Source organism: Oryctolagus cuniculus, chromosome 1, assembly GCF_964237555.1.
Source record: "Oryctolagus cuniculus chromosome 1, mOryCun1.1, whole genome shotgun sequence".
Lineage (NCBI taxonomy): Eukaryota > Metazoa > Chordata > Mammalia > Lagomorpha > Leporidae > Oryctolagus > Oryctolagus cuniculus.
This window is the reverse complement of record NC_091432.1, coordinates 102328533-102400621: the sequence shown is the minus strand read 5'-3', so window position 1 is coordinate 102400621 and position 72089 is coordinate 102328533. Positions and strand designations below refer to the sequence as shown.

The 72089-nt window shown below is 41.5% G+C and overlaps 2 pseudogenes; one reads left to right on the top strand and one right to left on the bottom strand.

The window, feature by feature from the left end:
• Nucleotides 1-37338: 37338 nt before the first annotated feature.
• On the bottom strand, nt 37339-39159 carry LOC138850579 (cyclic AMP-dependent transcription factor ATF-1 pseudogene; annotated as a pseudogene).
• A 15648-nt stretch (nt 39160-54807) lies between these two features.
• LOC100352635 (protein N-terminal glutamine amidohydrolase pseudogene) lies at nt 54808-55327 on the top strand (annotated as a pseudogene).
• Nucleotides 55328-72089: the final 16762 nt, after the last annotated feature.

The following is a 72089-nucleotide window of genomic DNA, read 5'->3' as shown; positions in this document are numbered from 1 at the left end:
TTAAATAAAAGGTTTCTGGGAAAAATAAACCTATCATCCTTACATGTTCATTAAAATTTGTATATAAAGGGAGTGAATTTCATGTATTTCATTTATACTGTTTTGAGAGCATGGCAAGACTTCCCATCCTCCACCACTCCATTTTTCTCCTATTTTTTTTTTTAATTTGCACATTAGGTTAAAAATTTTGAATCAACCAGGTATAGCCCAAAAAAACATTTCCCTGAAATTTATGAGTCCTAGAATCTATCCTGATCTAACTCTGCCATGTCACCAGAGATGAATTATTTATCTGGTGTGGATTGTATTTTCCTTATCTAAATGGTATGGTTATGAACTCAGATGATTATGAGTGTAAAACAAATCCTGTAATGGAGGCCAACGCTGTGTCTGAGCGGGCTAATGCCCTGGCCTGAAGCACTGGCATCCCATATGGGTGCCGGTTCAAGACTCGGCTGCTCCACTTCCGATCCAGCTCTCTGCTATGGCCTGGGAAAGCAGTAGAAGATGGCCCAAGTCCTTGGGCCCCTGCCTCCATGTGGGAGACCCGGAGGAGGCTCCTGGCTTCGGATCCGCACAGCTTCGGCTGTTGTGGCCATCTGGGGAATGAGCCAGTGATAGAAGATCTCTCTCCCTCTCTCCTCTCTCTCTCTCTGCCTCTCCTCTCTCTGTGTAACTCTGACTTTCAAATAAATAAATAAATCTTTTAAAAAAAAATCCTGTAATGATCAATGGGGTTGTAGTTATAAAACTAAAACTTGTGGGGGGGGGGGAAGGTTGTCATTAAAGAGGCAAACAAACCTAGCTGCCTTTCAAGTTTGTTTCTGGGTGACATGCATCTGTCCATTTGGGATGATATTAAGCATTATTTTTTAAACTTGTTGGGGATAGGTTAGTAAAATAAATGCACTGATGATGTGATAGTTAATTTTATGTGTTGACTTTTATAGTCACTATGCCCAGATTAAACATAATTTCTAGGGAAAAAAAGTGAAGGAGAAATAAAGTATTTTCCAGATAAGCAAAAATGGAAAATTCACCATCACCATCACCTTACAAGTAATTTGGAAGGAGCATCATGCATTAGAAGTAAATATGAAAGCACATGACACTGCCAAATTCACTAACAGGGCAGGTAGAATCAATATTCGATCAAGAAAATGGCAGGTTAGTTATTATTTATTAATACCAACCTTGAATGTAAATGGATCAAATTCACCAACCAAAAGACACAGATTGGATGCATGGATTAAAAAAAAAAAAAAACATGATCACCAATTATAAGCTGTCTACAAGAAATTTACTTCACAAAGAAACACAGACTAAAAGTGAAGGGTTAGAAAAAGACATACCAGGTAAATGGAAACCATAAGTAAGCAAGCATAGCTATCCTGATATCAGATTAAAAAGACCCTAAACAAAAAAAATGTAAAGAGGTAAAAAAGGACAAGCTTTGATAAAAGGTTCAGTTCTGCAATAAGATATAATAATCATAAATACATATATACCCAATACAAGACCACACAGATATATTCAGAACATACTATTAGACCTGAAGGGACAGACAGACTCCAATATAAAAATAGTGGGTGACTTTGAATTGCACTATCATCAATGGATATACCATCCAGACCAAAAAAAAAATCAATGGTATATCAAAATTATTTTTATTATAATTATTATCCAGCATATGAACCCAACACATTTACAGGACATTTCACTCAACAGCTACAGATTATACATTCTCCTCATCAGCACGTAGAACATTTTCTGGAGTAGATCACACATTAGACCACAAATCAGGTTTCAGCAAATTTTAAAAGATTGAAATAATACTATGTATCTTCTTAAACCATAAAGGAATAAAATCAGAAATCAAAGAAAAAACACTCAAATACTTCAAAATTTAAAAACATTCTACTGAATTATCAATAGGTCATCAAAAAAATAAAAAGGAAATAAAAATCTTTATTGAAATAAACGAAAATGAAAACACATCATGTTAAAACCTGTGGGATACAGCAAAAACAATATTTAGAATGTAGTTTATAGCATTAACTGATTACATTAAAAATTTCTCAAATTAAGGATCTATTGATGCATCTCAAAGACTCAGGAAAACAAGAACAAACCAAAACCAACATCAACAGGAGGCTAGAATAAGGATCAGAGCAGAAATAAATTAAACTGAAGCTAAAAAAAATACAAAATATTAGCAAAACAGAAAGTTGATTTTTTGAGAAGAGAACCAACACAGACAAATTTCTACCAAGACTGGCCGGCGCTGCGGCTCAATAGGCTAATCCTCCGCCTTGCGGCGCCGGCACACTGGGTTCTAGTCCTGGTCTGGGTGCCGAATTCTGTCCTGGTTGCCCCTCTTCCAGACCAGCTCTCTGCTGTGGCCCAGGAGTGCAGTGGAGGATGGCCCAAGTGCTTGGGCCCTGCACCCCATGGGAGACCAGAAAAAGCACCTGGCTCCTGCCATCGGATCAGCGCGGTACGCCGGCAGCAGCACGCCGACCACGGTGGCCACTGAAGGGTGAACCAACGGCAAAGGAAGACCATTCTTTCTGTCTCTCTCTCTCACTGTCCACTCTGCCTGTCAAAAAAAAAAAAATTCTACCAAGACTAACAAAGAAAAACAGAGAAAATAAAATTGAAAATGAAAAAGTAGACATTACAACTGACACCACTGAAACAGAAAGGATCATAAGAAACCACTATAAAGAACTATATGCTGACCGGCACTGCGGCTCACTAGGCTAATCCTCCGCCTGCGGCGCCAGCACCCTGGGTTCTAGTCCAGGTTGGGGCGCCAGTTCTGTCTCGGTTGCTCCTCTTCCAGTCTAGCTCTCTGCTTTAGCCCAGGAAGGCAATGGAGGATGGCCCAAGTGCTTGGGCCCTGCACCCGCATGGGAGACCAGAAGGAAGCACCTAGCTCCTGGCTTCAGATCAGCACAGCACGCCAGCTGTAGTGGCCATTTGTGGGGCGAACCAACGGAAGGAAGACCTTTCTCTCTGTCTCTCTCTCTCACTAACTCTGCCTGTCAAAAAAAAAAAAAAAAGAACTATATGCTAATAAACTGGAAAGCCTCAAAAAAATAAATTCCTAGATTCATATAGCCTACCAAGATTAAATCAAGAAGATATTGACAACCTAAATAGACCCATAACAAGCAATGAGATTGAAGCAGTAATCAAAAGTCTCCGATTGGCCAGTGCTGTGGCATAGTGGGTAAAGCCACTGCCTGTGACACTGGCATCCCTTTTAAGCACTGGTTGAAAAGAATATTTTTGACAAATGGTGGTGACAAAACTGGATGTATACATGTTGAAGAATGAATTCAGATCCATAACTGTCACCATATACAAAAATCAATTCAAGATGGACCAAAGACCTAAATTTATGACCTGAGAATATAAATTTCTGGAAGAAAATATAGGGGAAACATTCCAAGACATTGGTGTGAGGGACAACTTCTTGGACAAGACCCCCAAAGCAAAGGCAACAAAAGCAAAACTGAACAAATGGGACTATAGCAAACTAAGAAACTTTGTACAGCAAAGAAAATGATTGAAAGAATTAAGAGGTTCCAACAGAATGTGAAAATATTTCAAACCACCTATCTGACAATTAATATCCCAAATCTATCAGCAACTTTAAAAACTTAACAAAAACCAGTTTCCAAAATGGTGGTGTAGGGAGAGAGCTTACTGATCTAGGCCAGGAGAAGATAGTTTAAAGAAAGTGGAAAGAGCGAAGTCTCAGGGAAGAGTTAGGGAGAAAACGGCAGAGTAAACTCTACCGAAATTAGAGGCAAACAGTGGACCTACGTAAAGGACATGGACTCCCATGGCTCTGGACTACTCCAGCTGAGAGCCTATGCACCAGCACTGGCAAGAGAGGTGAGACCAGACCCCAGAATCCCAAGCCACTGGAGAAAAAGCTTCAGGAAGAGCCTAAAGGAAACGCAGCTTAGAGCCCCAGGGAGAAAGTGTACCAGCCAAACTAGAGGAAAATGAGACAGACACATTCTCTCTCCCCGATCACTTTACGATGGTGTCCTGTAACAAACCAATAGAGCAGGCATCATTTTGGACATATGTAACAGCTACGCCATCTTGTGTCTGTGCACAGCAGCCAGGCAAGTAGAGACTCCTGAATCTGGTGGGGATAACTAACATGGAGTTAGGAGCTTGTGATTGTGTGAGGCTTCTATACAGGGACTATGAAAAAAACTGAGGGTGTGTGGGAGGACACATGGTGCAGCTGGGACTTTGAGCAGTCTCAGTGGGAGACTCCACAAGCTCAGGGCTTCCTGGATACCTGGTTAGAGACATTGCTGGGGAAACTGATCTTGTCCTGAGAACTGCACAAATCCTTGGGACAGAGTGGATGAATATCATACCTACTGAGGCTAGCACTCAGGCACTCATCTCCATTTATGAAGGGAGTTCAGCTGAGCAGAATAAATTTCCCTTCTGGTTGAGAGAGAGAGAGAGAGATACCACGCCAAACCTGGGTGCTTCACCTTAGGCATGCCCTTATCCCTGGAGAACTTAACAGCTGAACAGGGATCTCTGGTCACACCCACTACAAGCCTCTAGATATTCACTGAAAACAGACATTCCACTTATCTACAGTCATAGTACAATGATAAAAGCCACCACAGCAAAAACAAACAAACAAAAAAACAAACAAAAGGATCTAAACAAATGCCGAACATGAACAAAAAACCCACCAATTCAAGAAACAAGAATAAGTAAGACAACACGACACCCTCAAAAGAACATGACACTTCAATACTAGATTGTGAAGATGATGAGTCAGAAGAAAATGCACGAAATGGAATTCAAAAAATTGATCATAAGATTACATAGAAATAATCAGAAGGAAATTCATGAACTACTGAAATCTGTACAGGACATGAATGAAAATTTCTCCCATGAAATTGAGATCTTAAAGAGCAATCAAAATGAAATGAAGAAATCACTACAATATGAAATTAAAATCTTAAAGAGAAAACAAACGAAGAATTCAATAGAATAAAAAATGCAGTGGAGAGCCTTAACAACAGAATCAGTGAAGCAGAACAAAGAACATCAGACTTAAAAAACAAAGCACAGGAAAGTATAGAGTCAAACTAAAGTCAAGAAGAGGAAATTAGAAAACTAAAAAACAATATTGGGAATATACAGGATACTATGAAAAGACTGAATATACAGCTTCTAGGAGCTCATGAAGGCATGGAAAAAGTTAAAGGATTAGAAGGCATTTTTTTTTAGTGAAATAATAACAGAAAACTTTCCTAGCTTGGAAAAAGAAAGGGACATCCAAGTACAGTATGCACACATAACTCCTAAATAAGAAATGACCAGAAAAGATCCTTGCCACAGCACATTGTAATCAAACTCACCAAAGGAAAACATAAAGAGAAGACTTCAAAATGTACATGAGAGAAATGCCAGGTTATTTTCAGAGGATGTCTAATTAGACTCACAGAAGACTTCTCATCAGAAACCCTACAGGCTGAGAGAGAATGGCAAAATATAGTCCAAGTCTTAAGAGAAAAAAACTGTCATCCCAGAATATTACACTCTGCAAAACTCTAATTTATAAAGGAAGGTGAAATGAAGATGTTCCATAACAAACAGAAATTGAAAGAATTTGTTACCACCTATCCAACCCTACAAAAGATGATTAAAGATGTATTATACACAGAAACATGGTCATCAATAAGAAAGAAGGTAAAGGAAGAAAATCTCTCAGGAAAAATTCAAAGAAAATTCAAAGTAAAAAATAGGAATATTTTTGGGAAAATGGCAGGGCAAAGTCATTACTGATCAATAGTCGATTTGATGTAAATGGCCTCAGTTCCCCAGTTAAAAGACACAGACTGGTGAATGGATTTAAAAATAAAAACTATTTACTGCCTACAAGAAACACATCTCAACAACAAAGATGGACACAAAGGAAAGGATGGAAAAAATATATTCCATGCCAACAGAAACCAAAAAAGAGCTGATGTAGCCATCTTAATGCCAAACAAAATAGACTTTAACATCTTTAACATAAAAACTGTTAAAAGAAACAAAGAAAGGCACTATAAAATGATTAAAGGGCCAATTCAACAGCAAGATGCAAATAATATAAACATATATGCACCTAATTACAGGGCAATTGGTATTTAAAAGAAATGTTAACAAATTTAAAGGGAGACTTAGACTCCAATACAATAGAATTGGGGGATGTCAATACTCCACTTTCAGCAAAGAACACATCAACCAGACAGAAAATCAATAAGAAAACAGCAGATTTAATTGACACTAAAGACCAAATGGACCTAACAGATATCCACAGAATTTTTCATCCTACAGTCACAGAATACACATTCTTCTAAGCAGTATATGGAACTTTCTCTAAGATTGACCACATACTAGGCCATAAAGCAAGTCTCAGCAAATGCAAAAAAATCTAAATCATACCATGCATCTTCTCAGACTACAATGGAATGAAGCTGCAAATCAGCAACTCAGGAATCCCTAGAGCATATGCAAACATGTGGAGACTGAACAATATGCTCCTGAATGAACACTGGGTCATAGAAGAAATAAAGAGAAATCAAAAACTTCACTGGAAACAAATGAGGATGACAACACAGCATATCAAAACTTATAAGATACAACAAAAGCACTGTTAAGAGGAAAGTTTATAGCAATAGGTGCCTACATCAATAAATAAGAAAGGCACCAAATAAATGAGCTATGAATGCATCTCAAGGATCTAGAAAACAACAGAAAACCAAGCCCAAAACTAATAGGAGAAAAGAAATAATTAAAATTAGAGAAGAAATCAACAAACCCAAATTCAATTTTATATATTTTCTATATATTTTCTATATTATATATATAAAAGATCAGCAAAACGAAGAGCTGGTTTTTTTGAAAAAATAAACAAAATTGACACACCATAGGTCCAACTAACCAAAAAAAGGAAAGACCCAAATCAATAAAATTAGATATGAAAAGGGAATGTAACAACAGACACTACAGAAATAAAAAGAATCATCAGAAACCACTAGAAAGAGCAGTATGCCAACAAACTGGGAAACTTAGAAGGAATGGATAGATTCCTGGACACATACAACCTATCTAAATTGAGCCATGAAGACACAGAAAACATAAACAGACCCATAACCAAGACAGAAATTGAATCAATAAGAAAGGCCCTCCCAACAAAGAAAAGCCCAGGATTGGATAGATTCGCTGCTGAATTCTGCCAGATATTTAAAGAAGAACTAACTCCACATCTTTTCAAGTTATTCAAAACAATTGAAAGGGCAGGAATCCTTCCAAATTCTTTCTATGAAGCCAGCATCAGCTTAATTCCTAAACCTGGAAAAGATGCTACAGAGAATTATAGACCAACTTTCCTGATGAACACAGATGAAAAATCTTCAACAAAATACTAGCCAATAGAATCCAACAATACATAAGAAAGATCATCCACCCAGACCAAGTGGGATTGATCCCTAGTACGCAGTGATGGTTCAACATTCAAAAACCAATCAATGAGATACACCACATTAACAAACTGCTGAAAAAAACCATATGATTATCTCAATAGATGTAGAGAAAGCATTTGATAAACTACAACACCCTTTCATAATGAAAACTCTAAGCAAATTGGGTATAGAAGGAACGTTACTCAACACAATAAAGGCAATTTATGACAAACCCATGCTGGCACCCTATTGAATGGGGAGAAGTTGGAAGCATTCCCACTGAGATATGGTACTAGACAGGGATGCCCACTCTCACCACTGCTATTCAATATAGTCCTGGAAATTTTAGCCAGAGCCATTAGGCAAGAAAAAGAAATCAAAGGGATATAAATTGGGAAGGAAGAAATCAAACTATCCCTATTTGAAGATGACATGATTCTTTATTTAGGGGATTCAAAGAATTCCAATAAGAGACAACTGGAATTCATTAGAAGAGTAGCAGGATACAAAATCAATGCACAAAAATCAACAGCCTTTGTTTACACAGACAGTGCCATGGCTGAGAAAGAATTTCTAAGATCAATCTCATTCACAATAGCTACCAAAAAAAAAAAAAAAAAAAAAAAACCTTGGAATAAATTTGATCAGGGATGTCAAAGATCTCTACAATGAGAATTACAAAATATTAAAGAAAGAAATAGAAGAAGATACAGAAAATGGAAAAATCTTCCGTGTTCATGGATTGGAAGAATCAATATCAAAATGTACATTATGCCAAAAGCAATTTACAGATTCAATGATATACAAATCAAAATACCAAAGACATTCTTCTCAGATCTAGAAAAAATGATGCTGAAATTCATATGGAGGCACAGGAGACCTCAAACAGCTAAAGCAATCTTATACAACAAAAACAAAGCTGGAGGCCAGCGCCGCAGCTCACTAGGCTAATCCTCCGCCTTGCGGCGCCAGCACACCGGGTTCTAGTCCTGGTCGGGGCGCCGGATTCTGTCCCGGTTGCCCCTCTTCCAGGCCAGCTCTCTGCTGTGGCCAGGGAGTGCAGTGGAGGATGGCCCAAGTACTTGGGCCCTGCACCCCATGGGAGACCTGAAGAAGTACCTGGCTCCTGCCATCGGATCAGCGCAGTGCGCTGGCCACAGCACGCCGGCCGCAGTGGCCATTGGAGGGTGAACCAACAGCAAAAAGAAAGACCTTTCTCTCTGTCTCTCTCTCTTACTGTCCACTCTGCCTGTCAAAAAAAAAAAAAAAGCTGGAGGCATCACAATATCATATTTCAAGACATACTACAGGGCAGTTATAATCAAAACACCATGGTGCTGGTACAGAAACAGATAGGTCAATGGAACAGAATAGAAACACGAGAAATCAATCCAAGCTTTTACAACCAACTTATAATTGACCAAGGAGCTAAAACCAATCCCTGGAGCAAGGACACTCTATTCAACCAATGGTGCTGGAAAAACTGGATTTCAACATGCAGAACTATGAAGCAAGACCCCTACCTTCCACCTTACACAAAAACACACTCAAAATGGATTAAAGATATAAATCTACATCCAGGGGGGCTGGCGCCATGGCTCACTTGGTTCATCCTCCACCTGCGCCGCTGGCGTCCCATATGGGTGATGGGTTCTAGTCCCGGTTGCCCCTCTTATAGTCCAGCTCTCTGCTGTGGCCTGGGAGGGCAGTGGAGGATGGCCCAAGTGCTTGGGCTCCTGCACCTGCGTGGGAGACCAGAAGGAAGCACCTGGCTCCTGGCTTTGGATCAGCGCAGTGCCTCAGCTGTAGCGGCCATTTGGGGAGTGAACCAATGGAAGGAAGACCTTTCTCTCTGTCTCTCTCTTTCTCACTGTCTATAACTCTGTCAAATAAAAAATAAATAAAATAAAATAAATAAATCTACATCCAGACACATCAAATTATTGGAGAACACTGGAGAAATCTTACAAGATATTGGCATAGGCAAAGATTTCTTGAAAAAGACCCCAGAGGCAGAGGCAGCCAAAAACAAAATTAACAACTGGGATTACATCAAATTGAGAAGTTTCTGTACTGCAAAAGAAACAGTCAGGAAAGTGAAGAGGCAACTGACAGCATGGGAGAAATTATTTTCAAATTATGCCACTGATAAAGGATTAATAACCAGAACCTACAAAGAGATCAAGAAACTCCACAACAACAAAACAAACAACCCACTTAGGAGTTGAGCCATGTACTTAAACAGACATTTTTTAAGAGAGGAAAATAAAATGGCTAACAGACACAAAAAAAAATTTTCAGGATCACTACCCATCAGGGAAATGCAAATCAAAACCACAATGAAGTTTCACCTCACCCCAATTAGAATGGCTTTCAAACAGAAATCAACAAACAACAAATGCTGGTGAGGATGTGGTGGAAAAGTCACACTAATCCATTGTTGGTGGGAATGCCATCCACTCCTCGGAATTAAACCAAGGGAAATGAAATCAGCAAATAAAAGAGCTATCTGCACCTCCATGTTTATTGCAGCTCAATTCACAATAGCTAAGCCATGGAATAAATATAAATGCCCATCAATGGAAGACTGGATAAAGAAATTATGGGATATGAACTCTATAGAATACTAAACAGCAGTAAAAAAAAATGAAATCCAGTAATTTGCAACAAAATTGAGGAATCTGGAAAACATCATATTGAGTGAAATAAGCCAGTCCCAAAGGGACAAATATATTTCTCCCTGATCTGTGACAACTAACTGAGCACCTAAAAAGAAACCTGTAGAAGTGAAATTGACAATATGAGAATCAATGACCAGCCTTTGTACTGACTCTCGAAGAACAGCTTACCATTTTATTCTGTTTACTATTTTCTTTTTCTGTTTAATACCATTGGTTGAACTCTTTACTTCACACAGAATTATCCTTAGGTATTTAAATCCAATTGCAAATTGATCCCCATTGGGAATAAGAGAGGGAAGAGAAGTACAGTTTGGACACACATTCCCTCAGACTTACCCCTAAGGGTAAAGCTAACAACTTGCCATGGGAATCCAAATCCCATTAAGTGGCAGGTATCAATGCCATCTTACTAGTGAAAGTGATCAGTTTAAGTGCATAAGTGATCATAAAAATAGGCACAAGTGTCAAAGGGATCACATAAATAAGACCTGGTGTCTGGTAATGACAATAGATATAATTAAAAAGGGAGAGAATGATCAAACTTGGGAAACAGGCCACACAGCAAACTCAGAATGACAAATGCCCTAAACAACACTCTGGCCTCAGAATCAACCCTTAAGGCATTCGAATCTGGCTAAAATGCCCATGAGAGCATTTCAGACATGGAAAGCCAAGATACTGTGGCAAAAAATGGCCTACAAGTAAGATCTCTGTGAGTGAGATCCCAGTGGAAAGAAGGGGACATCAAAGAAGGAGGTACCTTTCTTTGAACGGTGGCAAGAACTTCCACTTTGATTATGGCCCTATCTAAATAAAGTCAGTTTGTGGATTCAAAGGGCTTCCATAGCCTTGGCAGATCATTTCAAGAGCCTTGGGTGATCACTGACATCATAAATCAGAGTGTCAATTGTTAAACCAACAACAGGAGTCACTGTGCACTTATACCCCATGTAGGATCTCTGCCCTTAATGAGTTGTACTATAAGAATTAATGGTAAGACTAGTCTTCAAACAGTGCTTTATACTTTATGTGTCCATGTGAGTGCAAACTGTTAAAATGTTTACTTAGTATAGAGTTGATCTTCTGCATATAAAGATAATTAAAAGTGAATTTTAATGAATAATGGGATAGGTGAGGGAGTGTGAGGTGGGATGGGGGGAGGGTGGGCACATATTGGGGGAAGAACCACATAATCCAAAAACTGTACCTATGAAATTCATACTTATTAAATAAAAGCTTTCTTAAAAAGAGAGAGAGAGAGAGAACCAATCTGGTCGCCCCTGGAATTAAATACACTAGAAAAAAAAAAGAATGCTTTTAAAGATTGTATAAAGCTATGGAAAAAAAATCAGTTGTGCTTGAAGAAATGTCAATAAAAACATAAAAAACTGAATGACAAAGAGAATAAAGAATGAAAAATGTGAAATAGAAGTTCCAAAAACTATGGAGTACCCACAAAAGATATAAGTATTAAAGCAAAGGAAAGCATGAAAAAATTTGAGGCAATATTTATTGAAAACTTCCATTAATAATAGTAGACATCAAACCAAAATACCAAAAAGTTCAAAAAACACAAAGCAGGATAAACAGCAAAAAAAAAAAAAAAAAAAAGCTACACTTAAGCATCACATATTTAAGCTACAGAAACACATCCCTAAGATGATGGCTGAACAGAGACACATAGTGTTTGTCTCCTCTTCCATTGAGAACCAGAAAAACAAGTAATTGAATTTCAAGATGAGTGTCCAATGAAAAACACTACAATCAGCAAGGGAGACAAAGCAGTCCCATCAGACATTGATCTAGGTTGACAGTATAAAGAGAAGCAACCATGATGCCAGCCTCATGGCCTCAGGGATCCATTGTAGGGGAAAGAGTACCTGAGAGAACCTCAGCAGACTGCGTCTTCAGGGATGCTGGACAGCAGCAATCTTAGTTATGGGATGGATCCACAGCATCACATGCTTGATGGTATACACGGCAGGTGTAAACAGGCTAGAGGTATATACGAGCTAGAATATACACAGCAGCTTTACTTCTGAGAAGGAATTCATATAGTTCCCCCGACCTGCAGCACCAAGAGCACAGGATGAAACACAGTGATGCCAACTTAAGAAAGGAGCCACTGCCATAACCCGTACTGTCCTAAGGGACAGAGACCCTGAGTATCTCCACCCTGGAACCCACAGACATTTCATCACACTAGCAAAAATGAACACAACCTCACAAACCTGACTTGACCAAGTGGCAGTGGTAACTACCAATAGCCCAAAAGATGTCCTGTACTACAGGGCACATCTGGTTACCAGGACCTCAGAAACTGAGACACTCACCTCTCCAGACTTGGGATCACCACCCACACCCACTCCATTCCACCATGGCAACAAATGTTCCCCAGCCTTGAGCCCTGGCCTTGCTATGGCTACCTTCCCAAACAAACTCAAGATTTGGTAGATGTGGGTACCATACTGGACTCAGGCTCAGCCCCAACAGGACTCCATCCTGAACCTCTCAAGGGTTTGGTTGGCACAGGCAGAAGTACACACCTATCCTGAACTTGGGCCTGAACTTTTCACAACAAACCACCACCACCAAGATCTCCATCCCCCTGTATAAACTGAAAGAAGCCTTCCCAACATACATGCCTTCAATTACAGTAGAAGTTATAGACAGACTATACTTCAGCATCCAGTTGGAACTGAAGCCAAAACAGCCTACCAAACCAAGACCCATAGAAATATCTTCAGGAAAAAGCTTTTAATCTATGAAAGCCACTCTTGAAAATCTATAGTCACAGGGCTGGCATTGTGGCATAGTAGGTAAAGTTTCTAACTAAGGTTCCAGCATCCCATATGGGCACTGGATCAAGTTCCAGCTGCTCCACTTTTGATCCAGCCCCCTGTTAAGCAGGGGGAAAGCAGAAGATGGCTCGAGTGTTTTGGCCTCTGCCACCCATATAAGTGACCCCCTCAGTGAAGATTCTGGCTTCAGCCCAAACCAGCCCTGGCTGTTATGGCCATTTGGGCTATAGAAATAACAGATAATCCAGACACATAAGTATTAACATAGAAAGGCAAAGCAATAGCCTGGCCTAAAAGGGATACAATAATGCTTTAATATTAGGCTCCAAAGACCTGGAGACTGGTGAAATGCATGTCAAAAAGTTCAAGACAATGAGTATAAGGACACTTAAAGAGATTTAACAGAATACATACAGGAAATTAGAAAAACAATGAATGATATGAAATCCAGCAAAGAGATAAAAATATTGGGGAAAAGAACAAAACAGTAATTTTAGAAAAGAACTCAATAAATCAAATTTTAAAAATATAGTGGAAAGACTAACAACAGACCAGATGAAGCAGAAGAAAAAAAATTGAACCTGAAGACAAATATTGAGAAATATTTCAGCCATACAACAACAACAAAAAAGAGATAAGAGAATGAAGACAACCTCCAAGACCTGCAGGAGACACACAACATACCAAAGGTGCTGAGATATAACAAAACCAGTACTAAGATATAAGATTACAGCAATGTTCACCAACATAAACAAAGATACTAGGTAAACAATTCAGTCATGTACCTCAAGGACCTGGAAAAACAGGAACAGCCAAACACAAAATCAGTAGAAAGAAATAAAAAATAGAACACATATAAATGAAGTAGAAACTAAAAAAGTATAAAAGATCAGTGAAATGAGGTTATTTTCTTGAAAATATAGAAAAAATTTGAAAACCCTTTAGTTAGACTGGTAGAAAAGAACACTTAAAATCAGATGAGGGCCGGCTCTGTGGTATAGCAGGTAAACCTGCTGCCTGCAGTGCCAGCATCCCATGTCGGTGCTGGTTCAAGCCCCAGCTGCTCCACTTCTAATCCAGCTCTCTGCTATCACCAGGGAAAGCAGTGGAAGATGGCCCAAGTCCTTGGGCCCCTACACCTGTGTGAGAAACCCAGAAAAAGCCCCTGGTTCCTGGCTTCAGACTGGCACAGCTCCAGCTGTTGTGGACATCTGTGGAGTGAACCAGTGGATGGAAGACCTCTCCCTCTCTAACTCTGCTTTTCATGGTCTTTTGTGTGCATAGTTAATTGAAAATGAATCTTAATGTAGAATGAGACTGGCAAGAGGTGAAGGAGGAGGAGGAGGGGTGGGAGTATGGGTTAGAGAGCTGATACGGTGGGAAGAATAACTATATTCCTAAAATTGTACTTATGAAATTTGTATTCCTTAAATTTATAAAAAACATTTAAAAATCTTATGCTCATGTGAATAGATAGGCAAGGCATTTGATAAAATTCAATATCCAAGATGGCAGAGTAGACAGGGAGCTTACTGCTATAGTCTAGGGAAGATAGTTTTTAAAAAAATGGAGAGAGTGCAATCTTAGGGAAGAGTTAGGGAGAAAATAGTAGAGAAAACTCCAGGAAAATTAGAGGGACACTGTGGAACCTACATGGAGGGTTTGGATGCATACAACTCAGGACCCCAGAGCTCAGAGCCTTAGCACCAGCTTTGGGGTGAGGTGAGACCAGACTGAAGCAGCCAAACCACTGCTGATAAAGCTGCAGGAAGAGTCTGGCGTGAATCTGGCACGGAACCCTGTGGGGAGCAGCATACCTGCCAAACTAGAGGGGTAAAATATCGGGCATGTTTCTCTGTCCCCGACCACCCAGAACCAATGTCCTGTAACTAGCCAAGAGAGAAGAGACACCATTTTGGACATGCATACCAGCTATACCAGCTCGTGTCCACATGTCCAGCAACCAGCCAAGAGGAGATTCCCAAGTCTGCCTGGGAGAACTGACAGAGAACTGGAAGTGCATGACTGTGGGAGGCTTGTGTGCCAGAACTGTGAAAACAATGTGGCTACATGGGAGGCCACAGGATGTGGCTGCAACTATAGGCAGTCACTGTGGGTGGATCCACATGCTTGGGGATCCCTGATTCCCTAGTGACAGTCATTGCTGCAGGAACTGTATTCACACCTTTGTGTGGTTCTTATGGCAGTGCAGATGAAAAATGTACCCATCAGGGCTAGTGGCCAGGCAGTGCTCTCCTTTAAGGAGAGGAGGTGAGTGTGAGAATATGCCAACAGAACAGAACAAATCTCCCCTCTGTTGTGTGTGTGTGTATGTGTGTGTGAGAGAGAGAGAGAGAGAGAGAGAGGTTGATTTATTTACCACACCCAATTTGGGTGTCACCTTGGATACTCCCCTCATCCTGGAGCACTGAACAGAGCTCCCTGACCACACCCAGCACAAGCCTCTGGGTATTCACTGAAAGCAGACCCTCCACTAAGCAACAGTGGAATAGTCCAAAGATAAAGCCATTGCAGGAAAAAAAAAGAACAAGCATCACCACAAATGCCTAATAATAAACACAGCAATTCAAGAAACAAAAATAAGGAAGACAACATGATGCCCTCAAAAAACACAACACTTCAATAAAAGACTGTGAAGATGAAGAGATTGCAGAAATGCATGAAACAAGTTTGAAAAATTGATCATAGGATTACTTAGAAGTAATCAGAAGGAAATTCATGAATTAAGAAATCTATACATGACATGAATGGAAATTTTTCACATGAAATTGAGATTTTAAAGAGAAAACAAAATGAAATATTGGAAGTGAATTCAACAGAATAAAAAATGCAGTGGAAAGCTTTAAGAACAGACTCGGTGAGGCAGAAGAAAGAATACCCAAGTTAGAAGACAAATCTCAGAAATTATTATAGTCAGACCAAAAATAAGAAGAAGAAATTAGAAAACTAAAAAATAATGTCAGAGATTTATGGGATATTTTCAAATGGCCCACCATATGTGCCTGATGAGTTCCTGAAGGCATGGAAAAAGAGAGTGGATTAGAAGGGCTTTTTAGTGAAATAATTACAGAAAACTTCTATAATTTGGGGAAAAAAAGGGACATCCAAGTACAGGAAGCACATAGAACTCCTAGTAGACATGATCAGAAAAGATATTCACCAGGATACATTGTAGTCAAACTCCCCATAGTAAAACAAAGAAAAGAATCTAAAATGTGCACAAGACAAATGCCAGATTACTTTCATAAGTTCTCCAATAAGACTCACAGCTGACGTCTCATCAGAAACCCTAAGGGCTAGGAGAGAATGGCGAGATATATTCCAAGTTTTAAGAGGAAAAAAAAACTGTCAACCCAAAAAATTGTTCCCTGCAAAGCTTTCATTTACCAATGAAGGTGAAATAAAGACCTTCCATAACAAACAGAAATTGAAAGAATTTGTCATCATTCATCCAGCCTTAAAAAGATGCTTAAAGATGTGCTATACACAGAAACACAGAAACATGGACAACACTGTGAAAGAAGGTAAAGACAGAAAAACCTCCAAATAAAGTTACAAAGGAAATCCAAATAAACAATAGGAATATTTATGGAAAAATGGCAGGGCCAAGTTGTCACTTATGAAGAGTCACCTTGAATGTAAATGGCCTCAACTCTCCAGTTAAAAGACAGACTGGCATATGGATTAAAAGAACAAAAAACAATCTATTTGCTGCCTACAAGAAACACATCTCACCAACAAAGATACATGCAGACTGAAAAGGATAAAAAAGATATTCCATGATATCAGAAACCAAAAAAGAGCTGGTGTGGCCATCCCAATATCAGACAAAATAGCCATTAATACAACCACTGTTTAAAGAGACAAAGAAGGACACTATGTAATGACTAAAGGATCAATTCAACAAGAAGATGTGACTATTATAAACATATTACAGGGCACCTAGCTATTTAAAAGAAATATTAATGAATCTAAAGAAAATCATAGACTCCATACAATAGTAATGTCCCACAGCAATTGATAGATCAACCAGACAGAAAATCAGCAAGGAAACACCAGAGGTAATCAACACTATCTATAGACCAAATGGACCTAATGGATATCTTCAGAACTTATCATCCTACAGATGCAAAATACACATTCTTCTCACCAGAGCATGGAATTTTCTCCAGGATAGACCACATGGTAGGCCATAAAGAAAGTGTCATCAAATTAAAAAATCAAAATCATATAATGCATCTTCTTTGACCACACGAAATGAAGCTGGAAATCAACAGCTCAAGAGCCTCTAGAACACATGTAAATACATGGCGACTGAACAACATGCTCCTTAATGAACAGCGATTCATAGAAGAAATGAGACATCAAAAAACTTCTGGAAAGAATGAAGATTACAATACAAAATAACAAAACATATGGGATATAGCCAAAGCAGAGGTAAGAGGAAAGTTGAAAGCAGTTGGTGCCTACATCAAGAAATTGAAAATGCACAAAAAAATGAGTTATCAATGTATCTCAAGGACCTAGAGAAACAGCAACCCAAAATTAGTAAGAGAAAAGAATTAAAATTAGAAAACAAGATTGAAACAAGAAATACAAAATATTAGCAAAACAAAGAGCAAGTTTTTTGAAAAAATAAACAAAATTGACATATCTTTGACCCAACTAACCAAAAAGGGGGGGGGGGCCCAAATCAATAAAATCACAGATTAAAAAGGAAATGTAACAACAAACACCACAGAAATAAAAAGAATCATCAGAAATTACTACAAAGAGCTGCATGCCAACAGACTGGGAAACCTAGAAGAAATGGATAGATTCCTGGACACACACAATCTACCTAAATTGAACCATCAAGACATAAAAAACCTAAACAGACCAATAACCAAGAGAAAAATTGAATCAGTCATACAAATCCTGCCAGCAAAGAAAAGCCCAGGATTGATGCTTCATTGCCGAATTTTACAAGATATTTAAAGAAGAACTAATTCCAATTCTTCTCAAGCTATTTAGAACAATTGAAAGGGAGGGAATCTTCCCAAATTCCTTCTATGTATAAAGTGAATTCCAAATATATATTAGTAAAAAATACAAATGGGAACAGAAGAGGGAGGGGAAAGAGGGCTGGGAGTGTGTGGGGGAGGGTGGGTACTATGGGAAAAATCATTATATTCCTAAAGTTGTATTTATGAAATGCATGAAGTATTTATTCCTTAAATAAAAAGTTTCTGGGGAGGAAAAAATTCAACATCCATTTAATATTAAAAAAAAAACAAATTATTGTGATTAATTTAAGTTGAAATTAATCAGAATTAATTAATTTTAAATTTAATATGTGAGCAGGTTAGGTATAGAAGGAACATATCTCAACCTAACAAAAGCTGTATGTGACATCATCTTTAATGGGGAAAAGCTAGAAAGTATTACTCTAAGATCAAAAAATGTCCACGCTCATTTCTCTTATTCAAAAACCACTAGATGATCCAACATGGGAAGTGAGATACTCAGCAGACTCATAGAATGGCAGATGTCCTAAATAGCACTCTGGCCTCAGAATCAGCCCTAAAGGCACTCAGATCTGGCTGAAAAGCCCATGAGAGTATTTCAGGCATGGAAAGCCAAGACACTCTGGTAAAAAGATCTCTGTGAGTGAGATCCCAGTGGAAAGAACAGGTCTTCAAAGAAGGAGGTACCTTTCTCTGAAGGGAGGAGAGAACCTCTACTTTGACTATGACCTTGTCTAAACAAGATAAGAGTCGGAGAACTCAAGGGGCTTCCATAGCCTTGGAAACTCATGACTGGTGCATAGGGAGATTACTGATGCCATAAACAGGAGTGTCAATTTGTAAAGTCAACAACAGGAGTCATGGTGCACTTACTCCTCATGTAGGATCTCTGTCCTTAATGTGCTGTACATTGAGGCTTAATGCTATAATGAGTACTCAAACAGTATATTTCACTTTGTGTTTCTATGGGGGTGCAAACGGTTGAAATCTTTACTTAATGTATACTAAACTGATCTTCTGTAAAAAAAAAAAAAAAGAAATTATCAATTCCCAACTTGACTCTCACTGGGATTAAACATGACAATAGGTCTGATCTGATTTCATCATCATTTAAAAAAAATCATCTATTATTTTTCACTTTATGTTTCTGTGTGGGAGCAAACTGTTGAAATCCTTACTTAATGTATACTAAGCTGATCTTCTGTATATTAAGATAATCGAAAATGAATCTTGATGTGAATGGAAGGGGAGAGGGAGTGGGAAAGGGGAGGGTTGTGGGTGGGAGGGACGGTATGGGGGGAAGCCATTGTAATCCATAAGTCGTACTTTGGAAATTTATATTCATTAAATAAAAGATAAAAAAAACAGAATTAAAGACAGTGATTTCAGTGCTAATAAAAAAAAAAAACCACTAGAAATTTTAGCCAGAGCCATTAGGCAAGAGAACAAAATAAAAGACATACAAATAAGAAAAGACAAAGTTGAGTTATCTCTGTTTGAAGGTGACTTGATTCTATTGAGAGAGAAACCTGAAAACACCAGGAGACTATAAGAACTGATAAATTCAGCAAAGTTTCACAATAAAAAATCAGCACACAAAAATCAATAGCACTTTTTTACACCAACAGAAACTTCCGGAGACTGAAGGAGTAAGAGAAGTTGCTTTTACATTAGCTACAAGAAAATAAAATACCTTGGAATAAATTTAACCAATTAAGTGAAAGATCATTAAAATGAGAAATACAAAACACTAATCAAAGAAATTGAAGAGGACACATAAAAAGCAAAGACCTTCCATGTTTGTGGATTTTAAGAATTCATATTAATATAATGTCCATACTACCAAAAGAGATTTACAGATTCAATGCAGTTTCCTACAAAATACCAACAACACTTTTCATGGAAGTAGAAAAATCTTAATATTCATAAGGAAACACAAAAGTACCCAAACAGCCAAAGAAATCTTGAACAAAAAATAATGAAACTGGGATCATCTCAATACAAGGTTTCAAGAGATAATGTAGAGCTAACACAATCAAAACAGCATTGGGGCAGGGGGCAGGCGTTGTGGCACACCTGGCTAAGCATCTGCATGTAGAGCCAGCATCCCATGTTCGAGCTCCACTTGGAGTCCTAGCTGCTCTTCTTGAAATCCAGAACCCTGTTGATGCACCTGGGAAGGCAACAGAAGATGGCAAAGGTAAATGAGTCCTTGCCACCTATGTAGGAAAATCAGATGCAGTTCCTGTCTCCTGTCTTCAGATTGGCCCAGCCCAACTATTGCAGCCATGTGGAGAGTGAACATTGGATCTAAGATTCTGTGTGTGTGTGTGCGTAACTCTGCATTTCAAATAAATACATATATTTTAAAAAGATGGCATTAGCCCTTAAAAATAGGTACATACAAACACACAGACCATTGGAATAGAACTGAAATCCCACCAGTGAATCTACAAGTGTACAGCCAGCTGACCTTTGACAGAGGCACCAAAGTATACACTGAGAAAGGGCAAGCTATTCAATAAATGGGATTGGGAAACCTGGATATCCAACTGCAGGAGATTGAAGCTTGTCCCTGCCTGTCATCTATATAAAACTCAACTCAAAAATGGATCCAAAATCTAAATGTAAGACATGAAACTACTAGAAGAAGGCACAGGGGAAACATTTCAAGACATTGGCATAGGTCATTTTTTTGATAAGTACTTAAGCAACCAAACCTAAAGTAAACAAATGGGACTGTCAATCTAAGCTTCTGCATAGCAAACAGCGCAACACAGTGAAGAGACAACTGATGAGAGAAAATATTTGCACACTGATCATCTGACAAAGAATGCACATCCAGGACACATAAGAAACTCAAAAAAACAACAACAAAAACAAAGCAAGCCAGTTAAGAAACAGGGAAAAGATCCAAATAGATATTTCTCAAAAGAAGAAATACACATAGAGATTAAATGCATGGGAAATTCTCAATATCACTAGCCAGATAGGGAAGTTTTTTAAAATTTATTTTATTTATTTGAAATGCAGGGAGAGAGAGAGAAAGAGATATCTTCCATCTGCTGGTTCACCTCACAAATGGCTACAACAGCCAGGGCTAGGCTGGCCAAAGCCAGGAGCCTAGAACTGCATCTAGGTGCCAGGGGCCCAAGCACCTTGGCTGTCTTCCAGTGCTTTCCCAGGTACAGTGGAGCTGGATCAGAAGTGAAGCAGCTAGGACTTGAACCACTACTTACATGAGATGCTGACATCACAGGCAGTGGTCTAATCTGCTGCGCCACAATGCTGGCCCCTCCATCAGGGACACAAAAAGCAAACCCACCATAAGGTATCATCTCACTTTAGCTAGAATGGCTATTATCAAAAAGAAAAAGAAATACGGTTTTCAAAGATGTGGAGAGAAAGGAATGATTACACAGGGTTGGTGAGAATGCAAATTGTTTTTGCCATTATGGAGAACAATATAAAAGTTGCTCAGAAAACTAAAAATAGATCTATCATATGACCCAGCTCTAGCACTTCTGCGTGTATATCCAAAGGAAATGAAATCAGTCTGTGAAAGATATCCTACCCTCTCACAGTCACTGCAGCATACTTCACACTAGCCAAGATAGAGACTCAAAGTAGATGTCCATTGGTGGGTAGATTTTTAAAAGATTTTTAAAAGGTGCAGTTTTAAAATACATCTGTGTCTTTAAAACACATATATATTATTTTTTATACACATATGCATTATCTTTTATACACATAGACACACAAAATGAATATTATCCAATCATAGAAATTAAATTCTGAGATTTTCATGGAAGTTGAGATCTATGTTAAATGACATAATCAGACATACAAAGGCAGCTATCACATGTTCTCAAATGTGGGTGTTTATAAAGTCAATTGAAATGACAATAGTGATTACTAGAGACTGAGGAAAGGGTTTGGGGGGACAACAGACATTGGGTAATGAGTACTAAAATGCAATCGGGGGGAGGTCATGGGTTCCTGTGTTCCACAGTACAGGGGGTGATTTCCAGAATGTATGATACACTGCTTTACAAAGATCTGGATGAGAGGAAGTGATACGCTCCAAACAGAAGGACATGGAAAGCATAAATCCCTGGTCTGACTGATTTACACCATGAATATGTGATGAAATATTGTGCCATACCCTATAACAAAGTACAAGTATTCATATTAATTCACAATTTAAAAATAAATCGCTTTAAAGCTAAAAAGTGCAGAAAATCAAATACAATAAGAAAATCATTAAGAAAAAAAATCTTTAAGAAACAAGGGGGAACCCATTAATCAGAGAATCAAGGTAAGAATTTACATGACATTGATCTGAAATCACACAAGCAAAAACTAGAGTATTTAGAGTGGTGAAAGAAAAGTGGCCTTAACATTAGACATCCAGAAAAATTATCATGCAAAAATGAAAAAAAAACCTTTTTTTTAAAAAAAAAGACTTATTCACTGGGATTAAACATGACAATAGGTCTGATCTGATTTCATCATCATTTAAAAAAATCATCTATTATTTTTCACTTTATGTTTCTGTGTGGGAGCAAACTGTTGAAATCCTTACTTAATGTATACTAAGCTGATCTTCTGTATATTAAGATAATCGAAAATGAATCTTGATGTGAATGGAAGGGGAGAGGGAGTGGGAAAGGGGAGGGTAGTGGGTGGGAGGGACGGTATGTGGGGGAAGCCATTGTAATCCATAAATCGTACTTTGGAAATTTATATTCATTAAATAAAAGTTAAAAAAAAGAAAAAAAAGACTTATTTATTTTATTTGAAAGTCAGAGTTACACAGAGAGAGGAGAGGCAGAGAGAGACAGAGAGGGCTTCCATCTGTTGGTTCACCCCCCCAATTGGCCACAACGGCTGGAGCTGTGCCGATCCGAAGCCAGGAGCCAGGAGCCTCCTCCAGGTCTCCCATGTGGGTACAGGGGCCATATTCTACTGCATCCCCAGGCCACAGCAGAAAGCTGGATCAGAAAAGGAGCAGCCAGGACTAGAATCAGCGCCCATATGGGATGCTAGCACTTCAGGCCAGGGCATTAACCGCTGTGCCACAGTGCCAGCCCCAAAAACCCTTTCTAACATAAGGAGAACTTAAGGTATTTCTCACCTGTAGGACAGCATTGTAAGAAATGTTAAATAGTAGTTATTTTAAAAGAGGAAAATTATACTTAGCACTAGAAAAGAAATGAGGGTAAAATATTTTAATTGCTGATTGATCTAGCAGAAAGGAGCAATTACAAAATAAAGATACAATGTACTCAGAAAGTACAGCTTATAAGGAAGGGAAATCAATGACAGTAGTGTCACTAGGGATGTGATGGAATGTGAATTTTGTTATAAGGTACTTGAACTACATGAAGGGGTACAGTGCTATTTGAAAGCAGACTTGGTTAGTTTTAAATATACATTGGAAACTCAAGAGCAACCACTGAAAGAAGTTTTAAAAATAAGTATAACTGGCCAGCGCCGCGGCTCACTAGGCTAATCTTCCACTTTGCGGCACTGGCACACCAGGTTCTAGTCCCGGTCGGGGCGCCGGATTCTGTCCCGGTTGCCCCTCTTCCAGGCCAGCTCTCTGCTGTGGCCAGGGAGTGCAGTGGAGGATGGCCCAAGTCCTTGGGCCTTGCACCCCATGGGAGACCAGGGTAAGTACCTGGCTCCTGCCATCGGATCAGCGTGGTGCGCTGGCCACAGCGCACCAGCCGCGGCAGCCATTGGAGGGTGAACCAATGGCAAAAGGAAGATCTTTCTCTCTGTCTCTCTCTCTCTCTCACTGTCCGCTCTGCCTGTCAAAAATAAAAAAATAAAATAAAAAATAAGTATAACTGCGCCAGTGCTGTGGTGTAGTGGGTAAAGCCGCTGCCTGCAGTGCCAGCATCCCATGTGGGCACAGGTTTAAGACTAAGCTGGCTCTATTTCCAATCCAATCCTCTGTGGGGCCTGGGAAAGCAGTGGAAGATAGCCCAAGTCCTTGGGCCCCTGCACCTGCATGGGAAACCCAGAAGAAGCTCTTGGCTTCTGGCTTCTGATCAGCATAGCTCCAGCCATTGCGGCCAACTGGGGAGTGAACCAGTGGATGGAAGACCTCTCTCTCTCTCTCTACCTCTCCTTCTCTCTCTGTGTAACTATGACTTTCAAATAAATAAATCAATCTTTAAAAATAAAAAATGTATAATTGATATGCTAACAGGAAACAATAAAGTGTAATGAATATAAAATAGTAAATATGGTTTATATTCATACAACTTCATCAAAATAACTTAAGATTTCAACAGCCTAAATAAACCAGAAAGACAGGCACTGTCACAGTGGAGTTTGAAAAGTAAGATCCAACTGTATTTTTTTTTTTATTTGACAAAATCAGACAGTAAGAGAGAGAGACAGAGAGAAAGGTCCTCCCTCCGTTGGTTCACCCCCCAAATGGCTTCTACAGCTGGAGCTATGCCGATCTGAAGCCAGGAGCCAGATGCCTCTTCCTGGTCTCCCATGTGGGTGCAGGGCCTAAGCACCTGGGCCATCGTCCACTGCCTTCCCGGGCCACAGCAGAGAGCTGGACTGGAAGAGAAGCAACTGGGACTAGAACCCAGTGCCCATGTGGGATGCTGTCGCAGCAGCCAGAGGATTAACCAAGTGAGCCATGGTGCCGACCCCCAACTGTATGTTTTCTACAACAAACTCACTTTAAATAGTCTAAAAGTAGAATGCCAAAAAGTATATACACTAACACAAAGCGAGAGAGAGAGCTGAAGTACTTATATTCATTTCAAAGCAGATTCCTGAGCAAGGAAAATATCACTAATAAGGAATCTGTAGCAGGCATTTGCAACAGGGGAGATAAAAATATCAAGTTGCTTTTACTTTTTCTAGTTTGAAAATCCAAGCTAGATTGTAGCTTCAGAACACTAAGTTGCCCACTAAACTGGAAACCTTAATAGATCTTCATTCCAAGTGGTAGAAATAACGAGCTGGATTCTCCCACTGCCCTGGCCTTTATACTTCTACGCACTCCCTCCGACTCTCTGTGTTTCTTTTGGTTGGTTGCTCCATCACCACCTCTGGACACAGACCTAGTGACTGAGCACCCCCAATCTCTTGCCCCAGTGCTGGTGTTGGCTCAACCCTCTGTTCTCACACAGAGACCATTCTTTCCCACAGCCATCAGACCCAGTTGCCCACTGAGAGCCCCAGGCTCTCCTCACCAATTAGCAACCCCATCCCCAGGTTCATCTTGACCAATCACCAAGATGGTGCTCCAGCCTGATTGACATCTGAAGGGAAAGTATGGTGCTGACACCATGACTGAACCCATTGCTCACAGACATGTTTTTTTTTTTTTTTTTAAGAAGAGATGGGGCACTTTCTGGGCAGAAGGCAGAATGCCCATCCCATCCTGAATATAGTCATTGGAAATATATTTTCTCAAAATTCTGGGAACCAGGAGTGTGCATAGAGTCAGCCTCATTTGTAAAATGAAGATATCCACTCAAAGGATAAAAAGTATTTTGGGACCATTGTTGTGATGTAGCAAGTGCTGCCTACAATGCTGACATCCCTCATGGGCACTGATTCAAGTCTCGGCTGCTCTGCTTCAGAACCATCTCCCACTAATGTACCTGGGAAAGCAGCGGAAGACGGCCCAAATACTTGGGCCCCTGAACCCACAGGGGAGACTGGGATGAAACTCCTGGCTCTGATCTGACCCAGCCCTGGCCCTTGCAGCCCTCTGGGGGACTGAATCAGCAGATGGAAGATCGTTATCTCTATCCTTCTCTCTGTCTCCAACTCTTTCAAATAATCTTAAAAAAAATTTAAGTATTTATTCACTCAGCAACTATGCACTGAACATTCACTCTGTACCAGCTCCTGTCCTCACTCGAGTACAGCAGTCAACAAGCAGTGCACAAAGAAGCACTCCATGCCTTCATGGAGGTTACTTTCTGTAGGAAGGCACACGATCGATCACTAGACCAGTGAGAAGACAGTGAGTAAAGTAGATGATGTTAAGTGCTAAGGAGACAGCAGGGAGGAGGAGGGAGGTGGAAGAGGCAGGAGCCAGTCCAGGGAAGCCCACAGCCAGGATGAAGCCTCACTGAGGCCAGCGCTGAGTTCTGTGCCTATCTAGGGCAACAGCATTCCTGGCAAGGTGAAGAATGGAAAAATTGTCGGAAAGGCTGAAGCTTTCTATGTGTGTACAGGTGAAGGAAAATTAATCTGATGTCAGGTATTTTGTGGTTTCTTTTCCTTCTGTTGCCTCCAGGGTTTGTCACAAGATCCTTACTTTCCATCAGTGTGATTGGATGGGACATAAGAAATCAACAAGGCCAACCTCAGATGACCCCAACAGGCCACACTGGCAAAGCTTCCATAGTTAGGAAGTCACAAGGCAGTTCTAATGTTTTCTGCACAGCCCACTTTCACCCTTGGCCTTACAAAAGCGGTCACTGGATACTTGCTCAGAACTCACTAACCAGTTAAGCTATGTCCAGGTTGTAACTCAGAGAATGGTTTCCTGGAAACATCTCTCAAAAGTCTCAGCTCTCTTAGCTGAGGCTCTGGGTCAGTTCAGCTTCTAATCCTCTTAGCTGCAAGCACATCACAGTGGGCCCTCAGTAGGTTCTATCTAGCAACACCCACTCCTACCATACTGATGCTCAGAGCCATGAACAGCAGTGAACAAAACTGCCTGGTTCTTTAAGACTGGGACACACACACGTACACACACACACACATAGCCCCCAGTCTCAGTCGCAGCAATGGTGTTTGACTCAGTCTCTCTTCCATATGGCTTTACCCTCCCCTCCACCTGCTGCCAAGGGCAAGCTACCTCAATGTCCAAGTAGCTGGTTTCAGTCCAGATAGCTCTCGATGCCATGTGGCACCCACATAAACCACCAGTTGGTTTGGTGCCATGTAGACACAACAGCGGTCTGATGGGTCGGGTTTTCACTTTTCACCCAGCTCAGTTGGCACGAGTCTGGGTGGCACCTGCCAAGTGCATGGGCACAGAACTGTCTGCAGGGCTAAAGCAGCCCCGTTTGCCCACTGTCCTTTCACAACCTGAAGTGCTTGGTTGGGGGAAGGGGGACTAATTTAGAGAAGCTGAGAACTAGGAGAGGGGCTGAGATTCAGCTCCCTAATCTGGAAAAGCCCAAGTTCCCAAGTCTCCCCTCCTGTGGGGAGGATTTGCCAGGTCTCTGACATTCGCCCCGGTCCATGCCTGCGTGCGACTGGCCAGCCAACAACAAAGGCTTCCTCAGAATCTGAGGTTAAGACAGACGAAGGGCCAGTGCCGCCTGTCTGTCTGCAGTGGGCATATTGCATCATAACAGCTTCCTCTGATCTCTCTCGTGCGCGTTCTTGGCTTCTCCTTCTTGGCTTCTCGCTTCCTCCTTTCAGCTTTGTAATGTAACACCCAGCCACTGGCTTCTTATCTTTCTTGCCTCCTCCACCTCCCAACTCTCCTCCTCTCTCAGACACACAGAAAACAGAGACCTCTCCTGCTTTGAAGAGTTGAGGATCCGACATCTGGCTTAACACCCTTTGTGTGCTGGACTCCTTGTTCAGTGGTGCTGTAGCCAAGCCAGGAGCATGAACTGCCCTCCCCTCCTCCCCATCCCAGTGACACAGCATCTCAGGCCAAGTGTTCTCACAGGCCCATCTCCAAGTGGGGACAGGGCCTGGATCTGAATATTTGGTCTGGAGCTTTTCTGTTCTTTCATAAGCTCAGAGGATGTGAAAATCAAGACTGTGCACTTCCTGAAATAGCTGTGATAATTTATCAGCGCCTTGTGGAGGGAGATGTTGGGGACCGTGGACCACCAGGCTGCACCCATTCAACATGGCGTTTCCCAGCTACAGGAAAGCTATCATGGTCTCCCTGGCACCAGGTGTGGTGAGTAGAGGGCTGCCTGACCACCTGTGGCACGCCCGGCGCAGCTCAACACTTCTGGGTTTAAGGAGTCCCATGTCACCAGCTCAGCTGAGATACCACGGGTGTAGGTCTTCCCCAAGTACCCAGAGTTGGGAAAACAGATCATTCTCATCACAAATTGACAATGTTGCTTCATAAGCAGAGTTCACACCCACTTCCTGGGCTCTCTCCAAGGAGGAGAACTGTGCTTTAAAACAAGGGGGAGAAATGCCTTCACGTAAATCTCCCCACAGACATTAACTGCCTTGAGCAGGAACCTCCTTGGCAAGTCCCAAACTTCTCAGAGGTTGGAACAAAGAAACAAATTTTTCAACATTTAAAAAAAAAAAAAAGCCTAGAGCAGGCATTTTAGTGCAGCAATTCAGTCACTGGTTGGGATTCCCCATCCCAGAGTACCTGGTTCAAGCCCCAACTCCTCTGCTTTCAATTCAGTTTCCTACTAATGAGCACCCTTGGAGGCAGCAGTTGATGGCCCAAGTAGTTGGGAGGCTATTACCCATGTGGAAGACCTGGGTTGCATTTTAGGCTCCTGGTTTATGGCTGGCCCAGCCCTAATTGTTACAGATGTTTGGTGCATGAACAAGCAGATGGAAAATTTCTCTATGTCTCTACTTTTCAAATAATATGAAAAATAAAAATATTTAAGTAAAAGTATTTTAAAGATATATTTATTTACTTATACCTTCCCAGCTACATTGGCAGGAAGCTTGATCAGAAGTGTGGAGCAACCAGGACTGGAATCAGAACTTCAAAATGGGACGCCAGCATCACAAACAGGGGCTTAAACTGCTGGGCTACAGTGCCAGCCCCAATACAAATATTTTGCACAAGCTAATGGCAATGACATTATATGAGTTATATGTAATTCATGAACTTATTATGTTAACTTGTGGGAAAATGTGTCTGTCTCCTATCAGAATCAGCTAGTTATAACTATAACTATGAGTGAATTTTTTAGTTAAAAAAAATAGCATGTTAAGTATTGGGATTTGTGAGGAGAAAATCTAAGATACCAGTGAGACCTGGCTGAGTGGTTTTGCCTGTGGCTCCTCCCACTGCGCAGAGCTCTGTGCCCAGGACAGTCCTATGGAACAAGGGTGCTTCTAAAGCACGTGGAAACGTGTGTTATGGCAAAAATACAAGGATTGCAATTTTTTGTTCCAAAATAAACTTATCTTTTAATCCCAGTTTCCCACAAGCTCTTTGAAGTGCCCTCGTGTTTTTCTGGAAAGACAGACACTGACAAGAGATGGGTTGTGTCTGCCATCTCTCCTCCCTAACTGGTCCCCAAGAAACGGGCCCTGGAGCGTGTGATGCTGAGGATCGAGAGCTCGGGGCCTCGACAGCATGAACAGGATACCAGACTACAGCAGGGCTGATAATGGGAGTGGTCATTACTGTGTGACAGTCATGGTCACTTTTTGGGCACTTACAACTTTCAGAGTTTACTCAGAGCCCACTTTTCAAAGTTTGTTGAGATGTGGGCTGAGTATGCATGATTAACCCCCATAATGCCGATGAATAATTTGGTCACTCACCCAGAAAGGGCTTAAGTTTAGGTCTCCTGACTACACCCAAACATTTACCTTCCAGAGCTCCAAGGGGCAGAGCTATTGTGCGACTGTAAGGCAAAGCTTCTCTGACCCCACTCCACTCCCAGTTATTTCAGGTTCTTTCTAGGCTTCCAGACCCACTTTGTCTCATGGCTGAACACAGCCTATCACATGCAGATTAGACCACTCAGCACCAACTATCCTTGGTATCACCAAAATTAAACCTACCTCCTCACTGAATGACACCATGAAGAAAACGAACACACCATAAGGCCGTAAGATGGGGGAGGGGGAGTGAAAAATATTCAGCACGTATCTGACAAATCCAAAATAAAGAATTTCAACAAACTAAAGATATAAAATAAAAAAATCCAACTTATAAAACAATAGCTAGTAAGCACCTGAAGTATACCATAAATACAATATTTTAAAAATATTTTAAAATCATCAATTGAGAGATGCATAACAGCACCAATTATAAGAAAATGCTAATGAAAACTACAATAAGGAAGAATCATATACCCCATAGAATGGCTAAAATTTAGATAAAATACTAACATCACTAATGGATATGGAGCAACTAGAAGTCACAAGCTGCTGCTGTGGGGTGTGTAAGACAGCACAATCACTTTGGAAAACCAGCCATTGTGAACATGCCTTCACTCTGGATATTAAACTAACAGGAGGAGAAATGTGTGTCTGTAACAAAGACTTGTAATTAAAGAGCCACTACAGCTTTGACTCATTATAACCAAAAACTTTGAACAACCCAAATATTCATTAATAGATGAACAGATGAAATGCAATGCTATTTACCACCAAAAAATGAACTACTACACACAAGAACATGGTAAAACCTGAAACATGTTATATCAAGCAAAAAAAAAAAAAAAAAGACACAAAAGAGTAGATTGCATTTACATGAATCCTAAGAACAGAAAATACTCTAGCATAATGATGGAAGTCAAGTTTTGAAGAGGACAGTAGAATAGATTTGAAGGGCACAAGGGGGTGTTGAAGAGGAACAGAAATATTTATCTTATTGTGGGGTAGTAGTTACACAGGCATTTACAACTGTCAAAAGTCTTCTAATTCAACTCTTGAGATCTACAATGCTACTTCAAAGTGTTCATGAAAAAATGGAATTAAAAGTTTCTTTAAGGGGCTGGGGCTGTGGCGTAGCGGGTAGAGCCACCGCCTGCACTGCCGGCATCCCATATGGGTGCTGGTTAGAATCCCAGCTGTGGCAGGCACCGCGGCTCACTAGGCTAATCCTCTGCCTGAGGCACCGGCACACCGGGTTCTAGTCCCGGTCGGGGCGCCGGATTCTGTCCTGGTTGCCGCTCTTCCAGGCCAGCTCTCTGCTGTGGCCAGGGAGTGCAGTGGAGGATGGCCCAAGTGCTTGGGCCCTGCACCCACATGGGAGACCAGGAGAAGCACCTGGCTCCTGCCTTCGGATCAGCATGGTGCGCCGGCTGCAGCGCGCCAGCCGCGGCGGCCATTGGAGGGTGAACCAACGGCAAAGGAAGACCTTTCTCTCTGTCTCTCTCTCTCACTGTCCACTCTGCCTGTCAAAAAAAAAAAAAAAAAAAAAAAGAATCCCAGCTGCAGCTGCTCCACTTCCTATCCAGCTCTCTGCAATGGCCTAGGAAAGCAGTAGAAAACGGCCCAAGTCCTTGGGGCCCTGCACCCCCCACATGGGAGACCTGGAAGAAGCGCCTGGCTCCTGGCTCCTGGCCCCGGATTGGATTAGCTCTGCCCATTGCAGCCACTTGGGGCATGAACCAGCAGATGGAAGACTTCTCTGTCTCTCTGCCTCTGCTTCTCAGTAACTCTGCTTTCAAATAAATAAATAAATAATTTTTTAAAGTTTCTTTAGATGAAAAATTTTGAAACTCATGCATATTTTTCATAATATGTGTTTTCTGTGACCTTTTTGAAAGCCTCTCATGTGCATGTTTCAAATTTGTTGCACTAAAATAAACTTTTAAAATTCAACTTTTACATGGACTTTTGAAACACCCATATATGTATTTTACTGTGTGTTAATTATATCTCAATAAATTAAAAAACAGACCCTGCTGGATTAGCTGCAAGGGCTGTGGCCGTGGCTCCTTGGGGCCAGTTTCCTCCCCTCATGGTGAAATCTGAACTACAGAACTCTCCAAATAGCCTCGGCCTAACAGATAAAAGCGATGAGGAATTTCAGCAAAACATCTTCAACCAAAAGCCCAAGCTGCAGGGAGGTATGAGAAATCCCCCCTTTCTGCCCTCTACCCGAGATACAGTGACCCCCCCCCCTCCTAAATGTACTATCTTCATCTGTCAAACTGCGAGAGGAAAAGCCAGGAGTGCCTGCCAGTCATCTCCCAAAAAGGAGCAGAGCAAAACACTCACAGAGTGGTTGGTTGACAGCTCAGGGTCATGGTCACTTTGTTAGCAGGGAAGCCAGGTCCAGTGATTGACTGGCTCCTACTTTTAGAATGCACTGGACCTCACACAGAAGTTGACAGTAAAAGCTTGGAAAGGGATGCTAACATGAGGGCTTCTGGCCATGCTCATGTGTTACTAGGCCATGATGTCTGGGTACTCCAAAGCAGCACAGTCTTGTGTCTAAACCACCTCTGGTGGCCAGCAATGTCCTTGCCCAGGGACTCTAGGATGGCAGTGGGCTTGGGAAACACAAGGGACAGTCACAAGAATCTGTGTCTTCCTGGATGAGAGGATGTGGAGACAACACACCAAAAGCTTGAAAAGCTGTCTAATGATAGAAGAAGCAGGATTGATTTATACCAAACTGCCACACTCCAACCTGTGTATACAAATGACAAGAAGTCGGGTTTTAAAGCCAAAAGAGCCTTCACCCACCAACGCTCCTCGGCATCCCGTTCATGCATCCCTTCACTGCAGCCTCCAGTGTCTAAGGGCCTATCAAGTCGTGCACACACCAGGAAGGATCCGCTACACACTTGGCCAGGAAGAGCACTTCGTGCCAAACACAAGACAAGCCACCACTATAAATATCTTAGATAGAAAATAGCAAGAGACAGGTGCAGGTGAGCTGACCACAGCGGGAGAGGCCGGGACTACTTCCCACCACAGCTGGGCCCCACAGGACACTCACCAGTCATTTTGCTCCTCCTCATTCATTTTTTCCATCTACTGAATAAATATTCATTGGGCCACTTTGTCCTAAATGGACAATAAATAAGACAGTATCCTAAATGTTGGGGATAAAGAGTGAATGAGACAGTTTATCTGCATGGAGTTTACATCCTACAAACAAAAATCACACCAGTATAGTAGGTCAAGTAGGGACTGGAGCTACAAAGAAACAGGGTCACTCTGAGTGTTTATCACTCTCCTTGAGCCATCAAACAACTCTTACTTCCTCGTTTTCAGACGCAATAACCTCCTGACTCACTGATAAAGTTGTGGCCTCAGCACCTCTGCCCTACGTCCCAGCTACCATCATTTCTCAATTCAAATGCTTTGATTCAGAACAAAGGAATTTTCTTCCCCAACACTGATCTCTCCTTTCCCCTTGGTCACCACCTGTCTCTTCATTCAGCAGCTTGTCTTCCGCTCACAGACGCGCTCATTTCTCACAACCCAAACATCGCAAGCAGAACTAAATTTTCTCTTCCACATATGTCCTTTCCTCGCTGAATAAAATGTCTTACAGTATTGTTAATCTTGTAGTCTCACAAACCAAAACAGTTGAAGTAATGGACTTCGTCTCCCTTGCCTTCTTTAAAAAAAAAAATTTATTTATTAGCTTATGTCAAAGTCAGAATGGGGGGTGGGGGGACAGCCAGAGAGAAAGAGAGACAGGGGTCTTCCATCCACAGGTTCACTCTCCCAAGTAGCTGCAACTGCCAGGCTGGGCCAGTCTGAAGCCAGGAGCTTCCTCTGGGTCTCCCACATGGGTGCAGGGGCCCAAGCCCTTGAGCCATCACCTGCTGCTTTCCCAGGCCACAGCAGGGAGCTGGATGCCTCCCTTGCCTTCTACACCAGCTTCCTTGCCAGCTCCTTTCTGTCAACTCTACCTTAAGAATCTCTCTTGAATCTCTTCTCCACCCTCACTGCCTCTGCCTCAGAGCCCTCCTCTCTGTCTTGCGCTGTTGAAATGGTCTCCTGTTGGACTCCTTTTCTCTTCTTTGTGATAAATCCCATTTCAGGCCATTCCCTCCACTCACCCCATCATTACTTTATGACTTAATATTAAGTATGCTATTCCATGAGTTAAAGGTTTCTGAGGCTTTAAGGTTTTGTGGTGTAGCTGGAAAACTTCTGCCTACAACGCCGGCACCCAGTACGGGAGCCAGTTGGTGTTCTGGCTGCTCCACTTCTAATCTAATTCCCTGATAATGACCTGAGAAAATCATTTGATGATGGCCCAAGTACTTGGGTTCTTACCATCCACATGGGAGACCTGGAAGAAGCTCTTGGCTTCAGCCTGGCCCAGTCCCAGCTGCTGTGGCCATCTGGGGAGTGAACCAATGGGAGATATCCATCTTTATCTCTTCCCCCACCCCATCTGTAACTTTAACTTTCAAATAAATAATTTATTTTTCAAAAAAATTTCTGGAGCTTCCTGCTGACGCAGACTCTGGAAAGCAGAAGTGATGGATTGAGTAATTTGGATCCTGACACTCACATGGGAGACCAAGATTGAGTTCCTGTCTCCTGGCTACAGAGAGGGCCCAACTCTGCCCTCTGGGAGCACTTAAAGAGTAAACCATAGATAAGAGCTCTCTGGCTTACTGGCTGGATCCCTGTCTCCTTTAGTCTGTCTCTAAAATGAATAATACAATTTTTAAAAAGACTTCTGATTGTCCACATGCATAAGAGTGAGACTAGACTCTTAATTCTCACCACATACAAAAATTAATTCAAGGCCAGCATTGTCACACAGTAGGTTTGGTTGCCACTTACAATGTTGGCACGCAATATGGGAGTGCCAGTTTGAGTCCCAGCTGCTCCCTTTTCAATCCAACTCCCTGCTAATATACCTGGAAAAGAAGCGGATGATGATCCAAGTCCTTGAGTCACACAGATGGTCCTTGCCACCCATGTGGGAGACCAAGAGAGTTCCAGACTTCTGCCTTCAGTCTGGCCAAGCCCCAGCCACTGGGCCCTTTGGGGAGTGAACCAGCAGATGAAAGAAAGCTAGCTCGTTCTCTCTCTTTCCCTCTCTCTTTCCCCACTGTGCCTTTCAAATGAATAAACAAATCTTTTAACTTATTTCTACTTGATTTTTAAAGTCTTAAATGTGAAACTCACATCTATCATACTACTAGAAGAGAACTTGGGACACTGGATCCAAGGTGACTAAATGTTGAGAAGCCACACAAACCTCAGCCACACAAAGAAACCAGAAAAATGAAGGACCATATTCCCAGGGCCTGACTCAGAGAAATTGTCAATGAAGTGACAGAACAACAGAGATGCCATGAGCAATGAGGAGAGAGGCTGAATACGCTACTGCTGCTCTCTATACTACCAGCCACCTTGCATCTTCTCAACTGGTCCCTGACTGAGGAAAGCCATCTTGCTAAGACAAGGTAGGAAGAAGGTGCCTCAGCCCCTGCCCCCAGCAACATTAACAGAAGGAGAATCCCACAGTCCCCGCCCCCCTGACATCAAGTCCAGCCCGGGGAAATGAACGTAGGCTGGGTGATGACTTTTCTGAAAAGGAAAGCCACATCACCTGCCTTCCCTCCACCACCAAAGCACCAGACTCACTTTGCTATGGTAGAGGAGAAGCTGAACCCTGTTTTGATTCAGGGGACAGCAAGCAGTCCTGCTACCAGAAGCCACTAGAGAGAGAGAATAGAGCAATTTGCAGGGCAGAGAGCAACGCCCCTGCACCCTGTGACTGTGGCGATTCTGGGCTTAAGCCCTGGAGCTGAGAAAATTGCAGGTCGCAGCTGAATTCCCATGCACTCATCAAGTCTGACTTGTCCCTGCATACTGGGGACAGATCTCACTGTGGGGTCAGGGAACACACTATGGACTGAGTCAGTGCTCTGGACAGTGCACACCTGGGTAGGTGAAGTGCAACGGCACCTAATCTCACTTGAAGCTGTGAATCAACTAGTTCACCCGAGTACAGAGAAAAGCTTGGGCTTTGAATACACCATTCAGTTCCATCATCTTCCCCACACTGATTGTAGCCAGAGGTGCTCTCTCACTCCCATCTCAGGTGTCACTCTGGACCCTGGCCCCACACAGCACGTGCTCCTGGAACTCAATTGTAATGCTTAGGTGCTCCAACAAGCCCCAGAGACACAACTCCAGGAATAAAGCCTTCAGCCAAAAAAAGCTTCCAGAAGAGATAAGAGATCCCCAAAGTCACTAAAATCAACATAGAGAGGCCAGCACTGTGGCATAGCAGGTAAAGTTGTCACCTGAAATGCCAGCATTCTATATGGGCACCAGTTGGTATCCCAGTTGCTCCCCTTCTGATTTAGCTCCTTGCTAATGGGCCTGGGAGAGCCGTGGAGGATGGCCAAGGGGCTAGGGCCCCTGCACCCACATGGGAAGGCCAAAAAAGCTCCTGGCTCCTGGCTTCAGTCCTGCCCAGTCCTGGTCATTGCATCTATTTAGGGAATGAACTAGCAGATGGAAGATCATTCGATCTTTTGATCTTTCAATCTTTCTCTCTCTCTCAAATAAATAAATAAATAAAATAAATCTTTAAAAAGAAACCATCATGGAAACACAAGAAACATGAACAAAGAAGGCAGTATCACTCCCCAAATGCAACACAATAATACAATACCATTGGATTGTGAAGAAGGGGAAACTGACCAAATGCCCAAAAAAGAATTCAAAAGAATGACTGTAAGGTTACTCAAAAATACAGAGAAACTGGTTCAGGTGTGGTGCAGGTTAAGCCACACACTGCCTGTGATGCCAACATCCCATATAGGTGCTGGTGTAAGTCTTAGCTGCTCTACTTCTAACCCAGCTAACCTAATTTGCCTTGGTGGGGAGCAGAGTATGATCCAATTACTTGGGCCCCTGCCACTCATATGGGATACCCAAATGGAGTTCTAGAGGCTCCTGGCTTTGGCCTGGCCCATACCCAGTAATTGCACCCATTTGGGGAGTGAACCAGCAGGTAGAAGATCCCTGTAACTCTGCCTTTCAGAGAAACAAACAAATTTTTGAAGAGAAAACATTAAATGAAATTATTCAATTATTATATGATGTAGATGAGAAATTCAGCAAACAGATATAGATTCTGAAGAAGAACCAAACAGAAATAATCTAAATGAAGGATTCAGTAAGTCATGATAAAATCAGAGTAGAAAGTCTTAACAGCAGATTTGATGAGGCAGAGAAAGAATACACAATCAAAAGATCTTTTTAAATACCTTAGAGAAGAAAAAATTAGAAACAATGAAAACAATCTTCAGGACTGATGAAACACTATTTTTTTAATTTTATCAAATTATTTTTAATTTCATGGACAATATGATACATATTGTATAGAAGCACACAATAGTTTCGCGGTACAATTTCAAAGTGTATACAAATTGGAATACAGAGAGGTTAAACACAGGTGTATGTACTGACAGCATTTCTCTTTAGATAAACTGCATATAAAACTTACAATGCAAATATTAGCCAATCTGAAAACTTTACTCTCGTAATATAAAAATGATACTTTGAGATGCAAATTTTTTTACTAAACAAACTATATAAACATTTAAAATAATCATTAAAAACTCAATATTAGAATTTATAAAGATCAGCTATAAAAATATATTGGCAGTCACTTTTCTTATAAAGGTACATTACAAAATAGTCTCTAACATAAAATTACCTTAATAATCGTACTATTTTAAGATCTGATAAACCTTACATTGACTATAAAATCCTCTTGGAAAAACTTCGGTATGCATCTTCAGGTTTTTTTAAAATTAATATTTTAAGGGCCTGTAAACATTCCATTCTATTAAAGCACAACAGAATAAGTAATGGATATTCAACTACACACAGAATACAGAATCAAAAAAATTTATTACATATTTGTAGAAAATCACCATTACCAGAGTAAGCAAGGACCAATTTAAAAATATCAAACTATTAAACAGTTTTCTTTCCATTCTGATAAAAAAAAAAAGTTATAAAATCACCACACTCCATTCATGTACCTTAGATAGCTTTAGGACAAGACCTCAAAAAGGTTAACCCAGTTTCAAAAACCCTCTCAAGTCCAACAAATAAACTTAAAAAAAAAAAAACTCACTTAAAAGACCTGACAATGGAACAAGCATATATAATCATAAAACATAATTTATCTTTTAGTAATGTACTAAGGTTTTCTTTTACAATTGTAATTTAGAATTTATTGGCAAAAATAACACACACACACACAACTGAAAAAAAGGTAAGTTTCAGGAAACAATAAAAAATGCAAACCTATAGGGTAAATTGATATATTTTTAAAAATTCAATTTACCATATTTCATCTTTTTTGTTATTCTGGGTTGACACCATTGTTATTTAGAAAATGCCTGCTTCTTGGTTCTTGAGTTTAATTTTTACACAGCTTCCAGTTGTGCCCAGAGCTTCCTTGAGGTTGTTTCCACTTAATCCTGTCGACACATCTCTTGCATAAGATATCTTTGTTGCAAAAACCTAAATAAAAAGCTTCACTTTTGACCTTTTAATTTATAAAACTCCGCTAAAAAGAAATCCATCTAATTTTTAGGCAAGTCCACAAAAATATTTTCTTTCTTTCTTAAGAATCAAACACTTTTATGGGAATAAAGATCTTTTAAAGTCTTTAACTCTTCTATCCGAATTTTATTTTGATTCTCCAGAACTGCAACTCGATTCTCCAGGCATTTCACATACTCTTTCTTCTTTCTGCGACATTCTCGAGCAGCTTCTCTGTTTTTCATGAGCCGTATTTCTCTCTTCAACTGAGGGTCATCTTAGTCATCTGTCTTAGTTGTCTGAGACGTCAGCGTCACAGGAGACGTCATCACCACAGCCTGTGGCAGTGAAGTCGCCGAGGGCGTGGTCCGGATCTGGTAGGTCTGCATATCTCCTGAGGCTGTCTGTACAACCACCTGGTTGCTGGGCACAAGTATTTGCTGTCCGTCCGAGGTCTGTGCCTACTGCAGGATTGTACCTTGCTGAGTGCTGCCTGAATTGGTCATGGGCAACGTCTGCAGTCCCTGTACTCCGTCTGCGCCTGGACTGGCCAACTGTAAGGCTCCATTCGGGGCAATGGCAACTTCAACTGTACTGTCCGCTGCTAGTCTGATAGTTGGAAGTTGGAACAGACATAGAAGTAACAGCGGAAACTCCAGGGTTTTCTCCGTCTCCTTTTCTGCCTCGTGTATCTTCAGAAGAGAGGGCTTTCAAAATGTTTCTGTAGGATGGGCGTAGTGCTAGGATCCCGGGGGCTTTCTGTGAGGAGCCATGCTGTCAGACGAGTCCTGAGACTCCTCACTTTCTGATAAAGATGATACCTGCTGAGAAATATGAGCTCCCTGAACTGCTGAACCAGCTGGAGGCGCTGTCTCTGAAGCGTTACTCTTGTGGGAATCTTCCATAATCAACTGTGGCTGCCGCCTCGCCGCAGTCCGGGGCGGGAACTTCCACACCCCCCCACACCCCTCCCAGATGGAGCCGAGTTCGCTGCCCACTTCCCCACCCCCTCCTCTCTCTCTCTCTCCCTCCTCGAGGGCCAGGCCGGGCGGTGGACGCGCTGTCGCTGAACGGCCCCGCAGTCCTAGGCGACCGTGTCCGCGGCACTCGGGGCCGCCACGGGTGGCATGATCTCTACTCCGGACCGGGGGCGGGGATGATGGAACACTATTGAACAACCAAATATACAAGTCTTGGGAGTTCCAGAATAAATAGGAAAAAATAAGAATGGTATAGAAAATCTATTCAATAGGCCGGCTCCGTGGCTCACTAGGCTAATCCTTCGCCTTGCGGCTAGTCCCGGTCGGGGCGCCAGACTCTGTCCCGGTTGCCCCTCTTCCAGGCCAGCTCTCTGCTGTGGCCAGGGAGTGCAGTGGAGGATGGCCCAAGTGCTTGGGCCCTGCACCCCATGGGAGACCAGGAGAAGCACCTGGCTCCTGGCTTCCGGTCAGCGTGGTGTGCCGGCTGTGGCGGCCATTGGAGGGTGAACCAACGGCAAAAGGAAGACCTTTCTCTCTGTCTCTCTCTCTCACTGTCCACTCTGCCTGTCAAAAATAACAAAAAAAAAAAAAAAAAAAAAAGAAAAAGAAAATCCATTCAATAAAATGAGAGCAGAAATTTTCCTTAATTTGGAAAAAGATACAAACATCCAAATACAAGAAGTACATAGAACTGCAAATAGACATGATCAGAAAAGATTCTCACCACAACACATTAAACTGAAACTTTCAAAACTAAAACATAAAGAGAAAATCCTAAAATTTGGATGAGAAATGCCAGGTGACTTTTAAAGAAAATTATATCAGATTGAGAAATTTCTCAACACAAAACCTACAGGACAGGAGAGAATGGAGAGACACAGCTAAATCCTATAAGAAGAAAACTGTCAACTCAGGATACTTCACCCAGAGAAATTGTCATTCATAAACGAATGTGAAATAAATACCTTCCAAGTCAAGCAAAAACTGAAAAAATTTCCACCACCCAGTTAGCATTACAAATGATATTTAAGGCTACACTATCCACACACAGAAAGACAAGGAGCATCATGAAATATGAAGCCAATAAACCTCTTAGAAAAAGAAAAAAGGAAATCAAAATAAACAATAGGAGTAATTATGGAAAATCTTTCAATAATAACCTTAAAGGCAAATGGACTAAATTACACAATTAAAAGATACAGACTGGCTCAATGGATTGGAAAAAAAAAAAAAAAAAAAAAAAAAAAAACTAGACCCACTTCACCAATAATGCTATACACTGATTGAAAATGAAAGGATGTTAAAGGATATTCCATGCAAATGGAAATTCAAAGTGAGAAGTTGCTATATTCATATCAGAATATATAGACTTTAACATAGAAAGTGTTAAAAATGACAAAGAATATCATTATGTAATGATTAAGAGAGAAATTCAACAAAAACGTGTGACTAAATATACATGCAGCCAATGCTAGGGCATCCAGTTTTATAAAACAAATACTAATGGATTTAAAGGGAAACAACGGGGGCTGGCACTGTGGTGTAGAAGGGTAAAGCCACTCTCTGCCTTGCCGACATCCCATACGAGTGCCATTTCAAGTCGTGGCTGCTCCTTTTCCTGGGGAAGCTGTAGAAGATGGCCCAAATCCCTAGGCCCCTGCACCATGTGGGAGACCTAGAAGAAGCTCCTGACTCCTAGCTTCAGATCAGTCCCACTCCAGCCATTGCGGCCATCTGGGGAGTGAACCAGTGATAGAACACCTCTCTTCTCTCTCTCTGCCTCTACCTCTCTAACTCTGCCTTTCAAATAAATAAATCTTAAAAAAAATAAATAAAGGTAAACATAAGCTCCAACAGTAATAATGGAAGGCTTCATTATCCATGTTCATTAATGGACAGATCAACTAGACAAAAAAAAAATCAACAAAGAAAAAGCAGAACTAATCTACACTATAGAACAAATGGAACTAACAGGTGTTTACAGAACACTTTACACCACAGCTGCAGCACATACATTCTTTTCATCAGTACATGGAACATTTGAGGATAAACCCTAAAACAAGTGTCAACAAATAAAAAAAAAAAACTGAAAACATGTATTTTTTTACTGCTGTATATTTTTCTTTTTATTTATTTTTTATTTAGTAAATATAAATTTTCAAAGTACAGTTAATGGATTACAATGGCTTCCCCCCCCCATAATTTCCCTCCCACTCACACCCCTCCCATCTCCCGCTCCCTCTCCCATTCCATTCACGTCAAGATTCATTTTCAGTTATCTTTATATACAGAAGATCAATTCAGTATATATTAAGTAAAGATTTCATCTGTTTGCACCCACACAGAAACACAAAGTGTTAAATACTGTTTCAGTACTAGTTATAGCATTACTTCACATTGGACAACACACTAAGGCAGATCCCACATGAGAAGTAAGTACACAGTGACTCCTGTTGTTGACTTAACAATTTGACACTCTTGTTTATGGCGTCAGTAATCTCCCTAGGCTCTAGTCATGAGTTGCCAAGGCTATGGAAGCCTTTTGAGCTCACCGACTTCGATCTTATTCCCACTGGGTCATAGTCAAAGCGGAAGTACTCTCCTCCCTTAAGAGAAAGGTACCTCCTTCTTTGATGGCCCCGTTCTTTCCACTGGGATCTCACTTGCTGAGATCTTTCATTTAGGTCTTCTTTTTTTTTTCCCAGGGTGTCTTGGCTTTGCATGCCTAACATACTCTCATGGGCTCTTCAGCCATATCCGAATGCCTTAAGGGCTGATTCTGAGGACAGAGTTCTATTTAGGACATCTGCACATTAATGTTTATTGCAGCTCAATTCACAATAGCTAAGACCTGGAACCAACCCAAATGCCCATCAACAGTAGACTGGATAAAGAAATTATGGGACATGTACTCTATAGAATACTATACAGCAGTCAAAAACAACGAAATCTGGTTATTTGCAACAAGATGGAGGAATCTGGAAAACATTTTGCTGAGTGAATTAAGCCAGTCCCAAAGGGACAAATATCATATGTTCTCCCTGATCGGTGACAACTAACTGAGCACCAAAGGGGAAACCTGTTGAAGTGAAATGGACACTATGAGAAACAGTGACTTGATCAGCTCTTTCCTGACTGTTGCTGTACAATGTAATACTTTATCCATTTTAGTATTTTCTCTTTGTTTTGTTCTAGTACTATTGGTTGAACTCTGTGATTAACACACAATTATTCTTAGGTGTTTAAATTTTAACTGAAAACATGTATCTTTTCTAACCACAATGGAATGAAGCTAGAAATTAACAGCATGAGAAACTTGAAAACATACAAACACATGAAAACTGAACAACATGTTCCTCAATGAACAGTGGGTCATAGAAGAAATCAAAAGCGAAATCAAAGGGATGGTGCCGTGGCATAGTGGGCCAAGCCTCTGCCTGTAGCACCGACATCCAGAGGGCACTGTTCTAGTCCCCAGTGTTCCTCTTCCAATCCAGCTCTTTGCTATGACCTGAGAAAGATGGCGTAAGTGCTGAGCTCCTGCACCTGTGTGGGAGACTCATAAGTAGCTCTAGGCTCCTGGGTTCAGATCAGCCCAACTCCAGCCATTGCAGCCATTTGGAGAGTGAACCAGTATGTGGAAGACCTTTCTCTCTGTCCTTCCTCTCTCTATAACTCTACCTCTCAAATAAATAAATTAAATCTTTTTCTAAAAAAAAGAGAAATCAAAAGATTCCCTGAAACAATGAAAATAAAAAACATCACACCTTATGGGATACAGCAAAAGCAGTGTTAAGAGGCAACTTTATAGCAGTAAGTATCCCATACAAAAATCATAAAGGTATCAAATAAATCATCTAACAATGTCTCTCAATATCTCAAGGATCTAGAAAAACAAGAATGAAATAAAAATTAGGGTTAAGAAACAAAGAAAAATTGAGAACAAGTAAAATAGAAAAATTTTAAAACTATACAAAAGAACGAAAGGTCAGTGGAATGCAGAGCTTGTTTTTTGAAAAAATAAAATTGATAAAGCATTAACCCAACCAACTAGAAAATAAGAGAAGGCCAAAATTAATAAATAAAGATATGAGAAAAAAGCAGATGCTACCACTGATTTGATAGAAAAACAAAGAATCGTTAGGACTTATTACAAACAGCTATATGCCAACAAATTGGAAAATACAAAAGAAATGGGTAGATTTCTAGACACCTACAATTTACTAAAATTGAGATTTGAAATCACAGACAATCTGAATTGAGCAATAATATTCCAAGTCTTAAGAGAAAAAAAGGTGTCAACCCCAAAATACTATAGCCCGCAAAGCTCTCATTTTTTTTTTCATTTTCAATTCTCTTTATATACAGAAGATCAATTCAGTATATTTTAAGTAAAGATTTCAACAGTTTGCACCCACATAGAAACACAAAGTGAAAAATACTGTTTGAGTACTAGTTATAGCATTAAATCACAATGTACCGCACATTTTCTCAAACTATTCAAAACAATTGAAAGGGGGGGAAAATCTTCAAAACTCCTTCTATGAGTCCAGCATCACCTTAATTCCAAAACCAGAAAAAGATACAACAAATACATATTTCTATAGACCAATATCCCTGATGAACATAGATGCAAAAACTTCAACAAAATACTAGCTAATCATATCCAACAACACATCAGAAAGATCATTTACCCAGACCAAAGGGGATTTATCCCTGATATAGGGGGATGGTTCAACATATGCAAATCAGTATATGTGATATGCCATATTAACAAACTGAAAAATAAAAACCATATAATTACATCAATGGATGCAGTGAAAGAATCTGATAAAATACAATAGCCTTTTGTGATAATAAAAAACAACTTAAGCAAACTGGTTATAGAAGAAACATTCCTTTACTCAATCAAGCCAATAGATAACAAACCCACAGCCAGCATCTTATTGAATGGGGATAAGCTAGAAACATTTCCACTAAAACCCAGATCCAAATACAGATGCAAATTTTCACCCTTATTATAAATATCATTCTGGAAGTCAAACCATTAGGAAAGAAAAACTCAAAGAGATACAAATTGTAAAGGAGGAAATCAAATTACCCATTTGAAAATCATATGATCCTATATATAGAAAAACAAAAAGACTGCACTCAGAGATTATTGGAACTCATTAGAGAGTGTGGCAAAATTTCAGCATATAAAATCAATATACGGGGCTGGCGCTGTGGCACAGTGGGTTAATGCCCTGGCCTGAAGCACTGGCATCCCCTGTGGGCACTGGTTCTAGTCCTAGCTGCTCCTCTTCCTATCCAGCTCACTGTTGTGGCCTGGGAAAGCAGTGGAGGATGGCCCAAGTCCTTGGGCCCCTGCACCTGCGTGGGAGACCCAGAAGAAGCTAATGACTCCTGGCTTCAGATCGGCGCAGCTCTGGCCATTACAGCCATTTGAGGAGTGAACCAACGGACAGAAGACCTCTCTCTCTGCCTCTCCTCTCTCTGTGTAACTCTGACTTTCAAATAAACAAATAAATCTTTAAAAATAAATAAATAAAATCGACATACTAAAATCAGTAGCCTGTGTATACACAGACAATGACATGGTTGAGAAAGAACTTGTAAGATCAGTCCCATTCACAATAGCTTTCAAAAATTTTGAATATCTTGGGATAAATTTAACCAAGGATGTAAAAGAGCTCTACAATGAAAATTGTCACATATTAAGGAAGGAAGTAGAAAAAGACACAGTAAAAATGGAAAAAATCTCCCATGTTCAAAGATTAGAAGAATTAGCATCATCAAAATGTCCATATTACGCAAAGAAATTTACAAATTCAATCAAATTCCAATAAAATTACCAAAGACATTCTTCTCAGATCTGGAAAAAATTACCCTAAAATTCAAGTGGAGTCACAAGAGACCCTGAATAGCTAAAGCAATCATAAACAATAAAAAATAAAGCTGGAGGCATTACAATACCCAATCTTAAGACTTATTGCAGGACAGTTATAATGAAAATAGCTTGGTACTGACACAAAAATAGATCATGTAGACCAATGGAACAGACTAGAGACCCCGGAAATTAATTCATGCATCTACAACCAACTAATTGTTGACAAATGAGCTAAAATCACTCCCTGGAGAAAGGACAGTATCTTTAAAAAATGGGACTGGGGAAATTTGATCTCTGTATGCAGAAGTATGAAATAAGACCCCTACCTTATACCCTACACAAAAATCAGTTCTCAGTGGGTCAGGGTTCTAAATCTTAGACCAGGAACCATCAAATTACTAGAGAAAAACACAGAGAAATGCTGCAAGACATTGGCATAGGTAACGAATTCTTAGATTAGACTCCAGAAGCACAGGAATGCAAAAATAGACAAATGATCTTACATCAAACTAAGAAGCATCTGCACAGCAATGGAAACTCTCAAAGAGACAGCCAACAGAATGGGAGAAAATATTTGCAAACTATACATCTGATACAGGATTAATACCCAGGATATATAAGGAGCTCAAGAAATTCAACAACAAAACAAGCAATCCAGTATAGAAATGGGCTAAAAATATGAACAGGCATTTTTCAAAAGATGACACACAAATGGCAACAGACACATGGAAAGATGCTCAGGATCACTAGCCATCAGAGAAATACAAATAAAAACCACATGTGGTTTCACTTCACTCCAGTTAGAATGGCTATCATCCAAAAATCAAAAAGTAACAAATGGGACCAGTGCAGTGGTGTACTAGGTTAATCCCCCGCCTGCAGCGCCGGCATCCCACATGGGCGCCAATTCTAGTCCCAGTTGCTCCTCTTCCAGTCCAGCTATCTGCTATGGCCTGGGAAAGCAGTAAAAGATGGCCCAAGTGCTTGGGCCCCTGCACCTGCATAGGAAACCAGGAAGAAGCACCTGGCTCCTGACTTCAGATCAGCACAGCTCCGGCCATTGTGGCCATCTGGGGAGTGAACCAACAGAAGGAAGACCTTTCTCTCTCTCTCTCTCACTGTCTGTAACTCACCTGTCAAATAAATAAATAAAATCTTAAAAAAAAAATAAAAAAACATTGGTGAGGATGTAGGGGAAAATATCCCAATACACTATTGGTGGGAATATAAATTTGTACAATCATTATGAAAGACAGTATGAAGATTCCTCAGAAATCTGAAAATAGATCTACAATATGGCCTAGCAATCGCATTCCTGGGTATTTACCCAAGGAACATGAATTCAGCTTATGAAAGAGTTATCTGTACCCCCACATTTATAACATCTCAATTCCTAACCGCTAAGATATAGAATCAGCCCAGATGTCCACCAGATGACTAGATAAAGAACTTATGGTATATATATATATATATATATATATATATACATACACACATGATGGAATACCACTCAGTTGTAAAAAAAAAATAAGAAATTCTGTCTTTCACAACAAAATGAATGAAACTGGAGACCATTATGTTTTGTAAAATAAGCAAGTCCCCAAAAGACAAATACCATGTTTTCCATGAAAAAACATATAATATATATGATAAAATTGACATTTTGAGATTTGATTATGGTGTATAACCCTTGTCCATATTCTTGGGAAATAGTGGTTTTTCTGCTTAGTACTTGTTGAATTCTTTATTTAGTGGAGGGTTAAGTTTGTGATTATAAAGGAAATTGAAAGTATTGTAAAAATTAAAAGAAAAATAGGAGGAGGAGGAAGGTGGAAGAGAGGGAAGCAGCATTATGCTCTTAAAACTGTATACATGAAATACATGAAATTTGTCCCCTTTATATAAATTTTTAAAAGTTAAAAAGTGATATATTTACACAATGAAATACTATTCACCCACGAAAAAGAATGAAATGCTATTTGAGACAACATGAACAAATGTGTTAACAAATTGTGTTAAGTGAAATAAACCAGACCCACAAAAGCAATCACCTCATGGCCTACTTTTTGTAGAATCTAAAAGCTGGTGATCTCATACAAGGCTCAGACAGTGGTTACCAGACACTGAGAGCATCAACAGGTATGAAGTTACAGTTAAGTAGGAGGAATGAGTTGGGGCATTCTATTGCAAAGTAGGATGACCATAGTTTACAATAAGATATTATGCAAGTAAGATTTTTGTGCACCATAATAAATTTATCTTTTATTTCCATTTGCTGTGCTCTTTCATAGGTAATGGTCTAAGCAAGTATTTCAAAGTAAGTACCTAAGAGGATTTTGATTGCTCTCACCACAGAGAAATAGCAAATGCATGAGTATGGAAACACTAACTACCCAGGTATGATCTATCTATAGTGTATATTTATATGCAACAAGAAAATATACTCCATAAATATATAGTTATAAAATATCACTAAAAAATAAGCATTCTGGAAATGTCCTTTAAATGATGAATGTTTAAACAAACTGTGGTACATCTGTACCATGGAATACTACTCCCTGATAAAAAGAAATGGATTCAAAATATGCCACAACTTGAATGAATCTCAAGGAAATTATGCTGACTGAAAACAAAATGCCCTCCTCAAAAGGGTACCCACTGCATGACTCCATTTATGTACCAACCATGAACTAGCCTAATTAGATGACAAACAGGTTACAGGTTACCAAGCAATGGGGATGGGGGATGGGTGTGACAATGAAGAGATGAACCAAGGCAAACTTGTGGGAATGGCACAGTTGAGTATCCTGATGATGATGGTGGTTACTAAAGGCCACACATGTGACAAAATTACATGGAGCACACACATGTGGATTAGTGCATGCAAACTAGTGAAATCTAAGTTCCATGAATTGGACCAATGTCAATTTATTGACTTTGATATTATGCTGATTCTATAAGATATTAACATTGGAAAAGATAGGATGAAGGGTACATGGGACTCTGATATGCCTTTCTTTGCAACTTCCTAGGAATTTCTAAAAATCAAAAGCTAAAAAATACACTCAAGAATGCATGATTACTTTATAAAAAGAAAAAAAAGTAACAAAAACTTCCAATGGCTTTCCATTTTTCACAGGACAAATACAAACTCCTTTGCGTAACACTCAAGACCCTGAACAATAAGGCTTTGCACTCTTTCCAGTCCTGAATCAGCTTGCTCTTTCAGACCCTTCATTCCTCAAATAACTATTGAGAGCTTGTGGAGGGCTAGGACATTGAAACTACAACAAGTGAGCTAAACAGGTAAGTCCCCTGCCCGCAGAATCTTACAGTCCAGGGGGAAAACAGTCAATTAGGCAACAATTTCTGTAAGGTGAGCCAAGCTCCACCTCTTAGGAAGTGCATACGGCTATCTCACCACTCTCTCATCAGTCCTTTTCCTTGCATTCTCTTTGCCTAAAAGTGCTCTTCCGTGTGCTAACCAATGTCCTCTCAACTCTTCCAGGAACTCCTCCCACATGCCTTCATTCGTCAATGCACACTGACGGAAGAGCTGCCCTATGCCAAGGCTTGTTCAGCTGGAGCATGGGGTTGCCACTGAGTGGCCCAGTAAGGTCTCTGCCCTCACGGTCAACAGCCAAACAGTAAAAATGGCAGCCACGATGCGAGAGCATCTCAACAGCTGATTTAGGCTGGGTGGGCTGGGAAGTGTTCACCGAGAAGGCAAATTTTAAATACCTAAATGACAAGAGCGAGCAGGGAAGAGGATTAGAGACAGAGGACAAAGCTGATTCAAAGTCCCAATGAGGGAAACGTGGGCTATTATGTGATCAGAAAAGTTAGTGTGGGGCAGCTGAGTGAGGCCAATAACGGGACAGGGAAGGTCAGAATGGCAGGCAGGAGTCAATTTTGAAGGTTTTTGCAAGACAGGATGGTGGATGTCAATTTCATTGAATTTGTAAGTAGCACCTTCTAAAACACTATTGCTTTTTAAATTCTCTATCTAAAACAGGGCAACCGAGTCGCAGAGAGTTGGCATGTGTTGGTTCACTCCACTGATGCCCACAATGGCTGTGGCTGTGCCAGGTTGAAGCAAGGAGCCAGGAACTCAATCCAGAACTCCTATGTGGGTAGCAGGTCACTTGAGCCTTCGCTGCTTTCCTCCAAGGGTGTGCATTAGTAGCGAGCATTGGGAGTGTAGAAAACCAGGCCTTCAGGTGTGGGATGTGGGCATTTTAACTAGCATCTTAGTCACCAGGCCTAATTCCCACCCCAATGAGTATAAATTTCATTCTATGGACAATGGCAAGGCTCTGGAGAGGCTTAAAAAGGGGGAGGAACATGTGTCAGAGTCAACCTTCTGACTGTTGTGTGGATAAAGAACTAAAAGGTGTGCGGAGTGAACGAGAGAAGGAGAGACCAGTCAGGAGGGGAGACACGCTGGTGCCTCCATGGTGTCTCCACAGGGCCTTGTGCTCCTGGCTGATGCCTCTCGTCTCCTGGGCTGGAGTTGTTTTTTGCGTGCTGCGTAACCAGGTGCTTGCTGTGTCGTTCTTTCTTGTCTCCCTCATGCTGGCCACTCAGTTGTTTCTTCAATAAAATGGGGTAGAATAGTTACATCCCGCGAGGGAAGGCAGGCAAATGTGCAGGCAGGCTCTACACAGCAAACGGCATCTGAAGTCAGCCACACAGATGGGAAACATGTGTGCAGGTGGGAATGAGGAAAGGAACAAAGACAGGAACACACCAAAGGGGGAGGGGCGGTGTAGTGATCAGCCTGGAGGAGTGGCTGGTGGACGGAAGCAGGAGAAAACAAGTTCAATAGATTAGAACTGCATGTTGTAATAAAGTTATGGCAAGCTCTTGAGGGCTGTACCAAGGAACTCATCTTTAATTTTGAAGACAAAGAGTTACTGGATGTTTGCAAGCAGGGCAATGATCCAACTTGAGTGCTACTGTAGAAAAATCAAACTGGAGGAGCTGGCACCATGGCATAGTGGGCTAAGCCTCTGCCTGTGGTGCCAACATCCCATACGGGCTCCAGTTCAAGTCCCAGCTGCTCCTCTTCTGATCCAGCTCTCTGCTATGACCTGGGAAAGCAGTAGAAAATGGCCCAAGTGCTTGGGCCCCTGCACCCACGTGGGAGACCCAGAAGAAGCTCCTAGCTTTGGGCCAGCCCAGCTCCAGCCATTGCTGCCATCTGGGGGAGTGAACCAGCGGACAGAAGACCTTTCTCTCTGTCTCTCCCTCTCTCTGTATCTCTACCTCTCAAATAAATAAATAAAAATCTTTTAAAAATAGAAAAAATCCAACTGGAAGCCAGTGGAATGGGGAGGCGTAAGAGATGAGAAAGATGGAGAAAGGAGCATGGTGGGAGCAGTGGCAGGAGGCCCTGTGCACCTGCAGCAAGGCTACCCTCTGGAGGCCTCACCCGTGCCACCACGCAGGGCTTCTGTCAGCACAAGACTTCACAAGATCTCCACAGTCAATGCAGACCCTGCACGTAGGCCATGTCTGCTGCTGAAACAGAACACCTGATGTGGGGTAATTTACAAAGAACAGAAACTATCTTCTCACAGTTCAGGGGCTGGGAAAGCCACGCTTCAGGCAGCAGCATCTGCTGAACCTTCTTGCTGTCTCCTCCCGCGGTGGCAGAGCAGAGAGAAAAGCCAGCAAACCCGCGCCCTCACACCCTTTCATCAGGGCCCAAGCCCGCTCACAAGGGAGGAGCCCTGTGGAGGCAGTCACCTCTTTAGGGCCCCGCCTGTCATCACTAGCCCAGCAGCCCCGAAGCTTCCACACCTGAATTTGGAGGAGCTACCACCCCTCAAACCGCCACATTCCTGAACGCACAGAGCCATGCGGACCTATCATCCCATCTGGTTTCCAGACAGAACCTGAGCAATGTGGAAGGGGCTATGAAAGAAGCAATGTGTGCCAGAGGCAGACCCAGGGCCTGGGAAGCCCCCAGAGCAGGCGAGCAGAAACGCAGGATTTATTCTTCCGTTTGCATTTCCTTCCAGGAGTGCCAATGTGTTTTCTTCTCTTGGTCCCGTTTGCCACGATTCCTAGCTCATTATGCTGGACTGGGTTACTGGTTGAGATGCTTTCTCTGAATGTTTCCAGCTGTTCTGTTCCCTGCCTTCTACTTATGTGCACTTTCTTTCTGCCATGATGCTATTCCAGCACCTGCTGTGAACACAACTCTGAGTTGGCTTCTTCCTGCCCTGCCCAGCCCAGCCCACCATGTTCCACGCCCACCCTTTTCTATCTACACTTTACTAGCCTCAGCAAGAAAGGAGCCAATATTTATTCAGCACTTATTACAGATAAGGCACTGTGCTAAACCACTTAAATACCTAATATAATTTCTAAGGTTTATTAGTTAGCTATTTGAAAGGCAGAGTTACAAAGAGAAGAGGGGAAGAGGAGGGGAGGGGGAGAGGGAGGGGAGGGGAGAGGGAGGGGAGGGGAAGAGGGAGGGGAGGGATAGAGGGAGGGGAGGAAAGAGGGAGAGGCCGTGGCGGCCATTGGAGGGTGAACCAACGGCAAAAGGAAGACCTTTCTCTCTGCTCTCTCTCTCTCTCACTGTCCACTCTGCCTGTCAAAAAAAAAAAAAAAAAAGATGCCTGTGTCCCATATTGGAGTACCGATGTTGGCAGCTTCCTGCTAATGCAGACGCTGCGTGGCAGCAGTGATGGCTCACCATTTGGGCCCCTGCTACCCCTGTGTGAGGCCCAGACTGAGATCTAGTCATGATGGTAAATTTGCTTTAGCTTGCTTTGATAATGATATAAGTGTACTCCAAACAGTTCATGTAAAATAAAATAAAAGATAAGTTAATTTACATGCTTAATGTTTTGAAATCCATGCATATAAGTATCTTCAAAAAGCTCACAGAAAAATACATTTTATGAAAATACTGTGCATGGATTTCACATTTCTTGCAGCAAGTAAACTTCTCTTTTAATTCCATAGTCCAGTGACTTTTTGAGGACCCCTTATATTTTAGCTTATGGCTATACTCATACTACACTTATGGATGTTTAAGTCATTTCTAATGTTTTGTTATTAAATGCATCCTAGTATTTAGCTCATGTGCCACACAATAGACTTTATTTAGGGTATATACCTGGATACAGATTTCTGAGTTAAAGGGTGTGGGCATATCCATTTCCATTTCTAGATTTATTTGGATTTCATCTTCCAAATGGTCAGAGCAATTTACACTGCCAAAAGTGTCCCGCATTCTTACCACCACTTGCATTACCAAGATCAGAAGCAAATATGGCAAAATCTACAGAGTGGTCCATAGGTGTATTGCGTTATTTTGTTCTCCTTTACTTCTCCATACATTTGAAATATTTCATAATTAAAATAGTAATCAAAATAAAAATGTTTTTATTATTGTCTGCTTTTACCAGTGGCTTAGATGAAAACCTAGAATCCTCACTGATAGTGCCTGAAGATAAAATAAAGTTAATAAGGAATAAGATTTATGAAAGTTAAACACCCAAATTAAATATAACCTTGCTACAAATTGACCAAAGCAACAAAATTAAAGAGAAGCAGATTACAGGTTAAAAAATGAAATAGTATCTTCACACGCACAGGGTAGAAAGAGCTACCTTGCAACAGCTTTGACATAAAGAAGTAAGGGATGAAGTGAAGTAAGGATGGGTCTGGTTGACCTGAATCAGGCTATGAGCCATCAATGTGATGTTTGTTTGTAATAAAGAGGCTAATACCATCTGTACCAGTCAGGATTCCTTGGTTACAAACCACAGAAACTGATTTTGACTAACTTAAGCAGATTAAAAAAAAATGGATTTACTGGAAAACCATCTCTACTTAAAAAGTTGTCAATAGGTCTCAGAGCCAGAATGGGAAACAGACAAACACTTGAAGGAGTAGAAGCAGAAGGAAGGAGAGAGCTGGTAGTAGGAGTGGCAGGCTTCCGCTACCACTGTAAACAGAAGTAGGTCCAGGGTGAGAGAAACCTGCCTGATTCTCACTGGGATCGGAGCGAGCCAGGCCACAGTCAAAGCTCTCAGTGCCTGCCTTGCTCTTTAAAGGAATATGCACCATTCAAAATGTGACATGTTTAGAAGAGACACTTGTGGGGGATCCTGACTTTCATAGGGTCAGTCTGAAAGCCACTGCCAAGGGGAATGGTTGAAGAGACCTGCCTCTTGTTACCCCACAGAGTAGGACTAAGGGCCAAGAGTTCAAGTTTCAAGAAGACAGAGTTGTGATCAAGATGAACAAGGATTTCCAATAAATAGATCTATTCCACAATAGACGTTCCATGGTTTTCATCTTGTTGCACACTGCAACTGCTCAAGGAAAGAGTAAATTCCCTTCCATGGGATAAAATGTAGGTAATCTTTACGTTAATAGGAAATAGATTGGATAACCCATAGAATCTTTAAATCTTTGAATCTTGATTTATTTCCCACAAATAAGCTTTCCTGTATAGTCATTCTCTACCCTCTGCTTGCCCTCTATTGGCTTAATTAGACAAGCTTTTTGAGTTGCTATATGGATATAAGATTATAGATGTAAAATCATCTATGACCATATCCTTTAAAATATTTAGTATCATCCCTCAGAACTAGATTATATTCCTTTTTCCTGTTATAAGTATCATAATTACACCATATAAAGTTTGGGGGAAACAAGACAGGAAATGAGAACAGAGCATATATAATCTCAACACAAAACTGTGATCATTAGAAAGTTTTCTTCCAGGTTTTAAATGACTTACAATTTTTTTCCTATGGTTTCTAATGATGGGAAAGATGCCATACTCTTAATGTGTTTAATAAACATAGGAAAGTATAAAAAGAAGATTACCTAAGAAGTCATCATCTGGAAGATCTTGGGGCCCATCCTTTGAGATGTTGCTCTATGCATAAATATGCACATGGTGTATTTTAACATTTTATGTCAATGGCATTACCATAAATGTGTGACTGGGGACCCTTCTATTACTCTGTGGTGTGTCATGGAACTCCTCTTATACCAGTGAGTACATAAATATTGCCTTCTTTTTTAATGATACCATAGCATACTTAAATGAGTCTTTCATAATTTAACTAATATACTATTGATGAGCATTTTCAACATTTAGGTTGTATCTAAATTTTCACTCTTTGAGCAGTTAAACATCCATACATCTCCATCTTTGTGTATTTCTTCAGGCTGTATTTTTCTCAAAGTAATTCTAAGAGAATACCAAACCAAAGCAGGTAACAGTACTAAGCTGGATAAAAGAATTGTTCTGGGGCCAGAATTGTGGTATAGTGGGTTAAGCCACTGCCTGCAACACCAACATCCCATATGGGGCCCCTGTTTGTGTCTTATCAGCTACACTTCCAAACCAGCTTCCTGCTAATGGCCTGGGAAAAGCAGAAGATGGCCCAAGTACTGTGTCCCTGCCACTTACATGGGAGACCTGGATGAAGATCCTGGCTCTTAGCTTTGGCCTCACTCAGTTCACTTGGGGAGTGAACCAGCAGATAAAAGACCTCTCTCTGGCTCTTCCTCTCTCTCTCTCAAACTCTAATTTTCAAATAAATAAATAAATCTTTAAAACAAAACAAAACAAAAAAGACTTAGCCCCTGGCCAGGCCACAGCCCAAGCTTGCCCACCATGGAGGGAGGGACAGTCGTGCGCCACCATTGCTAACTGCTACCACCCAGCAGCACTCCATGGGATACCTGTGTCTATAGCAGCTGGTACTGTGAAGAAAATATTTAGAAGCTCTGTGAACACATCAAGAACCCTGACCATCTTCACATTTAATGAGACAAAGATGCTACCGATCCAGAAACAACAGGCAAGACCTGGGAATGGACCCATGACCTGGGATTACCATGCTTTTTTAGCTAATGTTTCAAGTGGAGGACAGAGCTTCACCTAGGATCTCGATACTGTCTTTCCCTTTCCCTGTCCCTTTGACAGTTCCGTAGAAGATGCCTGTAAGTATGATGACAACATTTACCCATAATTCAGGGGGAAATTTAGAGTGATCCACACAAATTCATTGCTTCTGACATGTGTGCACATGAAAATCTCTAGTGGGAACTGGAGAGAGCTGCCTCCGCCCACACCCAGCATTGAGACTGGAGATTCCAAAATGAACCTTAATGATTTCATCAGTGTGGACCCTAAGATGGGATGGGGAGCTGTCTACATGCTATCTGAATTTGCACAGTGGTTTGGAAATAAAAACTACTGCACTTAACATCAGGACATGCAACTGTAGAAAAATTTAGGACATGGAGAAGCCATCCTTTCATTTAGGACATGAACAGTGCAGTATAGTTTGGCCTGGAATTATGTTTTCTGTTTCAATTCAGTTGAGTGGAAATATGAATGAACATAAGTATAAATCAAGTAAAAACTTTCCAGATATGTCAAGTTGAAACTTGATTTAGTGTCTAATTGCTGATACGTTCCTGTGGCTCATGTGTTAGACATGTGTTGACTTATGCCAGTGATTGCTCCTGTTGGGATAAAGGTGTGGTCTTACAGCCAGGTCCTCCTGCTGTTCTGGATGTCTACAGTGTCCCCCTGGCTACACAGGAAGCTTCTTGAGGGGAGGGCTGTGGATCATTGCTCTGCTCTGCAAATCTCTGATACCTGGACAAGGTGCCCATAAAATGTTTTCTTGTGACCATGATATTGCTTGAAAAGGGATAATATGGTGAGGTGAATCAATACTAAGCATTAGTTTTGGGGACTATGATGTTGTTAAGAAAACTGTATTCCTCTCAGGCTCAAGTGTTATTTGGTCTATTTATGGCTTTGAATAAAATTGATTTAGAATTTTTTAAGAAAAGACAGCTGGCTAACTCCAGCTGTCAAAGTAACCAGGGTATATTAGAGTACTTCAAAATGTTCGTGAAAAGTAGAATTAAAAATTCTGGTTCCGTGTTTATTGAAGCACTATTCACAATAGCTGATGGAAACAATGTAAATGTTCATCTGCTAATGAGTGGACAAAGAAAATGAGGTACATACACACAGTGGAATACTAGCCATTAGAAGGGATGAGATGCTGTCATTTGCAAAAGCATGAATATAAATGGAGGTCATCATGTTAAGTGAAATAAACCAAAAGAGAAGTACCTCATGATCTCACTCATATGTGCAGTCAAAAAAAATAAACAAAGATGATCTCATAGAAGTTAAGAGTATAATGGCGATTACCAGAGACTGTTGAGGGAAGGGGCTAGGAAAAATGGGGAAAGGTTGACTAACAGGTACTAAGGTGTAACTACACAGGGGTCAGAAGTTCTGTGATTCTATTGCACCGTACAGTAACTATAACATATTGTAGTATATTTTTCTATTTAAAAAAAAATCTAGAGATAGGATTTGAGATGTTTTCACCATAAAGAAACTTAAAGGTCCAGTCCAGTGACCTTTATCATGCAAATAAGTCCCAATTACTCTGACTCTGATCACGTAAATAAAGTAGAACTGCCTTTCATTCAAAAAGAAAGAAAGAAAGAAAGAAAGAAAGAAAGAAAGAAAGAAAGAAAGAAAGAAAGAAAGAAAGAAAGAAAGAAAGATTGGTTAAATGGGGGTGTTGTGGCACACAGGTTAGTACACATACATCCCATATCTTGGGGTTCCTGGGTATGAGTCCTTCTCCATTTCCCATCTAACTTCCTCCTAATGTGCATGCTTGGAAGCAGCAAGTGATGCCTCAAGTACTGGATCCCTACAACCCACAGGGAAGACCTAGACTGAGTCCCAGCTCCCATCTTCTGCCTAGCCTAAACCCGAATATTGCAGGCATTTGGGAAGTGAACTAGCAGATAAAAACAAATAAAATATCTTTTATATCTTTTATTATTTGAAAAGCATATAAGTAAAACCTTACAAAGAATGTTCGGTATTTCCGCCAGATGGACATTGTACAATATATGGATAAACATCACATGGTATACCACAAATATATACTTTTTTTTTTTCAGTTGAAGCTTTTTTTAAGATTTATTCATTGGGCCGGCGCCGCGGCTCACTAGGCTAATCCTCCGCCTAGCGGCGCCAGCACACCGGGTTCTAGTCCCGGTCAGGGCGCCGGATTCTGTCCCGGTTGCCCCTCTTCCAGGCCAGCTCTCTGCTGTGGCCAGGGAGTGCAGTGGAGGATGGCCCAAGTGCTTGGGCCCTGCACCCCATGGGAGACCAGGAAAAGCACCTGGCTCCTGGCTTCTGCCATCGGATCAGCGCGGTGCGCCAGCCTCAGCGCGCCGGCCGCGGCGGCCATTGGAGGGTGAACCAACGGCAAAGGAAGACCTTTCTCTCTGTCTCTCTCTCTCACTGTCCGCTCTGCCTGTCAAAAAAATAAAAATAAAAAAAAAGATTTATTCATTCGAGAGGCAGAGCTATGGGTGGGGGGAAGCAGGGAAGGAGATGGAAGAGAGAGATATTTCATCCATTGGTTCACTCTCCAAATGGCCGTGACAGCCAGGGCTGAGTCAGGCCAAAACCAGGAGTTTCTTCCAGGTCTCCCATGGGGGTGCAGGGGGTCCAAGGACTTGGGCCATCTTCCACTGCTTTCTCAGGCCATTAGCAGGAAGCTTAATTGGAAGTAGAACAGCCAGGACCCGAACCAGAGCCCATATGGGATGCTGGCACTGCAGGTAGAGGCTTAACCTTCTATGCCACAGTGCTGGGCCCATGTTGAAACTTTTTTAAAATAAAAAGCTTTGAAATTCATGCATAGTTTTTTTTATGATACACATTTTCCATGAATTCTTGAAGACCACTTTTATTATAGGTTTGAGCAGAGAAACTGTCCCCTCACTGGTGGAATTTCTAGTCAATAAATAGGTTCTAGTGCACTCCTAAAAATGTTTCTGGTCTACCTTTGACAGAAGCTCCCAGAACTCCCCACTTGTTATCCAAAGTGCTAAAGTACCCCTCTCCCAGCCCCGGCAACCAAGGCACTGCCTCTCCCCTCGCCCACTGCATCCTGTTTCTAGCCCTTCTCACCCTGCCCAGAAGCTGTTGATGCCATGCTGGCTCTCTTCTTTAAAGTGAGGAAGAAGAAATCCGCCTTCTACCCTTCAAACCAGCTTCTCTACATCCAAATTGCAGAGCAAGCTCACACCTTATAGTGCTAGCCCAGGTCAGCACATCTGCCTTCCAGGAATTCACAAGTCACAAGCAACCCCAGACTTGAAGAATTCTGGTTACAAAGCAGAGCTCACTGACACAGAGACTGGATTTTAAAGTCAGCTCAGAAAGCAAAACATCAAGGCAGAGCCTGCTGCTGGCCTCCTCAACCCTCACACTCATCCCACACTAAGAGAACCCCAATTCTATTCTGGATCACTGCATGTTCAGCTAAAGGATCCTATTTTCCAGGCTCCCTGGAGGCGGCCGATGATCCAGAATCATTGGGGTGGGGTGGGACGGGGCTACGCAGAAGGCACTGTAAAGGGGTTTACTCTACTGGTGTGGTTGCATGTTTGTTCCTTTCTCCTGTCTTGCCTAGAATAGGGGCTGTAAGATGTTCCTGTCATCACCTTGGATTGTGAGGTAACTCTGAGTTGGAAAACATAAGCCAGTAAGAGTAAAACCAAGACAGGCACAGCCTGGATCTCTGTTGTCCATGGGGTCCCCAGCCCTCAACCACTTTTAATGCTGCACAGTTCTTTGTTGGAAAGAAATCAATCTTCATCATGCTTAATTAGTTGAATTTTATTCTATAGGCATCTAACACTAAACTTGAACAACCAAAAATGATTAAAAATCCTTTTTCAAAATTCCACAGGACACCACTGTGTGAAGACTTGTCTCTCAAGCAGTCCAACACTCCTTTCAACAAAGTGACAAAATACTCAGTGCAACATTCATAAAACCGAGACAAAAAAAAAAAAAAAAAAAAAAAAAAACACTGAGACCTAATAAAGACCACATTATTTTTTTTTAATTTATTTTATTTATTTTTTTGACAGGCAGAGTGGACAGTGAGAGAGAGAGACAGAGAGAAAGGTCTTCCTTTGCCGTTGGTTCACCCTCCAATGGCCGCCGCGGCCGGCGCGCTGAGGCTGGCGCACCGCGCTGATCCGATGGCAGAAGCCGGGAGCCAGGTGCTTTTCCTGGTCTCCCATGGGGTGCAGGGCCCAAGCACTTGGGCCATCCTCCACTGCACTCCCTGGCCACAGCAGAGAGCTGGCCTGGAAGAGGGGCAACCGGGACAGAATCCGGCGCCCTGACCGGGACTAGAACCCAGTGTGCCGGCACCGCAAGGCAGAGGATTAGCCTAGTGAGCCGCGGCACTGGCCAAAGACCACATTCTAATTTCCCATTTATTCTCTAGAGCTGTTACTGTTGGGTGGGTTGGCAGGGAGAATGGTCCAGATCCTTTAAGTGTGTTTTTGTGCATGTTTTCACATCTTTCCTGCCTCTTTCTTATAAAAAGTTATTGAATTAGATAATTAAATGTGTTTGCTGAAATTTCAGTGTTTTTTAAAAATTGTTTAGTCATTAAATTAGTGATTTTTTAAAATTATCTGACAAGTATCTTCTGAATAACTGTTCTTTACAGGAACTCGGCAGCCTTCTCCTTCCAATACAACACGTTCCATGGGTCTAATTCCCAGGTGCTCATTTTGGAGGCCTCGCCACAGGATTACCTGGGAAAGGACCAAAACTCCCTCCCAGTCAAGTCGTCTAAAAGGCCACTGTGGGGCCAGAGCTGTGGCTTAGCCAGTAAAGCTACTGCCTGTAGTGCTGGCATCCCCCATGGGTGCCAGTCCAAGTCTCAGCTGCTCCACTGCCAGTCCAGCTCTCTGCTGTGGCCTGGGAAAGCAGTGAAAGATGGCCCAAGTCCTTGGTCCCCTGCACCCACGTGGGAGACCCTAAGAAGCTCCTGGCTCCTGGCTTAGAATTGGCATAGCTCTGACCACTGCAGCCATTTAGGGAGTGACCCAGGTAAACCAGTGGATGGATAAATTCTCCCTCTCTATTTCTCTGTGTCTGTAACTCTGCCTTTGAAGTATACAAATAAATCTTTCAAAAAAAAAAAAAAGGTCATTGTGACAACACAAAATATCATCATACAAGCAATTCCCACCATCAAATCTAAGAGGTTCATTTAAAACCTTGGTCAGGACATGAGTTGGGAGGGGTGGAGAGAGGAGGAGAGAAGAAAGCAAAAAACAAGAGGAGCATACTGGCCAAAGTCCTTGTGTGGGCTGCTGCAACAGACCGGCCAGGAGACCTCACAGTGGTCCTGGGGCTAGATGTTCCTGGAGGCCCGTGGCAACCAAACACAGCTCTCTGACTTGACCTTTGCCTACAATATTGAAAATAATTGTGCTAAAGACTACTTTTTCCTAAGAGTCCATTATATGTTCATAGTGTTTTAGGTATCTTGTAAACATCATCTTTATTCTTCAAGACAAAACTAAAACTGAATTTACAGGTAAGGAAACCAAGTCAAGCCACAGTACACAAGCAGTTTCAAAGACTCCACTGTATCCGGTCACACGATCAACCCCACGCTGGTGGGGAGGAAAGTAAGTCGGCTCCACATGAGAGATTGCACAATGCGTGTGGATGGGTACTTCTGTTACAGGAGAACAGAGACTTGGCACATGACTCTGCCACACTTATCAAAATAACACCATGTGAAAGCCATCTCACTGGTCCCCACTGAAGAGACTGTTCGAACATGAGAGGGACCGCCCAGTATTGAGGTGATCTACAAATAATTCACATAGCTGAAAACACAAATGACCAAGTCTTCCTGCTAATCCCTGGGAGGTGAGAATGCTAGTATATACAGATAAGGGCATATTTTTGTTACTGTTGTTAATAAAAGTCAGTTTACTTCTTTATAGGGAGAAGAATATTGAAACTTCCAAGGCCTAAATACCTGACCAGCTATCTTGCCTTGGGTTACCTCCCGCAATCAAACATCTTGCTTTAACTTCCTGTTGCGGTGTACTCAATGGTACCAATAAACTGCAAGCTTCTTGAACATGCTGACTGAACACGCTTCCAAGTTCTGCTGTGAGGATCAAATGAAGATGCCAGGCCCAGCTTAAGCGCTCAATACAGAGAACTACGCGCTATTTTGATAAGAAGCCACTTTCCTACATGCAGCTGTAACCAGCACAACTTGCTGAATCCACCTTAGCACCACTTGCAGTGTTTACACCCGCTCCCCTCTGTGCCCAAGAGGGACTAAGAGGCCACAGGTGCAGTCCAGAAGGTGAGGGTTGGAGGTAGCTTCCAGAGGACGATGCCATCCATTATAGCTCCAGGAATCCCTAGGTTCTCCCTGACCTATGATAACTCAGAGAGCACCTAAAGGGTCATCTGTAGGAGTGAAATTGACACTTTGAGATGCAATGACTTTGAACAGCTCTTGCCTCAACTGTTAAACAGCAATTTGTTTTCATACTATTTGTTGAACTCTTTACTTAGTATGTATATAAAGTTAATTGAAACTAGCTCTTAGTAAAAAATAAGAATGGGAATAGGAAAAGAAGAGGAAGAAGGGTGGGAGTGTGGTGGGAGGCTGGATACAGTGGGAAGAATCACTGTTACTAAAGTTGTATTTATGAAATGCATGAAGTTTGCATTCCTTAAACAAAAGGTATCTGGGGGGAGGGGAAGCTCTAAGTATCAAAGTCAAACAAACAAACAAAAATGCCCAGAAATCACCAGCTCTCCAGAGATACGGAAAACGTGTTTCTCATACTCTTTAGACAAATTTTAATAAACATTGCTAGTTCCCAAGCCAAGAAAAGTGTTGAAGAGAGGAGAGGCCATTATGATGAAGGATGAACAAAGGGCAAACATTTCTTTGTGTTGGTCACAGGTTAAGGGGAATACCCGCTCTAACAGACCATCAACACCCTCAAAATAGCATGATGGTGGGGCAGTTGCTTAGGCTAGCATAAGACATCCACATTCCAACTGGCAGTACCTAGGTCTGATTCCCGACTCCCTGTCCTGATTCCAACTTACTGCCAGTGCAGACCCAGGAGACAGTGATGATGGCTCAAGCAATTGGATCCCTGCCACACACGGAAGACCTGGATTGTGTGGTTCCCAGCTTCAGCTGGGTCCCTGCCCAGTCACTGCATGTATTTGAGGAATGAACCAGCAGATGGAATCTGTCTGTGTGTGTGTGCACACGTGTGTGCGCTCAACAAAAGTAGGAAAGGGTGCTATAGGTGCCCAGATGAACATGTTCCTCAACTTCATTCATTCTCAATTATTCAGTATCAGCATACCTTTAGTACCTTATTTTCAGTAAATCTTTGTTAAATGTGTAAATAAATAAATATCTGATCTTTGGGGAGTCTGTATATTTTGGTCTAGCCCTGGTGACTATAAATTCTGGGCAATCTGTTCCTTCATTCGGGTTACTCGGTAAATACTTGCTGCCGAGATGGCGAAGCCTTGCTCAAGCAGCGTCCATTCTACCCTGTGCTAGTGACTACACAGCTGCCTCCCCAACACTCCTTTGGGTGGATTTCACCTACAGAGCCTGGAAGGGGCCCATGCAGCTTCACTCTGCCTTCCCATCCCTGCCTACCCCACACTTGGCCCAGGCTGCATCCCTAAATCATTTCCCTCTCTGGTCTCTTTGTCATGGGTGCCTGCCTCACCCCTACTCCCAACTCACAGTCTTCTCCCCACCTCCCCTCCAGGGAGAGAGATGCTGCGTTCTTCCCTGGAAGGGAGGCATCCACAGAGCCGACACGAATTGGCTGCCCTTTCTAAGAGCACTGAACATCTTGAAGATATTTGTAATTTGACTCACAACTGGAGGACATAATTCATTGCTTGCTGAATCAAAGTCTACCAGCTGCCAGGGGATTCCAGAGACCATCGGTGCAATACTTAAAAATAAAAACCAAGTGGAATAGTTTAATTTTCATCCTACCCTCCTACAAAGGGACATATACACTCACAACCAAGCCCTGGGCTCTTGCTCTTGGACAGAATAAACCATACGCCGCTTGCTGCCTCACCACACCCCTTGATCTCCAAGGGGAGATGGCTCAGCTCATATTTGAGACATATAGACTGTGCATGCAAATCAGGCAGGCTGCAAAGTTAACAGTAAAACACTGTCAGCTATAAGGGGCTTAAGGGATAGAGGGAACCCCAGCCAAGGAGAGGGATGCACTCTCGCTCCCCTAGGCAATTAATCATCTATATGTGCAAGGAGATGACCTCTGGGAAGATTACGTGAGTCTCTGCAGCTTGCCCAGCCTCTGCTTTCCAGCTGGGCCATGGTATCAGGCAGTTCAACCAGTCCCCCTCCCATGGCCAAACCTTGGAGGACAGGAAAAACACAGGTTGCTAATTGACAGGAGAGACTGTGAGGACCCAAAACATCCTCTCTGTGCATTCAGGGCTGGCAGGCACTGTCAGCACAGATGCTCTGGCCCTGACTGTCCCCGTGGTTCTACACACAGACACTGAGTGAAAGCAGATACCCAACCATATTCAAGGGATGGCTTTCAAGATCTGATTAAGTTCAATAATAAAAAGCTTTGCCATGTATTAAGGACTAACTGCGTGTTCCACGCCTTGCTAAATTCTCGGGATACAATCTAAGTGAATTGACATGGCAGCTTTTTGAGAAAGGGACTTTGCTTATCTCATTTTCACAGATGAGAAAATTGAGGCCCAGAGAGATTCAGTGATTTGCCCAAAGTTAAGTGATTGTTGAGTGACAGACATGGGATTTGAACTCAGTTCAGTCTGAGTTAGAAGCCGTTATATGAAAACACCAGACTGCTGCTTCTGCCTTGAAGCCGAAGGAAGTCTCGTGAGAAATAAAGTCTTTTCTGAACTGAGGATAAAGGAAATTTTCATTCCCTCAAACAAACTGTAGATGTCTCTGCTTCAGTAACAATGACTGTGGAAACAACTAGGACACAGATTTGTGACCCAACTATAGGAGCAACTAGTATATTCTTGCAATATGTTCTGGCTTTTATTTCTCTTCCCATTCCCAACTTCTTATCTTCCCACGCCTTCCTAATCCTGTGTGTATGTGTGTGTGTTTATTTTGGTGTGTGCATTCCAGAATCCACTGAAAATATTTTATAGAATTATATGGGAAAAATACAGAAAAAAAGAGATGAATAGATGATTAAATTGATGGACAGATGAACATGCAGAGATAGATGGATGAAGAAATGGGCACACAAATGATCAGACACACAGACAGATGCATGGACAAATAAATGGATAATGAAGTGAAGAGATACATGGGCAGACAGATCAACAGATGGACAGAGTGTACCCGATTCATGTAGAACCTGACTCTGACAATCCCCCACACCGGCCACCTGGACCCTCTGAGAATTAGAGCTGATCACAAGGTAACCCACCCCCTCTCTACATGAGGGCCTGGGTGGTCCTAGGAAGTCAGATCACCTTGCCCCTGTCACTAGGATTGGCTATTTCATGCCTGCTCAACAAGGAGGAGCCAGGTATGGCCAAATACAGACCCAGAACCACCACTCAAGTCCACTGCTCCATCAGGCCTTGCTCTGCTGCCCTGCACTGCAAGGAATCTCTATCCTCGCCACGTGACCAGTGCTACTGTACTGGTTTTCATCTTTTATGCATGGACTTTTACATCCCTCTCATCCCACCACTACCCCCAGCCAGGTGATAAGTATCCTTAGGGCAAAAAGGAAACCTCTCCCCTCTGTTTGAGGAGCACTTACTTCAATGCACTGTGATGATCTGACGGGAGAGGGTCCCACTGAGCCATCACAGAAGTAAGTGTCATTCATTGGCTTCTGCACTTCGGGAATTTCTTTAGCCTCTTGGAGATCCTGTCAGAAAATGTGTGCGATCCTCAATGACATCGTCCACAAATGGCAACGACTGAAAATGTCTTAGCCCCATCAGAAAGGCTACTTATTCAGTGTTTACTAGGCATATAATAACAGCTAATAATTAGAGAGTTCCTACTACTGATCTATGTGATTTAAACTCAATCTACATCAAAACACCAAAATGTAAGTTATACTGTTATCCACATACCACAAATGAGAGGATGTATGCTAAACAAGGTCAAAAAACTCAGTCAAGGTCACACTTCAGCAGAAGCCCGAGCCTGAGCTGCAATCTCCATCAGACTCTCAGCCTGTGGTCTCCACCTCCAAGCTATGGGGCCACTTCCAAGTGGTTCCAGTGGTGTAGCCCTCTTGACTCTGTGGAAAGTGGTTAGAGTTTTGTGGGCGTCTTCTGCCCGATTCTGACCACGTAATTCCTCCCTCTAATCAGACAAGCACAGCTGGGTTTCAGCACAGAGCAATGGCTGGCTCATGCCTCTCCATCCCATTAATGACCTGCCTATCTCTGCTTAACTTCCAAAACCAAGTGAAAAAGGGCACCTGAGCGGAAAGTCACAGCATGGGTTCAACCAGCTACTCAATGGCTTCGTGACTTAGCCCCCATCACATAACGTTGGCAAGCCTCAGTTTCCTCATGTGCAAACAACAACAGTAATATCTGCCTGGGATGCTACCCAAGGCTATTGTGAGAATCAGAGCCCAAGGGTGGAAGACAACTCACACAGCGAAAGGTGCTCCAGTTGGCTCTGCCGAAGCCCTTGGCAGCATTCCTGCATTAAGGCTCCCTCGGCAAATGCGATCTAATGAGGTGATTCAAACAGGCTTCCCAAAGGTATTACAGATCATTGCTAGGAAATGCTAAGTGGTATCCGAGAGTTCAACCAGCCCTAAAGGTTATGTTTGAGGCTTGTGAGTAAACCTCAGTTATTTCACTCTGGGCTCCTGTCCACTTGGCTGTGAGGCTAGAAATGCTTCAGGCTTTCTCTGTTCAGACTTGGTTTGACCACAGTCATATTAAATCTTAAATCATCCAGTGGTGATGGCAAAGAACAAGCTATGTCAGACCTTAGCTATGCTGCCTTTTGTTACTATTCATAACAATTTCCTAAGTATTTAGAAAGCTCCAACATCAAGCCTCAGGCTTAAAAGAAATGATATCAAGCCCAAAGGAACTCGGTGCTAATTTCACTGGAAATTCAAAGTAGGTCCCAGACAGCAGGGTTGTGTTACTTCATCCCCTTGGTAACCAAAGGGCTCCAGGACCAAGGCAGGCCTCTGCTTGCAGGAAGGAGGCTGCTGTTTTCCAGGGCTGAGACCCAGCCCTTGGCCTCCCTGCACCATCCCTGGCCCCTTTTCCTCTCTTCAGGGCCTCTCTCCTCTTGCAGCTGACAGCAATGCCTCTACTTCCCCTCCAGCAGCACTTTAACTGAGGCATCAAAGTGAGCACCACCAGCAGAGAGGCACAAATGGACATCCTGAGCCTTCTCTGGGCATGCGCGAAGAGGCACACACTGTAGCCTATGCTGCGCTGTAATCCCGCACAAAGGCTTCCCTGGGATCTAACTATGAGGCTAGAGCATGGACATTCTAAATGACAGGTGGCTGGGACTCTTTAAACAAGTCAGGGATTCCAAGGTGGTGTATAGTGCATGATGTGATGTGCTAGACTAGGGATAAACTGTGAAAGAAAGGGGTGAGAACTACACTGGAAATCCTACAGGAAGAGGAGAAATGCTGTTGACCTGTGTGGAGGGTGCAGACACACAGCATGAATGCAGGCCCAACACTCAACTGCAGAGGCTGAGAGCTGGAGCAGGTGGCAGCTTGGAGATGGAGGGGAGACTGGACTGCAGCAACCATGGTGACATAACCCATGGTGAAAGAGAGCATGGCATGAGTCCAGACTGGAGCCCTGGGAGCTAGAGGTTGCTAGTGGTAGCCCGTGGACCCAGTGGAAGTAGAAGGGGCACATGTGTCTCACGCCCGCCAGCTTCCTACAACAGTGCCTGCTGCCTGGCTGAGAAAGGGTGGGTGCCAGTATGGGTCCAAGTGGCAGATACACAAGCCTTCATGCGCATGTGCGTGCACACACAGCAACTGGCTGAGACAACATGCTACCTCACAGCAGTATTGGTGGCAGTGGCAGAGCAACATTTGGCCAGTGGCTCTTATGTACCTGTGTGAACCAGTGATTCCAGTGGAGGGAACAATCTGCAGTGAAAACTGACTTTGAGCCTAGCTGAGAGGTGGCTGGGCAACCATGTAGGATGGTGAGGTACTCGTAGCCTCCCAGGAGCAAGACAGTGAGGTAAAGCTGTCTCAGGGAACATCTGCCTCTCTGTTGACCAGGCAGGCTAGCAGGGCAAACAGAAGCCTCTGCACGCAGCAACTGTGAGAGCCTCATGTGTTGAGACCATGGGGACTCAGAGGTTACATGAGGAGGTGCAGGGAGGAACAGGGACTTGGGGCAATCACCAGAAGTGGCGCCACATGCTCACTGGGCTCACAATGAAGACTGTGCAGATCATTTGTGCAGTTCATACGGTGCCACAGAACCTACTGGGGACTACACTCAGGCACTGAGATCTACCATGCTCAACTTGGGTATAACCCTGGATACTCGCCCCACCCTGGAGCATTGAACAGAGCTCCCTGGCCTCACCTAGCACACACCTCTTGGTATTCAATGAAAGTGCAGACATTCCACTAAGCCACAGAGGCATAGCTCAAAGACAAAAACCACCAGAGGAAAAAAAAATCAACTCCACAAATGCCTAAAAACAAATGCAGAAAGTCAAGAAACAAGAATAAGGAAGACCATGACCCACCCCAGAAGAAACAAAATATTTCAATATTATGTGAAGATGAAGAGATTGAGGAAATGCCAGAGATAGAATTCAAATAATCATAATACTATGCAAATGCAATCAGAAGCAAATCCACGAACTAAAGAAAACCATACATGACATAAATGAAAATTTTTCCCATGCAATTGAGATTTTTGGGAATTAAGTATTCAATAGAAAATTTAAAAATATGGTGGAAATCCTTAACAGCAGTCTTGGTGAGGCAAAAGAAAGAATATCTGAGTTAGAAGACAAATCTTTGGAAATGTTACAGTCAAAAAATAAAAAAGGAAGAATAATAAGAAGAGGGCTGGCACCATAGTGCAGTAGGTTAATCCTTCACCTGCAGTGCCAGTATCCCATATGGGTGTCGGTTCGAGTCCCAGCTGCTCCTCTTCCAATCCAGCTCTCTGCTATGGCCTGGGAAAGCAGTAGAAGATGGCCCAAGTGCTTGGGCCCCTGCACCCACAAAGGAGACCTAGAAGAAGCTCTGGCTCCTAGCTCCAGATCGGCACAGCTCTGGCCATTGCGGCCATCTAGGGAGTGAACCAGCAGATGGAAGACCTTGACCTTCCCTTTCTCTCTCTCTCTCTCTCTGTGTGTATGTGTGTGTGTGTGTGTGTGTGTGTAACTCTGACTTTTGAATAAATAAATAAACCTTTAAAAAAAAGATAAAGACTGGTTGAATGGGTTAAAAAACAAAACCCATCTATTTGCTGCCTACAATAAACATACCTCAAAGATACACACAGAGTGAAAGTGAAAGGATGGAAAAAGGATGTTGCCCTCCTACTATCAGACAAAATAATCTTTAACATAAACACTGTTCAAAGAGATGAAGAAGGGCACTATGTAATGATTAAGGAATCAATTCAACAGGAAGAGGCAACTACAACAAATGTATACATACCCAATTACAGGACAGCTGACTATTTAAAAAAAAATGTTAAGGGATCTAAAGGGAGACAAGGACCCCAATACAATAGTAATGTGGGACTTCAACACCCCACTTTCATCAATGGACAGATCAACTAGACAGAAATTCAACAAAGAAGCAACAGAGCTAATTGACACTATGGAGCAAGTGGACCTAACTGAAATCTACAGAACCTTCCACCCACAGTTATGGGATCTAAAGGGAGACAAGGACCCCAATACAATAGTAATGTGGGACTTCAACACCCCACTTTCATCAATGGACAGATCAACTAGACAGAAATTCAACAAAGAAGCAACAGAGCTAATTGACACTATGGAGCAAGTGGACCTAACTGAAATCTACAGAACCTTCCACCCACAGTTGTAGAATACACATTCTTCTCATCAGTGCAGGGAACTTTCTCTAGGATAGACTATATGCTATGCTAAAAAGCAAGTCTTTGCGAATTCAAAAAAATCAAAATCATACCATGCATCTTCTCTGACCACAATGGAATGAAGCTGGAAATCAACAACTCAAGAATCTCTAGATTATATGCAAACACATAGAGACTCAACAACATGCTCCTGAATGAACAGTGGGTCATAGAAGAAATCAAATGAGAAATCAAAAAATTTCTGGAAACAAATGAAGATGGTAAATTATATTAAAACTTATGGACTACAGCAAAAGCAGTATTAAGAGGGAAGTTTATATCAGTGCCTACATGAAGAAATTGGGAAGGTATCAATTAAATGAGCTATCTATGCATCTCAAGGAGCTAGGAAAAACAAACCAAACTGAAAATTAGTAAGAGCAAAGAAATGATTAAAATTATAGAATAAATAGAAAAATGAAGCAAAAAAATACAAAAGATCAGTGAAATGATTAACTGGTTTTTGAAAAAAATAAACAAAATTAATACACCATTGGCCAAATTAACCAAAAAAGGAGAGAGAAGACCTAAAATCAATAAAATCAAAGATGAAATGGAAATATAACAGACACCACAGAAATAAAAGGAATCATCAGGAATTACAAATTGAGCTGTATGGCAATAAATTGGAAAACCTAGAGAAATGGATTTCTAGACACATACAATCTACCAAAATTGAGCCATGAAGACAAAAAAAACCTAAACAGAACAATAACCAGACAGAAACTGAATCAGTAATAAAGACCCAGTAACAAAGAAAAGCCCAGGATTGGATGGCTTCACTGCTGAATTTGACCAGACATTTAAAGAAGAAGTAATTCCAATTCTTCTCAAGCTATTCGAAACAATTGAAAGGGAGGGAATCCTCCCAAACTCCTATGAAGCCTGCATCACTTTCATTCCCAAGTCAGAAAAAGATATTAGAAAGAGAAAGAGAACTATAGACCAAATCCTTGATGAACATAGATGCAAAAATCCTCAACAAAATATTAGCTAATCTAACCCAACAATACATCAGAAAGATCATTCACCCAGACCACGTGGGATTAATGTTTGCAAAATCAATGTGATATATCACATTAACAAATTGGAGAAGAAAAACCATGTAGTTATCTCAATAGATGCAGAGAGCATTTGATAAAATACAACACCCTTTCAAGATGAAAACCTTAAGCAAACAGTATAGAAGGAACATTCCTCAACACAATCAAGGGAATTTATGACAAACACACAGCCAACATCCTATTGAATGGGGAAAAGCTGAAAGCAGTCCCCCCTAAGATCCAGAACCAAAAAGGATGCCTACTCTCACCATTACTATTTAATATAGTCCTGAAAGTTTTAGCAAAAGCATGAGGCTAGAAAAAGAAATCAAATGGATACAAATTAAAAAGGTGGAAATCAAACTATCTCTATTTGCAAATGGCTCACAAAGACTCCAAGAGACTACTGAAACTCATAAGAGTTTGGTAAAGTGGCAGGTTATCAAATCAATACAGAAAAATCAATAGCCTTTGTATACATAAACAATGTCATGGCTGAAAAATAATTTTTAAGATCAATCCCATTCATAAAAGCTCCAAAAAGAATTAAAAACCTTGGAGTAAATTTAACCAAGGATGTCAAAGACCTCTACAATGAAAATTACAAAACACTAACAAAAGAAATAAGACACTAAAAATGGAAAATCTTCAATGCTCATGGATTGAAAGAATCAACATCATCAAAATGCCCATACTACCAAAAGCAGTTTACAGATTCATTGTGATTCCAATCAAAATACCAATGACATTCTTCTCAGATCTACAAAAAATGATGCTAAAATTCATACGGAAACACAAGAGACCCCTAATAGCTAAAGCAATCTTATACAACAAAAACAAAGGCAGAGGCATTATCATACCTGATTTCAATACTATAGGTATGTTATAACTACAGGACAGTTATAATCTAAACAGCCTGATACTGGCACAAAAACAGACTTGTAGACCAATGGAACAGAATAGAAACCCCAGAAATCAATAAATACCATCTACAACCAACTTATTTTTGACAAAGGAGCTAAAAATCAATCCCTTGAACAAGGACAGTCTCTTTAACAAATGGTGCTGGGGAAACTGGATCTCCACAAGCCAAAGTTTGAATCTAGACTCATACTTAACACCTTACACAAACCCCATTCAAAATGGGTCAAAGACCTAACTCTACGGCCTGATACCATCAAATTACTAGAGAACATTGGGGAAACTCAAGACACTGGCAGAAAAACTTCTTGGAAAAGACACCAGAAGCATAGGCAATCAAAGCCAAAATTGACAAATTGGGTTACACCAAGCTGAGAAGCATCTGCATTGCAAAAGAAACACTCAGCAAAATGAAGAGACAACCAACAGAATAGGAAAAATTTTTTGTAAACTATGCAACTGCTGAAAGGTTAACATCCAGGATCTAAAAAAGAGTTCAAGAAATTCAACAACAACAAAAACAATCCAGTTAAGAAATGGGCAAAGGACTTCAACAGGCATTTTTCAAGAGAGGAAATTCAAATGGCCAACAGACACTTGAGAAAATGCTCAGGATCACTAGCCATCAGGGAAATGCAAATCAAAACCACAATGAGGTTTTACCTCACCCCAGTTAAAATGGCTTTCTTACAGAAATCAACAATTTTTTTCTTTTTTCTTCATACTATTTGTTGAGCTCTTTTACTTAGTGTAGGCTTAATTATATGATCATTAAATAAACTGAAAAATAGATAAGAGTGAGAATATTAGAGGGAGGAGGAGGAAGCATTGGAGCAGAGGTGGGAAGGAGGGTAGGGGGAAATTTCATTATGTTCCTAAATCTGAATATATGAAATTTGCATAAGATAAATAATTTTTTAAAAAATTCAAGGTCATTTTTTACAAAGAAGCATAAAACTGTTATAGATTAAAGGAGAC